We start from the raw sequence: 72,089 nt of genomic DNA on the forward strand, positions 1-72,089 counted from the left end.
CTCTGTGGATAGGTGTCAGATTATTGTTGAGGGAGGATAGGAGCAGAAGAACTTCCTCTTCAGCCACCTTGCAGATGTGTCTTAACTCATGTTTCTGTCCTGATTGTTCCTTTACCAGGCCAAATACCCACCCATCCCCGGACCTTTACTGTTTTCTCACTTTTTCTTCTTCTGAAACACTCTTTCCCATCTATCTGTTAGGAACATGCCCTCAGTTCATTTACGTCTCTGCTCAAATGTCACCTTATGCTTTCCATGCTTTTACTCTGCTTTATTTTGCTTGATACAATATACTTGTTCTGTATTATTTTGTTGTATTTCTCCCTATACAGATTTTTGAAATCTGTAAGAATGTGGAATTTGTGTCTTCTTTTCTGCTACATTCTGCACATTAAGTAGGGTTTTCAGTGTGAGAATTAAGCAAAACATACATTTAAAAGTATTACCAAGGTTCCCATTGGTCAATTTAAATTATATCTTCTTTTGTTTGTTTGTTTTTGTTTTTGTTGAAGGCAGGGGTCAGCCCTATAAGCTCTTGGGCAAATCTGGCTTCCCATCTGTTTTTGTAAATAAAGTTAGTTTAACACAACTACACCTATTTGTCTTTGTATTTTCTACAATGTATTGTATTGTATTATATTATATTTCTGTTACCTGGCACAGTTGAATTATTGTGACAGAGGCAATTTAGCCTGCAAAGAATAAGGTATTTATCATCTATCTGCCCTTTACGGGGGGTGGGGGGTGGGGTGGGGGGGGTGGGGAAGGCTTTTAATCCAGAAGAAGTTACATACCTGAATGGGCTGAATGAATGAAAATAGTAAGAATGAATGAATGAATGAGTAAATCTCAGGCCTCCATGGGTAATGATAACAGCCATCAGTATGAATTTCCATTTGACTTTCTCGGTATTGAGATTAAATGAAGGAACTTGTGCATTTTAACAAAATGTGAAATGTTACCCTTGTACATTTAAAAATAAGATGCTTGGACTAGTTGAACTCAGGCACAGAGACTGAGGATTCTCCAAAGGTTGCAGAGCAAGTCAGGTGCAGAATGGAGTCAGAGTCCAAGGTCTCTCTATATTTAGCCCCTGTCTTTCTTCAGTGTATGTCTGGGTAACACACACACACACACACACACACACACACACACACACACAATAAGCCAGTTCAGCACTTGGCTTAAAAGTTGATTAAAGCCTGCATTGCTATTATTGTCAAATTGTTGTTGGCAATTCTCTTCTCAATTAGTAAAATGGATATTTTACAGAGAAGCTTAATTTTTAAATGCTTTCTTTGATGAGGTATACGTGCTTTCATGGCTGAGTTCTAGTAAATGAGGGTGATATTTTGTGTCTTCTTGAAATGTTACACATTTTGGAAAGAATTATCATTCCTCTCTTTGGGTGAAATTATGTTTGAGCAATTTTTGCTATTTCTAGGCATAAAAATACAGATTCCCATCTAACCAAGTGGGGGAAAAAACAGCATCACTATATAAAAGAAATAGGTTTTTATTTTAAAAGGAACATTGTAAGAGGAATCAGAATTCCAGAATTCCTGGATTCCATTCTAGGACATCTTTGGTAAACTTGAACACCTGCTAAATAAATAAATAAATAAATAAGGATGTATGTATATATATTTAATAATTACTGTATTTGTTTTTATTTTCAACCTGGCATCTGGTATAATTCCTGGTTCCTAGTTGATATTCATAAATATTCGTTGAGAGAATAAAGGAATGAGTAAATGGAAAATGTAGATTTGTGGTAAAAAAAGAAAAATGGAGGAAATTGTACATACAAAATAGAAAACTATTTTACAGCAGAGCCTTCTGTGATAATAAAAGCCAGGAATTTGGAAAATTAAGAGGAGGTTAATAAGCATTACAAACCAGGTTAAATGTGTTTTGTTGTTATTGTGTTTTGTTACATTTTGTTTGGAGGTTTTAAGCACATTTAGGTGGAGCTAGGGCAATGTAGCTTTGCTTACTGGGAAAAGGGTCAAGGTTCATCTTTGGGAATATACAAAATTTTCCACTATTTAAACCATGGTAAACAGAGTAAATATTACATCAAACATCCAATAAAAAAATTACCCAAGTCACTGTACATCTAAACAGCCACTATTATATCATCTGAAGTGAGGATGGGGCAAAGTAATATTATAGAGTGGGAGAAAGGAGGGTTATGTTGGTCAGTACCCTTCTCATGGTTAGTGAGAGAAACACAATTTGACTTAGATTAAGTTGAAAGAAATTGGGGGTGAACAGGATTTTACTGGTTGATTGAACCAAGAAATACAAATTTGTCCTTATCTTTACAACTGGGTGAACCCAGGTACTCATATGATTGTCCAGGAAACTCTGTTCTTTCCTTTGCTTAGACCTCCTTTACTCTGGGTTGAGTTTATTATGCTCAGAAAGTTTTCTCTCTGTTGGAGTACCAGGTAGATATACTTACAGTTCTTTTCTTTTTAATTAAAAAAAAAAATTTTTTTTTAATCTTTATTTTTGAGAGAGAGACAGAATGGGAGCAGGGGAGGAGCAGAGAGAGAGGGAGACACAGAATCTGAATCAGGGTCCAGGCTCTGAGCTGTCAGCACAGAGCCTGATGCGGGGCTTGATCTCAAGAACTGTGAGATCATGACCTGAGCCAAAGTCAGACGTTCAACCGACTGAGCCACCCAGATGCCCCTAATTTTTTTTTTTAATGTTTATCTATGACAGAGAGATAGAGCACAAGTGGGGGGAGGGGCAGAGAGAGGGAGACACAGAATCTGAAGCAAGCTCCAGGCTCTGAGCTGTCAGCACAGAGCTCTATGCGGGGCTTGAACTCACGGACTGCAAGACCATGACCTGAGCCAAAGTTGGAGGCCCAACAGACTGAGCCACCCACGCGCCCCTACAGTTCATTTAATCAAAATATATGAAACTCTTGCCCAATCGTTGTTATATATGTGAGTGTATGGCCTGGGCAAGGATAGAGAAGATACATCTATTTGGGAATTAAAAGACAACTTCCTTTTGGGAAACCAACCTTCTTAATCAATGTAATGATTCCTCCGGATATTGATTAATGTAATGATTCCTCTGGATGTGTCAAAATAAATTTTGATGGAAATTTTCAGGACTTTCAATTTCTGGTCTGGTACATGAGACTTAGAAGTTACCACAGTGTTCTAACATCAAGTTAGAAAAACTGGACAAACTGAAAATTCACCACCTATTCTTATAAGAAGTGAGGTCACAAGATGCCTTAGACTGTTAGGACTGCTATCACAAACTATTATGCCCTGAGTAGGTGGCTTAGATACAGCAGAAATTTATTTCTCACACTTCTTAAGGCTGGAGTTGGAGATCACAGTGTCAGCATGGTGGGGTTCTGGTAAAAGCCCTCTTCTAGGTGTGTGCTTGGCTGTCTTCTTGGTGTATCCTCCCTCCTATGGCAGAGAGCAGAGACAGGAGAAGCCAGCTCTCTCCTGACACTTACAAGGGCTCTAATCTCATTCATGAAGGCTCTACCCTAATTACCTCCCAAAGGACCCTCATAATAAATACCATCATACTGGGGGTCACAGACATTCAGTCCATAACACAGGGAAAATCTCTGCTTCCAAAATTAGAGAGGCAGAGAGGCACGTACAGAGAATGGCAACTGACTGTAGTGAAAATCCACAAACGGAAACCTCCCGGGGAAGCAGTGCCAGGATCGGAAAACCTGACATGTCATTGACAAATTGCTGGGGACTTTGTGTACAAGTCTGAGAGAGAAAAACTCCAGGGGGACCCAGTCACTGGAGGACCACCACACTTTTGTAGAGTTTTTACCTCCTGGAGCTCTGTCACATTCTCACAGTGAACATCAGAGAAAAATCCTCTTGTGCTTCAGGCAGGGACAGGGGAAGGGAGGAACTCTTTCCTTAGGGGAAACTCTTTAACCAGAAACTAATCTCCTGGAGATTTATCAGAGCCTAACTGATCTAGGGGAATAAAAATACTCAGCTCGCCCCATCCACCCTTCCTTGAGGGAGAAAGGAAATACTGACCTCTAGCCTAGGTCATCTTACCTGCCTTTGGAGAAACAAAACAAAACAAAACACACAAACAAACCACAGACAAAAAAAAAAAAAAACAAAACACAAAAACAGTAACAAAAACCTACAACACTTGCTAAAAGGCAAAAGACAGTTTTGTTTTTTTTTAATGTTTGTTTTTGAAGGATGATGTTTATTTCTGAGAGAGAGGGAGAGGGTGGGAGAGAGAGACCTCATGTGCACAAGCAGGGGAGGGGCAGAGAGAGAGGGAGGCACAGAAACTGAAACAGCCTCCAGGCACTGAGCTGTTAGCAAGGAGACTGATGAGGGGCTCAAGCCCACCAACCAAGAGCCAAAGTATGATGCTTAACCAACTGACCCACCCAGGTGCCCCAAAGACACAGTTTATAAAAAGAGAGGAAGCATTAGAACCAGACTCAGAAATGGCATGAATGTTAGAATTATCAGACCAGGTGTTTAAAATTACTATGATTAATATGTTAAGGGCTCTAATGGATAAAGTAGATAGGATGCAATAATAGATGGGAAATGCAAAAAGAGAGACAGGAATCCTCAGAAAGAACTGAAAGAAAATGCTAGAAATAAGAGAACAAAACCAAAACTTACTGTAATGGAAGTGTCTTAGTTGGGCTTAATAGTAGAGTAGGATGAGGAAAGAATCTCTGAACTTGAAGATATTTAATTTTTTTAATGTTTATTAATGTTTGAGAGAGAGACAGAGCATGAGCAGGGGAGGGACAAAGAGAGAGGGAGACAGAATCCAAAGCAGGCTCTAGGCTCGGAGCTGTCAGCACAGAGCCTGATGCAGGGCTGGAACTCATGAACCATGAGATCGTGACCTGAGCCGAAGTCTGACGCTTAACTGACTGAACCACCCAGTTGCCCCTGAACTTGAAGATATTTAAATAGAAGCCTCCAAAACTGAAAGCAAAGAGGAAAAAGATCATAAAAATGAAAACAAACAAAAAACCCAGTCAGAATAAATAAGCATAGTGGGAAAACTACAGAACATAAAATACAAATAATGTGACTACCAGAAGAAGAAAGAAAGAAACAAAAGAAATACTTTAAACAATAATGACTGAGAATTTCCTCCAAATTGATGTTAGACATCAAAAAATTTGGAAGCAACCAAAATCTGTCAGTAGGCGAATGGATAAATAAACTGTGGTACATACAGACAATCAAATATTAGTTAGCAGTAAAAAGAAATGAGCTATCAAACCATGAAAAGACAGGGAGGTAACTTAAATTCATATTAGTAACTGAAAAAAGGCAATCTGAAAAGGCTACTTGAGGTATGCTTTCAACTGTAAGACATTCTGGAAAAAGGCAAACTGTGGAGACAGTAAAAAGATCAGTAGTTGCCAGGGGTAGGTTAGGAGGGAGGGAGGAATGGGTAGGCAAAGCACACAGGATACTCTGTATTATATAATATATAATATATAATCTATATAATATATAATAATAATATCTTGTATTATTATTAATGGTGGCTAAATGTCATTATACATTTGCCGAAGCCCATAGAATAGGTAACACCAAGAGTATATGTGAATGGAATTTTAGTGATGATGTATTAACATAGGTTCAATTGTAATATATGACAGTGGGTGTTAATAATGGGGGAGCTACATGCATGTGGCCAGGTAGGCGGTATATGGGAAATATCTATGTTTGCAATTTCCGTGTGAATCTAAAACTGCCCTAAAATTAAGCACATTAAAACTTGTATGAAAAATGTGAATTTTAAAGGTTTATTTAATGAAGTAAACTCATCTCATGATTCTCATTTGGTTTGAGTCATGAGGCTAGTTGCGGACTATTCACTATAGTTAGTAAGAGGAGGCATGTTAACCTTGCCTGATCTTGGGCAAGGAGGGGGCGCCTCATGTCTGAAGGTTTAAACTGTACAGACATAAAGATAGGGAGAATGCTTAGAAGGTAGATATGTAAGGCAGAGATAAAAACACAACAAGAAATCCAATCCTGTGTACGGAAGTAAGCTAACATTCACCACATTAATGGGAAAGTAGGGGGCAGAAGAGCCTATAAAGGTGATTGCTATTCTTTTTAATACAGAGTAGACCCTCTAACTATATAGAATCTCTGGAATGCAAAGTAGATATATTGACTATCATGATGTACATGGAAATTGCTTTATTTGGTTTGATTTCTTCTTTGTATAAACAGAATAGGCTTTACAAAGGAAAGGCATATATAGATTTTAGAGATTATCTTTCCCAAACATTTAATGTTATCTTTAAAGGGACTGAGAACACTCAGAGAATTAAAATATTTTTTGTAAATAACCAACAATCTGCTCAAAATTTGTACTCTACTCTCAGGTCTGCAAAGTGTGTGTGTGTGTGTGTGTGTGTGTGTGTGTGTGCGCGCCCTCTCATTTTGATTTTATTTTCTTATTATCTTAATATATAGGTCAACTACACTGTAACTGTATAATAATAAAGACTTTATTATGCAGTCAGAAAATCTAAATAGAAGGGGGAATTACTATTTATTTTATACTTAGGATAATCTGAGTTATGTGCTGAGAACTTTAATGATTCATTTGACAAAAAGAAAATATTAAGCATCTATTACATGCTGATTTTGAGGGCAGAAAGCAAAAGAGATAGGCGAAGTCCCTTCTCTCACAGAATTTATAATCTAGAGATTTTGCTAGTCACTTTGAAACATAAAAAGAGTGAACAGTAAACAAGGAAAAGGATGACGGGGCAGGAATCGCTAATTTATGTTGTGAATTTGAAGATGTATCCGAAAGACGTAGGCAGAAATGCAAATCATAAGAGATCAGTTATATGTAAATCTACAGAATGAAGGCTCTGAGCAGTGGGAAACAGTAGTACAAAGGTATTCGAAACAAGCGAGCATAGTAGCATGTGAGACTCACAAAGATTTGGTTGAACCATGTGAAAGCTGGAGCTGTGTCATGTGATATCTTGTAAGCCTTGTTAAGGGTTTGGATTGTACTAAGTGAAATAATTAGAGAATTTGAAAAATGGTGAGAAATACATCTATTTTTAATACAACAGGAATCCTGTGTTTCAGATACTGTTATGCCCGTTTTGTGGATGGGAAAAACTGATGCTCAGAAGTGCCTGCCATGACAACCTAGTACCTAAAACAGCCTTCAGAATAGGATTCATATGATTAAAATGTCCTTTTTCATTAGACTGGAGTGGCTCTAACTAGAGACATGAATTTGATTCTTTCCCGCAAAACCACATCTGTATGATATGGGTGGAATAAAAAAGACATTGGACAGTAAGCAGCCTTTTTTTCCATGGGAGATAAAAGATTATGTATCTTTCCCCTATCTGCATTCACACACTTCTTAATACCTTCTTCATTTATTATAACGTTCTTTAACTCTTTTTCAAAGCTGGATATCAAAATTCTTTTGTCCTTTTACGTTACTGTTTTTGAAAACCAAAATCCTTTAAAGCATTTCTTGTACTATACTGAACAATCTGAATAAATCCAACATGCATGAAAATAGTATCTCAAATCTGAGGATCAAGAATTAAAAATAATGATCGAGGTTTTTATCACATTTGTTAATTGTCAATTTGTTGAGCAACATTTTCAACTGTTGCTTCTTTAATCATTGTTCCTAAAGTAGGGTTATGTATAATTAAGGAATTGACCTGAATTAATGTTTTCACACCTTTTTCTAGCATTGCTGAGGGATAAATAGCAGAAACGTAGTATGATTTCTCCTTCAATCTCTCTTCCTTTCTTTCTGCGTTGAAAGTGCTTTAAATTTCTATTTCAACACTGCATTAGTAGACATGGGTTAATTCTGTTTTTTTTTTTTCCTTGTCAATCACCTACTGTGCAAGATTGTAAATATTATTCTACAGGGTGAAGGAAAGCACTAGATTGCAATTCCAGTTTTACAAAGCACGTGCATCAGCAGGCACACACACACTAATTCCACGTGAAACGGAAAGTGGGCTGTGGATCTGATAGGCTGTGATATTGGTCTTGACATGTTTAGCATATTTGCAGATAACTTGCATAATGCCCCAGTGTAAGGTGATCACATTGGCAGGTGACCAGGAAGTGAGAGAAGCACATACATTGAATGATAGAAATAAGATTCAAATGTTTCGTTATAACTTAGAATGATGTACCCTACCCTATGAATTCCGTTTACATTTAAGTTATTTAAGGCAGAAGCAATAAGCCCAGAAAAACAAAACAAACACAGAGAATGGGGGAGATATTGTGTAAGGGGTGAACATGGGAAGAAGAAGAGCTGAGTATATGGCAATGATTTGTTGGGGCTGCCAGGGAGACTGTGTCTCAGGCTTCCATTTGTAGGTATTTTGGCTCTGACGGGGAGGAAACGTATCCAGCATACTGTGCTTAGCTCCCTTACCTGATGTGATAGACGAAGCACTGATAAAGGAAGCACATGGGATAGTGAAAGGGCTCAATAATAACTTTCTCAGATTTTTAAAATTATTTTAGAGACGGGGCTCAGCATCAGATTGTTTTCAATTCCCAGATCACTCTTTTGAGGATCTTAGTTTAGTGAACAGGATATATAAGCGTCTTGGTGCTTCAGGTAGTGTACCTGTTTAATTTTCCTCATCTGTGAAATGGGGAGGTTACATCTTCAGAGGGTTTTGTTGGATGAAACAAGACAAAGCATCACACATACCTGACACATTTGAGATGGTCAGTGAAGTTCATCTCTCACTTTTTTTCTTTTTATCATAATAATTATTGAAGAAAGCCAGGGAATAGTCCTCACAAAAAAAGAATATTTCTCAAAAAGATATTACCCTACTCCCCAAAGAATTATTTCAGCCCTTAAGATTGCTCATAGCAGCTACGGCAATCTCATGCTTTAACCTAACATGTCATACCCATATCATTTTTCGTGTATACTTTGACATAAAAAATATTGGGATACATTTTGCAAATAAGAGAAATGGTAAGGTCAGTAAATTTGAAATAACACTGTAGCAAGAGTCAAGAATAATTTAGTTGGGGATGGTGGGAGGAACATGGGTTAAGAAAGTGAGTTCTTAGCATAATTTTATGTCTGCATTATTGCAATATCCGAAGTGTTTGTAAAGATGATAGGACAGGGGGCAGGGATAGGACAGGAAAATATTACTGGTGATATTTTCATTATTTCACTGTAGTTTTCAAAAAATGGTCTTTAGCTTATTGTGAATAGGAAACTAACATATAAATTAGGATTAGGTCATTTCACCAATTCCTTAACTCTGAAGCACTGTTCTCTAAGGCCTATACAAATGTAGAAAATACCTGTAATAGGTAGTCTCTGTTTCTGATTTGTCAGCCTTATGTGGGTTCACTTACTTCCTACTCCTCCCGCCACAGATACTCTGTGATCTTGCGATCATACTCCTTTCAGCCATATAGGTTAAAGCATTTGAATGGAAAGGAGGAATGTAACCTTTTGATGTCCCACTTTTATGCATGGCTTAGTACCAAGTTTTTAGATAGCTGATTTGATTCAATAATCACAACAGGTGAGGAATCAGACTTCTAGTGTGTTACCTACTCAAGGATACCCTAATTGAGTGGAGTAAGGATTCATATCCGGGGCTGTCTGATGCCAAAGTCTGATGTTTTCCCTTCATATCACTCTGCAGTCTATGTCTAGTAAAACTGCAGTTTTAGACTCTGTCATTGACTTTGTGATAGCATAATTTTTCCACAGGAAATAATGTAGTTGAATAGCAAAGAGGTATATACTGCAGAGTAGTATTGCAACCATCCCCCAATCAGGGCCTATGTTTCTGCTTGTGTGTGCCTATGAATGTGAGTTTGGGTGTGCTTATGCAGGTGAGTTTCCCGTGTACAGACTGCTATGAATCTAACAGAATGGATGGCTTCACGAAATTCTAGAAATTATATCACCAACACATCCGCTTCTCATAAGGGCAGCATCAGAGAAATACCTACAGAGAATAGCAATTAGCACTTTCTAAAATAGTCTAATTAATGCAAAATCCTATTTCACTAGCAACCAAAATAGGATTTTAATTTTAACCCATTATTAGTAGTCCTATATAATGAATGCCATTACTCAGTGTAATTTTGAGGGAAAATCAAAGAATCACAATAATCATGATTCATTGAAACAGCTTCAGATGTTTAACCTTTCCAAAAGTTACTTCTAACATTCACCACCCAGCAACTGCAACTGAGTGATAAGGAACCACGGTGGAGACCGGGGAAAAGGAGATTATCAAGTATGAACAATTAATTTGAGTACTTCCCTCAAACTCAGTGGGTAACATAGGTTGAGTTTACTTACAGTCCTATACCTGAAATTTAAATGCTTAAATTTTTTGGAGGAGGGTACAGCAATCTCAATTTGGCCTTTTTTCTACAAATATTGATTTATTTCTACAAATATTGATTGATTGATTTGCTTAAGAGAATCTTAGCTGGAATCACCTAGTCTTGATGCTCTGACTCTATTTTTGGATGGTCTCAGCTATCATGGTATAAGTGATGACCAGCCTTTCACTGGAGAGAGACCAGAAATTTCGCTTGACGTCCTGGAGGTACCCTCTGAGGACATGATGTGTTTGCAGCACTTGCTACAAACACAGTAAGACTAAAGATGTGTCAGAAGATCCTTGCCTGGTCATGATGGTCTGCTTCCTCCTGGATCCATAAAAGCTGATCTTGCTAGTGCTGCGTTTAATTGTCCTGAGACTGCATGTTTGGTTTCTGACCCCCTAGCATTACCAAAAGAGCTGGCCCTAAATATGAAGGCTCCTGATGCTGACTCCATCTTTATGTTCTTTCTCCACAAACTTCCTTAGCCTTGGCAGAGGGGGGAGAAACATGTTAAGTAGAGAAACAAGTGAAACCAGCAAAAGGCTGCTCTCCTCCCTTGTGTGACTGAACAACTCATGAGCTTATAATGCGAAGAACCTTTGAGATCATCAAATGCAGTCTACTACTGCTTGAGGCAGGAATTCCCACTACAAAAATGCTCTCCTACACACCACACACACACACACACACACACACACACACACACTAGTCATACCAGTTTTTTCGGAATAGTTCTAATTTATCAGTAAATATTCTCATAAACTTTTACACTATGCAGTTGTGTTAATATGACTTCAGAAGAGATTCCTTTAAGTGAGAGTGTTGGTCAAGGGAAACGCATAATTTTGATAGCAATTAAAACCTGCTTATGTGCACAGGCATGTTCCCTGCCTTTGATGTGTTCACATTACACAGATTCTGGATCAAAGGAAGGACTTTATATTAGTTAAAAATGTCCCATAACAGATCTGATGGCTTGGATTTCAGTAGTAAATATTAAAGAATAGATTGGATGCTCAGGATGCTGTCCATAGCTTTACAGTGTTGCATATGAGATGAAAGGAAATAACATCTAAAGAATATCCAGAACTCAGCCATGGGGAATGTTTTGGAGAAGTGCTAGGAACCTCTGCAATGTGGCCAGGCCTCCAAATGGTGGCTTACATGACTTTCAACATTTCCAAATGCAATTCATTTTCCAGGTGAGTCTAAGAGAACAGGAAAGACTTTGCAAGACCAGCCAAAGTTCCTTGGCCTTGTCTTCTAGAATCTCTGCAATGACTCACTCCTGGGCTTTTGGTCTCAAACACTAGCATGCCCTTGTGTCTGTAGCTGGAATAGCCTGAGTATTGATGTAACCTTCCACTGATAGTATCAGAGATAACCAAGGTGGCCTTTGCAGTAAACAAAATGACTTTGTGCATCTGAATGGGGCATAGCTGGAAGGGAAAAAGAACAGCCAGGGGCAAACTTTAGGCAGAACTGCTACTTTTCAATATCACTGACAAATGTTTCACAAACTTCAGTGGAAACAAACCAATTAGCTTTAGCTCTTATTAAGCTTTCAGCCTCTTGCCTGGATGTCACATCCACATCTTGTATATTCTTCCTAGCTTGCAATCAGTCCAGCCAGCAGCATGACATTAGGTAGTACACAGCTAGGACTGGACATGGTAGGAGTTGGTGCCCACAGTCCTGGCACCATTAAAACATGGCTGTGCCCATTGATCACATCTCTTTTGATCTGGTTAAATTTGTTCTCAAACATCAGTATGTCCTTGAATATAGCATATTCTCTCGTATGGTTGTTGTTACAGTCCCCCATGGAGATGTTAATCATGCTCACTGCCTGGCTGCATCTGGCCATGTAATAGGGTAACATGGATTCGCTGCTCAGTGTTAACTTTACGAAGATAGTTTCTGCTAGCTCCTCTACACCTTCCTTCCCACACCTCTCAGGGCTTCCCATGTGTCCTGCTTCTCTAGCAGGTGGAACAGTAGTGTCCCCTGCTGTTGTTTTCAGTCTTAGAGCCCTGGAAGGGACTGAATCCCCTGAGTGACTGAGGATGGTGTATATGAGGCCTTTCTTGCCTGGACTCAGACTGTGCTGCCCAGGGCTCGGAGATATGGGCACGCTCAGAAAGAGCTTCGTCCCAAGTCTGACACACCTGATTGCCACCACTTCTACCTTTGATTCCTCCAAGTGAGCCACCAACCACAATCCCTCAACTGCTTCTCTTCTATGGAGCCTCCAACTGGGCTTAAACCAACCTACATGGCCCCTTTTATCTCCCCTTGTTCAATGTGACCTGTGGTCATCAAAGTCTCTGTCCCCATCACTCACCACTTCAGGGCAGTTCCCCCCATTTGGCCAACTGGGAGACCCCATCAGGCAGGTGGATAGGGAGAAGCAGGGTGGGTATATTGGTCTTTATGAGGTACAATAGTGTGTTAACAGGGACAATACTAATCAAATATCATTGAGAATAATTTCTTACTCCAAATTTTCCTTTTGAGACAAAAATAAAAGACAGTAGTGGGTCAGGTTCTATTATTAATTAATGATCAAAGACTGATGAATGCACCCTGTTTTATCTAGTTTTACATACTTTATTAAATCATAAATGGTGTTGTAATTGTATTTCCAACAGTAGCGATTATGTTGTAGCAGTGGATGAAAGAAAAACATTTCTTTACATATAGTTTCTGAAATTTGAAGGAAGCAAGCAGGAATTTCTGTGGGATGTTTACTCAGCATATTTAGATACGGGGAGATTCTAATTGTAAAAATGGAGGCACTGAGTACATCAGATGTATAGAAGTTCAGTGTCCAGTGACTTACAGTTTATCAGCTGTGGCAAGTAGTTGGAAGTTACCCCCAAGTAGAAGTGGGCCTTACTTCTCATTTTACATTATTTGGAGAGTACAGAGGTAGTTGCCAAGGGGTAAGTATCTTCCTTTTGGTTATCTTGAATGCTTTTCTGTGAGATACCTATCTTCCTCCATGTGTAGTATCTCTCTCTCTCCCTCCCATATATATATTTATATATACTTATATTTATTTGTATTTATATTCATTATAGAAATTTATACTCATTATAGAAATTTATATTCATTATAGAAATTATATATATATATATGTGTGTGTGTGTGTGTATATATATATATATATATATTTAGCAACACTCTATGCGAGAACGAAAAAATTCACTTTATGACCTTTTTATGTATTTTTCGACTCCAATCAAGTGAATGATTTTGAGCAAATGATTGTTTGTCCAACCACAGACCAAAGCAGACAAACCATGTATCTGGCTGCCTTCCCTGTACCTTGATAAACACAGTAGCATTACACAGTTATCAGAGCAAGTGTTCTGATTCCACATATATCCAAACCCCAGTTCTGTCCCTTCTAGCTATGGGATATTAGGCAAGTTTCTTAAACTCTCAGAGTTTTCTGTTTTCTTACCTGCAATGTTGGCCTAATAGCATCTGCTTCATAGGTGTGAAGTGAGACTTTAATAAGCTACTGCAGAGAAAGCTCTTAATTTAGGGATTAATGTTTAATATGTACTCAATAAATGGAAGCTGTTCTTACTAATGAATTTCAAGTATATCTTTCACATAGCCATCAGTCTAGATAAAAATAAAACTTTGTAACTGAACAGCTCTTTCAGTCTGTTCAAGGCATTGGATGGTCTCCTTGTTTGCGCTTTGTACACATAGGTAAGTACCCAAAGGTATTGCCAACAAACTCCATTCCCTGAGATCCTGGGAAATAAGTAGCCGTATGCTAGAGCACAGTACAGGCATTGCAATGATGTGTGTGACAGTTGATCTGTTGTGTCGCTCTCAGGATTTCTACCCACGTTTGGCTTAGGAGAGGAGAGAGCACAGCAGGCATTTTTATAAAGGCTCAAGGGATAGGTAACGGAAGGAGGAAAAAAAGTCAGTGAATTGAACACTGAAGATTCAAAGCAGAAATCAAATTTCCAACTGAGCCTTCAGTTACATTCTCAGGAGGGAGTCAAGAATTAGAGACAAAGGAATCGGACTGAACTCTTGATGTGCTGTTAGGACCTTTGTAGCTTTGTTACGTTGTTTTATTTTATTTCTTATCACATCTACATTTTTGAATACCTACTATGTATTCGGTCAGATGTGGTAAGAAAAAAAAATGACAAAATTGTTTCTGCCCTCAAGGTATTCAAAGGGCGGGTAAGAAAAGATAAATAAGTCACTAGTATACAATATGATGGGAGAGAAGCAATCCAGAGTGATAAACACTAATTCATACGGAGCACAGCAAGGAAATAGCCTTTCTGAGTAGAAGACAGCTTTCAGGGTAGGAGAAAAATTAATTATAAGTTGAATATAGCATAGCAGTAACAGAGGCAAGATGGGACAAGATGGTCATTTCAGAATGAGGGAACAGTTTGTGCAGAGGCCAAAGGCAAGACTGAGCATCCACAGAATAGTCAGTAGTTTGTGTTAGATTAGCATACAGTAAGAAGTAAAACCTGTAAGAAGTAAGACTAGAGGGAAGCAGGATGGAGATTATTGGGGGCCTTGAACACTTTTTGAAGGGGTTTGAATTTATCTTGAACACTATGAGCTAAAGGGCATGAGTAAATCAGTCTGAGTGTGCTTTGCAAGACTAATTCTGGATCCAGTGAGGACAGTGGACTGGAAGGAGTTAATAGATGAACAAGGAGAAAAAAAAAAATAGTATCTCCAGAAGATCTGAGAAACTGATAAAATACTAGACAGTAACCAGAGGCAAAAGAAACAAAGGTATACTTGGATTCTTGAAAAATAAGAGTGCTGATCACAATAACTGTGAAATATGATTCTTGTACTCCATGACCACATCATGAGCTGTTGACTTTTGAAAAGAAAACAAAACCGAAAACTCAACCCTTCATTCATTCGTTTGTTCATTTAGTCCTCCACTGAACCACCATTTAATAAACACTATGGGCCTGAGCTAAGGGTGGCAGATACAGAGATGGCACCAAAGACCGTGCTTTGAAACACGTTCAATTTTTAGCACTGGAAATAGACATATTACAGTTTAATGTAGCCAGGGCTATAGTATACTCAGATGTCCTTGTGGATTGTGGTTTCCTCTTGACCATGCCAGTAGAACTGGATGGTCCCATTGTATGAGTAAAAATAATCTAATGTACTTGGAAACGTAAACAGATGATGTATTTCTGAATTTTTAAACTAAGCTTTGAGTATTGGGCTGGAAGGAAAAGATCAAGGCTGGAACTTTGCCTCTTCTCTGGGTTTTGGGATAGTAAGGCCTGGATTCAAATCCTTGCTTTGCCACCTGCTGCTTTGACTGACCTGGAATAAATGTATCATCATTTATAAAACTTCACTCTTCCTAACTGCAAGTCACACCTGCATGCTCTTAAACATTTGGGAGAAACACATTCTCATTTAAAATTAGACTAGACCAAAAATATATGTGTCACAATTTTCACACTTCTAGGACAAATGAGGAACAGAGTCTCGGAGGAAGAGTAGATGAGGAACTGGAAATCAGGGTTCAGATGATAATTGAGTTTTGGAGTATTTAGTATTGGAAGTAGACACACATTTCTAGTTCAGAAATGGTACTAAATACAGAACTAGCCAAGAACTGTGTTTAAGGTAGAATTTGAAGGAAGGAAATGAAACAGATTGGGGGTTGAGGAAATCACATGTGGAAACTCACTGGAAATGTGGACTTGAATGAACACGGCCCCCAAAAACAAGAAAAAGAAACGTGGGGAAAAAAACAAAGCAAAAAAAAAAAAAAAAAACAAACACGGGGTCATCTAAGTGGCAAATAGAGCAAAGGAAAATTCTTTTCTGGGTGCTGCACTCCTTTGGTTTTTTTTTCTTTTTTTCCTTTACTTTCTTTTCTTGTTTCTATAATTTTCATTTGTGTGTTACATTCCTTTGTCTTTTAAAGTTCCTCAGAAATTTCTGACACATCTATAACAAAAATTAAAAAAAACAAATTTTTCTTAGATACACATGTCTCTTATCACCTCAGTAATTTGTGGTTGATTTTGCATGAGGCATGGGTCCAGTTAGATAGGCCTTAGCTCTGAGGAAGCAATGACAAAGTCGTCTTAAAAAGTAATCAGTATGTTAACACTATTGTAATCTCTGTGCATAAGTGATATAAAAGAATAACAATTCCACTTTCTTATTGAATAGAATCTTAACTTTATCCCTATTAAAAAATGGAAGAAGAGGTCCCAAATGAAGTAATTTGTACTACGTCCCATGTCACCAAACCCAGACTCCACTGAAGTACAGTTTGGGCTCTCCCAGAAATGGAACCTTAAACCAGTCAACTGGGAATCTCCAGATCAACCCTGGTTAGGTAATCTGCCTGGTAAACCCCTCGCATTCCCTAAGGGAAATTAACTTTGCAATAACCAGCCTACTTTTCTGCCAGTTTAACATCCTTGTTCTCACTCCCTACTGGCCATAAAAGCCTTTCATTTTGTACAGCTCTCAGAGCTCCTTTCTGTTTTCTAGATTGAATGTTGTCTGATTCCAATTGATTTTTGCTCAAATAAACTCTTAAAGTTTTTAATACACTTCAATCTTTTGACAATTCCCATGGATGTTTTAATAGGAAAATATTGTTCACTCTTTCTGACCCACCCTGAGAAAGTAGCAGTTAGGTTGCATGATGTTGGAAAAAGTTTTTGAAAAGAAAAAAGAAAAAAGAAAAGCAAAGGTTTGAGTGCCATCTCAATTATTTGAATGGCATCTCATTTATATACTCCTGTGATCTTGGATATTTTACTTAATATTTTTGATCTTTGAATCCCTTCCTTTTAAGGAAAAATGTAAATTGACAGCTCATAAGATTATAATGAAAATGTAATACATTAGGGGTGGCTGGGTGTCTCAGTCAATTAAGTGTCCGACTTGATTTTGGCTCATGTCACCATCTCATGGTTCATGAGACGGAGCCCACATCGGGCTTGGGGCTGATAGCATGGAGTCGGCTTGGCATTCTCTCTTTGCCCCTCCCCCACTCTTTCTTTTTCTCTCTCTAGCTCAATAAAATAAGTCGTATAGAGTACTTAAAGATATTTTTTAAAAAGAAAATATAATACACTAATGTTTATATCGTACAAAGCATAGTTTTTGACATAATAATTGCTAAACAAATAGTAGCTATTATTTAATTACCTAGGCTAGCATTTTTTCTCCAATTCTTAGCTGATGAAATGATTATTGGCTATAAAAGATATTTCAACAAAACCTAAGGCAATTATTTCCCTTCACACAAATAATTTTAAATGAAAACATCTTTGAAGTTTTACAAATTTACCTCTCTGTTTTACTCTCTATAGGCTAATGGTAGTGTACAGAGAAGAAAATAATGACTTTAGGGTTGTGAGGCTCCCTAGTGACATAAAATCAATCAGTTAGTTCGTTGCACATTGTCTTTCTCCTGCTCATTATACATACCAGTGGAGTAAGACAGCTATTAAAATCTATTAACCTGATATTCTTCTTTAAACTGAAAGATGTGTCCAGAATAAGACAAAGAGTATTTAAGAAGAAAGTTCAGTAGCGTTCAAATGGTCAGTTTCCTCAGGTTTACTCCCTCCTTGGAAGAGATTTCCTTCTCTGACATGGTAAGCAATGCCTATAGGAGGGAAACAAATTAATAGCAACTTCCTGTGAATGGCAAGTTCTGAGTCTGTACCTCCTCAATGTAGTTTAAATGTTCCTTAAGGTAATGCCCTCCATTTCAAATAACTTGTTTAGAAGTTCATCTGAAACATTAAAAAAAAAAAAATGCCAGCAACAAGGTCCTTCTGAGATTCTCAGGTTGAATTTGAAGGGAAAAAAAAAAGACGTTAAGAAAGGGCTCATTACTGGTGAGATGTGCTCTAATATCACTTGGTTAAATTTGTAGAATTTTCCCATTTCCATTACTGACTGGTAAATTATTCTTGGCCTTGGCATAAGTGTGATTTTATGATAGATCATAATACAACAGGTTTGTTTTGTTTGATGCCTATACCTTACACTTAATTCAGAATTGTTTGATGATGTCAGGCAATAAAGTCATTGTGATAAATAATAAAAAGTAGAGAGGGAGAGGAATTGAGATAAATAATCAAGAGAATAAAAATATGTTTTCATTTGGAAATTGATGGAGCTTGATATGCTAAAATATATATAGGGAGAGAGGTGTTCCTGGTAAAAGGAGCAATGGAAAGTACAACCTTAGGTTCACAGTGATAAAGCAGCAGAGAGAATTGAAGAGAAATCGACTTCTCTGAGTGCTAGAAAAAACTATAGCAGGTAGACTATAGGAAGCCTACACTTTCAGTTATTCCCCCCAGTCAAGTATGTATTTAGATCAAAATCATAATTTTATTTCCTGTAATAAAAGAAAGTAGTACTACTACATATAACATAAATTAATTTCAGACACCGTGCTTAACAGAAAATGTACACAGAGCACGTGTCCTTTAATTACATTTGTATGATTTTCAAGAATAGACAAAACTGATGATGATACAAGCCAGTATTTTAGTTACCTTTGAAGGGGGGGCACTGTACCTAGCAGAGTGGTGTGGAGTGAGGCTTCTGGGCTTGTGGGAATTTTTTTAAAAAAATTATCCGTTAATAAATAGATGTTATTGGTTATGTAAATGGTTATGTAGAAATACATTAAGATGTACATAGAGTTGTCCACTTTATTCTACATTATATGCCACTTTAAAGGATAAAATTATAGATTAAATCAACTTTTATATTTTGGTATACATTTTCTGCTTTGAGTATTCTCAGTTTTTCATTTTGATGCTTACGATAACCTATATGAATGTTTTATAACTACTTAGAATCATGTGTGTTTATGTGTGTATTAAAAGAGGAAAACAAATAATCATCTATTTATTGCCAAGGAATTTGTATTTATTTCACTTCATCATCATAGCTACCCTATAAAGATTTTGAGAAATTAAGTAGGGTACCCAGAACCCGTGAGATTAAAAAGCAAATCTAGGGGCACCTGAGTGGTTCAGTCAATTAAGTGTCTGACTCTTTGTTTCAGTTGATCATGATCTCAATGGTTCTTGAGTTCGAGCCCCACATCAGGCTCTGCGCTGACAGTGCAGAGCCTGCTTGAGATTCTCTGTCTTCCCTCTCTCTCTGCCCCTACCCTGCTTGCACTCTTTCTCAAAATAAATAAACTTAAAATAATTTTAATAATAAAAAAAATAACAATTAAACCTAGAGAAATAATATAAAACAATGTAAACCCCAAATCCACAGTTCTTTTCACTGCTGCCTCTGTATACAGATGGTGCCAGCCAAATCGTGTTTGTTTTTTTTTTAACGTGTATTTATTTTTGAGAGAAAAAGAGCACAAACAGGGAACGGGCACAGAGAGAGGGAGACCCAGAAATGGAAGCAGGCTCCAGGCTCTGAGCTGTCAGCATAGAGCCCAAAGTGGGCTCGAACTCAGGAGCTATGAGATCATGACCCAAGCCAGACTCACACACTCAACCAAATGAACCACCTAGGCACCCCTGACAAATTGTTTAATAGTATCCTCAGTCCCTGCATTGAGAGTGATTATTTCTTCACAGACGGATATAATATGCGATTTCGGAGGTTGCTGTATTTACTTATTATTTGCTTTTCTTCATTTTCAAAAAAGGATTTGAGGCAAAGAAGGATTTCAAGAGGGTTGGTTTGGGATGGTTAGCCCCCGGATAGTATGGGGAGGGTAAGAAGATTTTTTTGTTGTTGTCAGTATTGTTAATGTGTCTCATTAGACACATTTTACTTCTTACTAAAACTATTAAATAATCTTTCAGCCTGGTGGGCGTAGAGTTCTACGGCATGAAAGTCTGCCTTCATTTATAGGGAAGACTGTTGACCTTTCAATGTGTACTTATTTTAGTTCAGTCAGAAGAAGAAAAGGGGAAAGAAGTTTACTCAAATATTTGATAGAAATCTTGATTAAAGTATAAGACATACTAGTGAATGTTAGGCAAGTGGGAACAGAATAAAATAAGGTTCCTCTCTCCTTTGGTACCTAAAATATTTTAACTTTATAACTTCTGTTTTCTGGGCCTCATTCCACTTTCTAAAGTCACCCAAAACAAGCCACATTATTGCTCCTCAAGAGAGCTTTTTATTTTTCCTCGGAGCCATTGTAAAACAGGGTGGTCTGCATCATGGGGGTGAATGATGCCCAGTGCTCATTCACCGGTAGTTTTAGAACAGTGGCTAGAGGATGCTTCTGTAGTGATTGCCCAGCAGAGATTCAAGCAACTTGTGTGATTTGCATAAAAAACAAAATAAACTGGCAAGACCTTAAATGGGATACATTAAGAAGGCAAAAAATTCATACATTAGTACTCTAGTCCTTTTCTTCAAGAATGGCTCTTGTGTAAAAATCATGCTATCTGGCTAGAAATAGATAGCATAACAGGGATTCATTTGTGCATTTTATAGCATTACTCAACAGACCCATACCTTTCTTAAGGATATCAAAATTAAATTTGCTCTCTTTAGTTTTTTTTTTTTTTTTTTTTCCTTTGAGAGTTGTGTATGATTCAGTAACACCACAATTAACCTTGGAGCATTGTAAGTGCTGTCTTCTGTTACACAGAACATCCTTCCAATAATGAGCACTCATTAACTGTGCTTCCTACCTTTGCTTTTGTATGAAGCATATATATATATATATATATATATAATATTATGTTCATTTGGTTTGTACATGCTAGACACATGGAAGGGAGGGACCATGTGATAGACTTGGTGCCAATATATCATAATAAATCTTACAAGAACATTCATTATGATGATAAGAGATGTCCCAAAATAAATGCATTGATTAAATGTGAAGGTGACATTAATGAACTCACCTTTCCCCCCCGCCCCACAATGCTACTATGGAAACGGAGGGTGGGAGTTTTTAAGAGTCTAAATCCTCACTAAAATACGGCGAAACCTGAGACTGTTTTCTCTTTGTTGTATTAGCCTTATTCAGGATGTATACTCTATTAGTTACATTTGGGATAGTTATGTTTCACATATCCATTTTGAAATTCCCATGAGGTTCAGACAGTATGGCATCAGTAAAACCTCCTATAATTTTGCAAGTCACATTACCCCAAGATTTTACAAGGTTTTGTACAGAGAAAAAGGAGATGCTGATATTAACAAAATGGGAATTGTTTATTAGAGTTCTAATGTACAGTTAAATAAGAGTATTATATGAAAGCAATATAGGGAAGGTATAAGCATAAAGTATAACAAAGCACATGGCATTAATAATAGCAGTAATACCATTAAAATGATACTTTTTGATACTGGGTTTTAGGTGATCCCGGATACTGTCATAATTACCATTGAATTTGGGAAAGTTATATTTGCTTGGCAAAAGAAATAAAAAAGGTCATAAGTATATGTGCATGCAATTAATTTCAAGCATTGTACCTCCCTCTTATAAATAAGGCAATATGCTATCAAAGAAAATAAAAATCTGGAAACAAATAGCCTGGCATCACTGAGCTCACATAGCTCCAGCTGCTCATTGAAATGACAAATTATTTTATGCTGAATATTCTCACAGTTTGTATGCATGTGTTGGTATCTCTAGCACAAGGTATCAACAAACACTGACCTTATTTATTCTCTGTCAAAATTCAGAATCTGTGTTTTGTCACATGAGGTGTAAACATTGTTAACACAGACAGTGTTATTCCAAACAACAACAACAGCAAAAATATTTCAGGGAGAACAATAAAAGAAGCTGCTTCTTCATTTAAAAATTATTCCAGGAAATGAGTGATCAAAAACGGGGCCGTGGGCAGCGGGGCTGTGGTCTACACATTGCTTTCAGTCCCAGATCTGTTCCTTTCTGTTTCTTGTGGGAGCCCACTCTCCAGCCAGACCACAAACCAGCTTGCCAGAGAGATCATGCCCACAACCACTTCAGCAGGTTTCTTTTCTCTGGAGATAGAGAATTTGGGGGAAAGCTTCCTTGAACCCACCTTCAACATGCTTTCTGTGGGATTCTGAACTTACTCCATCATTCCACACAACCCGTGTCCAGGATTGAGTTCCAGGAAGAAAGAAAAAAGAATGGACTATCCAGTGTTAGAAGGACTTTCTATTTGTTTATCACCTTTGCTTTCTTACTTGCGAACTTACCGTGGAAAACACAGTTGAATATGAATAGAAGCAATGAAATTATTTCAGTGAAGGAGAGGGGTATGTCGGCTATTTCTTTTATCCTAATGTATTTCTTTTGAAAGTATTTATTTTGAAGCATGAATGCTTGCGTGTGCTATATGGAGCTCTGCAAGCAGGTCATGCCACTGGTGATGGCAGTGATTGTTGTCTTTTTACCAGCTCAGACTATCCTCTCAGAGCATTTCTCTCAGGATGCTTTTGGATTTGTGCCGTCTATTTTATTCATACTTTCCTAGTTCATGGATTTCAAAGTGGTGACACAAGAAACATAGGAGAAAAGCAGATCCCTTTCAGAGAAAGTAACACTTAAACAGCCTGGTGGCTTTCAGGGCCATTTTGTTCTCCACCTGAACCTGAGGAGACTTTAAAGAATATATTAAAGAAAAACAGGACATTTAGAAGTGTTGGTTTTGTTGAATGTTGAAAACTCTACTTTGAAGGTCATTGAAAGTAAGAAATGGGTCTGGGGAAGGCGTCTTCTCATTAAAAGACAATATATTTTAAAAAGGAAAAAAAAAAGATATTTCTAGGCGCATATATCCAAAAGAATAAGGCTCTACTCCCTCAATAACTTAATTGTAACAGCATCTACAACAGAGGCCAGCGTGCTTTTTTCGCTAACTGGCCAGTTAGTGGATGTCATAGGCTTGTGGGCCAGACACACTGTTACAGTGTGGGACTACTCAGCACTGATACTCTGGCAGGAAAGCTGCCATAATAATATGCAAATGAGTGGGTGTGGTTGTGTTCCAGTAAAACCTTATGTGTGAAAACAAAATTATATTTCATTCAATTATCACATATGAAACTTTTTTTCAAATAGCTAAACATATGAACTTTTTTCAAGTAGCTAAAAATGTGAAAGAACATTTTTACTCATTTGTCTGATGGCCCAGAGTTTGCTCATTCCTGATTTTCAATGACAATTCGAAAAGAATATCAGGAAGTTAAGATAGATAATAAAATTGAAATTAATGAGCTATTTTGAAACTAAGTTTAAATTGTCCTCAATTAGATGGTGTAGTCTTGAGAATTTCCCAGAGGGTCTTTGATGTAATATTTGATACTTTCAAAGTATTAATTTCTCTAAGTTTGACAAAGACTTGTTTCAGATGTTTTCAGTATTTATACTTTTCTGCATTAAAGCCAGTATATTTACAACACAGTGAATGGAATACTTAATATTTCTGGCATTGTGCTTGCGATGGACATAGAGAAATAAGGACGTGCTCATTGCCTCAAAAGAGCTTTTACAAACTGAATTTTGGTGCACTGTATCTCTACTTAGAACTATTCAGTGGCTTCCAATTGCCTGAATCTAAAGTCCTTGATATGCCTTACATTCTGGTCTAAGACCTGTCCTCCGTCCTCTTCTTTGTTACCGAATTCAAGTTTGGCTGCCCATTGCCTGAGAAATCATTACTCAAGATATGGGTTTTTACTGGGAAGGGATTTTGAACTTCATTCAGGAGGCCAGTAACCTGGGGAGAAGGTGGGCTCTTGTCCAAAAAGCCAAACTCTGAGATTTCTGCCTGGTCCAAGGTTTTTTAAAGGGGTTTAGGGTAGTTAATGGACAGAGACTGCAGTAACCTGCTTCACTTCTTCATTATGTACAGACTCAATGATGCGAGCTATAAAAATTATCTCAGTGCTGGGGTTGTGGGAGAGGATCTTTTCTTATTTCAAGGTGGGCCAGGGTAATTCTTTTGTTTCTGCAAAGGAGGGCAAGGTCTACAGATACACAAAGCGAGGTCAGTGAAGTCTTTTGTGTGACCTGAAAAAGAAAAATATCATGCTAAAAAAATTTCTAGGCTAATCAGAAAGCCACAGTGACTCTCATACTGACTTGCTGGCTTCTGTGTCCTGGGAAATTTCTGGCCCTTCACTCTTCAAGGCCAGTGGTCTGCAAATCTTCCAGAAAGTAAATTAGCTCTGTTGCAGGTCAAGGGCCTTAGGTCAGCAAGTAAGGAGTGTGTTAACTTGAAGCAAGTTAACCCTTAAGATAAGCTGGAGTTCTGTTACATCTTCAGACAAATCATAGGCCACTACTCATATCTCATTCTACCAACAGCTTCTTTCAGCTTTTTAAGCACAATATTATCATTTCTACCAGGAATCTGTCAGTGTGCTTCCTTCTAACTGCATTATTCTTTATCTGTTCATCTGGCTAGCAACAATTAATCTTTAAGTCATGGTTTCAGTATTCCAGAAGTCTTCTGTAAGCTCTAGATAAGATTAAGTCTTATTTCTATTGTTTCTATAATACCCTGTACATTCTTCTACAGGTGCCATTTGTAGATTTAATATATGTCTTCTCAACCTCCCTTGTAGAACACAAACCTTGTCTGTCTCCAGATTCAACTTTGAAGCAAGGCCCAATGTAAGATAGGAAACACAACAGGTGCCCAACCTTATTTTCTGAATTTAAATCAATTAAAGACAACTTCTTGGTTTAATGGAATGTGCCAATAAACAAAACATAATCCTCAAAACGAGATATGAACTGTGCAGTCTTGAAACAGTCTGCAACATTGCAACCAGTCTTTAAAACATCCTGATGCAGTAGTGTTCATAGAATTGATGAGGCTTGGTCAAGAATCAGTGTTACCTACTGGCATTGCTGCATTAAATAATGTTGTCATAAGAGTCATCATTTCAAATTATAAAATATTTTAAAATACTGAATTTTGTACATTATAGAGGTGCATTCTTAATTTCCTTCTGTCCAACATTCCAGATACCACTACCAAGTTATATATCAATTGTTAAGCTTTTATTGTATATCATTACAGACAAGTTCTCATGCATTTATGAAAATATTTTTAATGGCTATATTAAAGGTTGATAAGAATCAATTACCCCTTTTATTTAAGATGATATCCTTTATGGCAAGGGGGAGGTCAAACTTTCACTCTTCGCAGATGAAATGATACTCTATATGGAAAACCCAAAAGATTCCACCAAAAAACTGCTAGAATTGATTCATGAATTCAGCAAAGTTGCAGGATATAAAATAAATGCACAGAAATCGGTTGCATTCCTATACACCAACAATGAAGCAACAGAAAGAGAAATCAAGGAATTTATCCCATTTACAGTTGCACAAAAAACCATAAAATACCTAGGAATAAATCTAACCAAAGAGGTAAAAAATATATATGCTGAAAAGTACAGAAAGCTTATGAAAAAAATTGAAGAAGACGCCAAAAAAATGGAAAAAGATTCCATGCTCCTGGATAGGAAGAACAAATATTGTTAAAATATCGATACTACCCAAAGCAATCTACATATTCAGTGCAATCCTTATCAAAATGACACCAGCATTCTTCACAGAGCTAGAACAAATAATCCTAAAATTTGTATGGAACCAGAAAAGACCCCAAATAGCCAAAGCAATCTTGAAAAAGAAAACCAAAGCAGGAGCCATCATAATTCCAGACTTCAAGATATACTACAAAGTTGTAATCATCAAGACAGTATGGTACTGGCACAAGAACAGACACTTAGATCAATGAAACAGAATAGAGGACCCAGAAATACATGGGCAACTAATCTTTGACAAAGCAGAAAAGAATATTCAATGGAATAAAGATAGTCTCTTCAGCAAGTGGTGCTGGGAAAACTGGACAGCGACATGCAGAAGAATGAACCTGGACCACTTTCTTACACCATACACAAAAATAACCTCAAAATGGATGAAAGACCTCAATGTAAGACAGGAAGCCACCAAAATCCTTGAGGAGAAAGCAGGCAAAAACCTCTTTGATCTTGGTCACAGCTATTTCTTACTCAATACATCTCCAGCGGCAAGGGAAACAAAAGCAAAAATGAACTACTAGGACCTCATCAAAATAAAAAACTTCTGCACAGCAAAAGAAACAATCAGCAAAACCAAAGGCACCCAACAGAATGGGAGAAGATATTTGCAAATGACATATCAGATAAAGAGTTGGTATCCAAAATCTGTAAAGAACTTACCAAACTCAACACCCAAAAGCCAAATAATCCAGTGAAGAAATGAGCAAAAGACATGAATAGACACTTCTCCAAAGAAGATACCCAGATTGCCAACTGACACATGAAAAAATGCTCAACATCACTCATCATCAGGGAAATACAAATCAAAACCACCATGAAATACCACCTTACACCTGTCAGAATGCTAACATTAACAACTCAGGCAACAACAGATGTTGGTGAGGATGTGGAGAAAGAGGATCTCTTTTGCATTGTTGGTGGCAGTGCAAGCTGGTGCAGCCACTCTGGAAGACACTATGGAGGTTCCTCAAAAAACTAAAAATAGAACTACCCTACAACCCAGCAATTGCACTACTAAGCATTTATCTATGGGATATAGGTGTTTTGAAGGGACACATGCACCTACATGTTTATAGCAGCACTATCAACAATAGCCAAAGTATGGAAAAATTCAAAATGTCCATTGATGGGTGAATGGATAAAGAGGATGTGGTGTGCGTGCACACACACACACACACACACACACACACACACAGTATTACTTGGCAATCAGAAAGAATGAAATCTTGCCATTTGCAACTATGTGGATGGAACTGGAGGGTATTATGCTAAGTGAAATTAGTCAGAGAAAGACAAAAATCATATGACTTCACTCATAGGAGAACGTTAAGAGACAAAACAGATGAACATAAGGGAAGGGAAACAAAAATAATATAAAAACAGGGAGGGGGACAAAACAGAACAGACACATAAATATGGAGAACAAACAGAGGGTTGCTGGAGGGGATGTGGGAGGGGGTATGGGCTAAATGGGTAAGTGGCACTAAGGAATCTACTCCTGAAATCATTGTTGCACTTTATGCTAACTAATTTGGATGTAACTTTTAAAAAATAATAAATAAATAAATAAATATTTAAAAAAGTTAAAAAAGAAGATGATACCCTTTTTGAGATAATTTTTTAAATTAAATTAACCACTTTTATGTCATTTTAATATTTAACTTGAGATGGTTCTAGCCTGATGACCGACTAGCTTGGAGAAACTCAATGTGCAAGAGAATTACATTTATATGAATTGCAAAACTAATTTAAAAAATGCTGAAATGGCACATTTGTTTCAGATATACTAGCCTTTAAAAATCTAAAATCATATACTGGAAGCACCTTCTTTCTAGATTTTTCTGACTGCAAAAGTTTGGATTACTTCCTCGGATTTGAACCTCCCCTCTTCCTTTTCCTTTGGTGAGGTGGGTGGGGGGCGGGGCTTGTCTTGCTGATGCCCCATCACTCCTCTTCAAGTGGGACAAGACTCCTTAACTTTAAAGATAAACCATGACATCAGGAGGAAAATCTCACCTGGAGTCTCCACCCGGCGATAGTGGTAGGGGTTAATGCACACCTCTTTCTGCTTGGATCCAAATGGGAACTCACAGCACTCCAGCGGCTTCAACTCGTGGTGAGACTGGAGATCAGGCCAGTGCCACACTCGACAGTAAATGACGTGGGGCAACCCCTTGTGGTGGGACACCTGCAGCTGCCCATCCAGGGACCTGGGAATTGTAACGCATTTGCTGGGCTGCCCCGGGCAGCTGAGGGCCCTCTCCAGCTCATCCATGGCTCCTTTCTTCTTCTTTAATTTCTTTACTAAAGAGTCTACTGCCTTCTCTGCCCACTTTTCCTCTTCATCTCCTTGCTTCCAGCCTAGCAGTCTCTTCACTGCCGGGCTGGTGAAGGAGAAGAGGGAGCTGATGGGGGTGCTGGAGTGCATAAGAGGTGAACTGCAGGTGTCCAGTGCAAAGAGGACCTGGACAGATAACCCTTTATTGCCTGCAGGGCCTGAGGGAAGTATGCAACAAGTAACTCTCCAGGGATGTCATAGGTACAAACTCTGCAGGGATGTCACAGGTACAAACTCTGCAGGGTTGTCACAGGTAGAAACTCTCCAGGGATGTCATAGGTCTTCCTTTTCTTCTGGAAGTAACTGACTGATTCAGGCTGGGAACCGTGTTGACTTTCTGCTAGGTCCTAGAATAGGCTGGCCAAGTCTGAAAAACAAGAAAAAAACACTCCAATCAGCTTAATCAGGATACTTTTCAGAAAAAAATTAAAGGTTGGATATAAGGAAGGAAATACATTTCAAATGTTTTGGACTTGAAAACTCTTAGTCATCTTTGGCTCTTCCTTCTCCATTATCCCCTGACCCAAGTCTTGGTGATTCTGCCTTCAAAATGTCTTCTAGAATTTGAAACTTCCTCTCCATTTCCACCAGTATCTGAGGCCTAGCCCACCTCACCATCCCTAGACTACTGCAACAGATTCTGAAGTGGCTCCTCTCTTCCAATTCAAATAATCCATTAAATCCCAAATATAAGTTTTAATGAGTCATTTTCCTATTTCAGAAATTACAGTGGCTCCTTAGTTTCCCAAGCATAAACTCCTCTGCCTAGATTTGAGAGCCTCTGTAATCTTTCCTCAACGTGCTCACACTTCTCCCTTTCTCAATTACAGTTTATGCAAGTAACCCATCTTCACTGATGAAAGAATATGTACATGGAATAAAAAAATTAGGACACTAATAACCTCACCATTTGTATATGTTCTTCCAAATGACTTTACAGGGACAGTGGTTCCCAAAGTGTGACCCAAGGACTCCTGCGAGTCCCAGAGTTCCTTTCAGAGAGCTGCAAGGCTCTCTTTTCCAACTACATATCTGTGTGTGCTAGACTTTTCTTCATGTATTTCAACTTTAAAAATAAATCACAACAGATTATATGCAGAGACAGGTAAGAGAATTCCAAGTGTCATCTATTAACCAGGCATTAAAGGGATTTGCAGAGATATAAAACAATAACACTCTTTCCAATAATTCTTTTTAAATATAGTTTTTTAAATAAAAATGTTTATGCTAATAAAAAAAATAAAATAAAAATCTAAAATTACTCTTTTGGAAACTTCTTTAGAGACAATAGCATTTTGAATATATTTATAGTGCTTCCAAATACTGGTCTATATGTTCATTTTGTTTTCTTCATATCTGTAGGTTAGGAAAATGATTAGTACAGTTGCCATGCCTTGCTGTAATTTAATAATACAGGAAAAAAAAAAACCTAATCATGTTGATATTATGCAGATTGTTTTCATTTTAAACCATTCATTTGATAATTCAACTTGTGGGTTTTTGTTATTGTTTTGCTTGTTTCGTTGGTTTTATTTACTTTTGGATGCATAAAAAAAATCCAAACTAATAATTTAAATATGAGTGCTTATAAACCCACATAGACTATCTGTACACAAGTACAGTTTTCCTAGGCAATTAAAAAATATTTTAAAAAATTATACCAATGAAATCCCTGTCTTTTAACATAGGATGATTTTAAATTGAAGAAACTTGTATCTGCAAGTTTCCATTAAAAATACTCACTAGTTACAAAGAAATGAGGAAATTGAAGCCATTTTTTTTACTTGTAAAACCTCTAAAGTAGAAAGACTTATAAAATGCAATCTCAGAATCTCCCTCAAGGCAACATTCCTGGTAACTAATAATAACAAATAGGATTCTGTTTGTTTTCTCTGATAAATGATTAAATAGATGTCCATTTCTTACCTGTTTATTTAAGAATATTTTAATTTCATAGTTCTCATTAATGTTCTGTAACAGTAGTGTATTAAACTCAAAATTTGCAAAACTAACATTTATGGATTGGATGACTTTCAAAAAATATAATGGTAACAAATTTACTAACATATGAATATAAATCACAGTGAAGTGGAATGTAAGTATTCCAGAGGGAGGCACTTAGTTAAGGAGCAATTCTCACTAAATGTCCAAACCTCACATTTCAATATGCTTTATTTGTTTTCTCTTCATGGTTGTAAACACATTATATGAAGGAAACTATATTATGCTGATATTTCAGAATTTGATGAGCCCCAAATATCACTAAATACGATAGACTTCTGGTGTTCATTTAAAGAAAAAATTATTTTAACCATTTCCCTGATGAGAATACTGAAGCACCATGCGGTAGTAATTTTCCCAGGCTAAAAAGTGGATGTAGCTAAGCTAGTCTGGTTTTCTTCAGAGCCTCATATCCTTTTTGTACCATCAGTTCCTGATCTATGGGCACAAGCCTGGGCATGTAATAGAGTCTTTGGTAATCATGATATGCCGTACTCCTGGCAACAGTGATTGCACCAAGAGGTGGACATATCACCCAAGCATGGTTGATGAGTGTCTTTCCTTAGGGTCAATATGTGGATAGTAGGAGAGGGGTTTTCATATATGTGGGATTCCAAAATAGCAATTCCCATTTCTAGTTTTGACCATCTGGAGAGACATTATGGAAGAGAAGAGGATTAGGCCAACACTCAGAGAGAAACAGAGAATTATAGAAAAGAAACATAGAATGGAAGAGATACATTTTTCTTAGATGGTTGGAGTCCTCAGATTATTGTCTGTGAGATCGATTTCTTTCTGTTGTCCTTTAATTTATGTAAGCTATCCCTGTGGCATTAGTGGTTAATTGAGCCAGATAATTCCTTAAGATTCAAATGAGGTTTGAAATGCACATTGTCCTAGTTCTTAAGTCTATGTTCTTTAAAATTTTTATATTATTTTTTATTATTTTTAGAGAACTTTTAGATTGACAGCAAAACTGAATAGAAATTACAGAGATTTCTCATATTACTCCTGCTCCCACATGCACAATCCCCCCCCCCATTATCAACATCTATGCTCTTATACATTATAGTGATGTTCAGTTTTTATTTAAAAAAAAAAGATTTTTGGGGTGCCTGGATGGCTCAGTTGGTTGAGCGTCCGACTTCAGCTCAGGTCACGATCTCGCAGTCCGCGAGTTCGAGCCCCGCGTCGGGCTCTGGGCTGATGGCTCAGAGCCTGGAGCCTGCTTCCGATTCTGTGTCTCCCTCTCTCTCTGCCCCTCCCCCATTCATGCTGTGTCTCTCTCTGTCTCAAAAATAAATAAACATTAAAAAAAAAAAAGATTTTTTTCAGCCATAAGCAGAAGCCAATTTACTTCAGATTGGCCTTGTTCCTTTCAGATATTGCCCTCCATGTGATATTTGTGTCTCAACTCTGGAAAACAAAGAGAAATTTGGATGCATCACATATTTCTTTAAAGCTTTCTGTGACTATCAGAGCAGAGTAAATAGTCTGATATTGAAAAACAAGAGGCACAAAGCTGAAGACATTCTTGCGATTCCTTTGTAGCCAAGGAATGGATGAATAAATTATAAAGGAGATGTAAAAGAAAAGCTTGAAAAATTAATGGAGGTATAAGTGATCAAGCTCACTGTGATCTGATGTGAAATTATTTATTCTGGTCAGATCAGAAGAGCAGACACTATAGCACCAAAGGTGTCTGGTAACACTTCTTTATGGTAACACCATTTCAACACATCCAAGTTTATAGCATGTTTTCCAACTGTATGTAAGAGCATAAACATAAACATAGATACATTTAAAAAAATAACTTACTAGCTCATTAGTTTGATTAATTATGACATGACTTTCCTATTTGTCCTACATTTCTGGGTGCTTTTCTCCTCACTACCTTTATAACCTCGTGATATTACAGAAAATTTCAGTGAAATATTTCCAGTGAAAACAAGTAAAATGAAAATGTGTAGCTCTTCAGTGTTGGTTAATTCAAACAAAACCTGATACTAGTCTTTATGTCTTTCATAGAGCACTCATGTAGGTTATTTCATGCATTGGCATTAGAGCTTTCCCCATTGCTGCTTCCTCCAACAAATGAGTCAACAAAATGAGTGCTGAGTTTTTATTTGAGCAAACCCAAATGTCAATGCCCTGTGATGTTGGGATAGAGAGAGGTACTGATGATTAGAAATCATGGAAAACCTATGGGAGTGTATGTATGCCTACAGGTATGTGTGATATGTATGATATTCTACAACATTTTTTGTTTTGAAAATAATAAATCCAGAGTATCAATATCTTTGAATGGTATTTGAACCAATCCAGGAAGATCCTAATGTGAATTAGGAATCTACCCCAAGAGCCAGCTGGCTGGTGGTGAGTAAAGAATATGAGATTGAATGGTAGAGCTCTGAGTATCTGGTCCAGAGTGCATAAAATGAAAATTCAAGGGCCAAAGGTAGATTCAAAGCAAATAAATCTTGAAATCTGGTGATAATATAAAACGGGGTTCCAAGTGGTCTAGAATAAGGGAGTATGTAAATAAAGTTAGCAGATTGTGGGTTAGAATACAAGTAATCAGCCACACTTTGTTAAAAAAAATTAAAAGCCTGGATATATACATCATGTTCAGAAAATGGAGAATATGGTTAAGTTTTATGTTGGGAAAGGGAATGTGTGGTAGATGAAGTCTATCTACAGTGGAATCTATAAGTAGACCACGTGTCTGTTAATTAACTGTGGCAATAGAAGAATAAATTGAGCTGGTCAGCTTCATGAACATGACTTTTTGTTCGTTACATTTTCCTCTATTCTGAACACTGCCTCAGGAAAGAAAAGGAAGACCATGGAGTGTGCAATTGTTTCCCTGCCCAAACATTCTATCAGCTTTGATCATACTTTGATGTTGAAAATAAATTAAGTCCAATCCACTTGTTTCTCTCATCTATCTCTTGATTTCTCACTATTCCATTTCTGAGCTGTCTTGAATGAGAATTAATTTTTACTGTGCCTTTCCATAGACTGAGGAGAGAATGTCTTCATGCATGAAATTTCTGCAGTGTTTTTTCAGTCTAACATTATTGCTTCTCAGCACTCTTTCAGTACTTGAGTCTTTGGAGGAAGTCTTTACAGAATAGGCAATGAGCATCAAGCAGGTAGAATTCTGGGTTATTGTGTCTTTAGGAGAGACAGAAAGCTCTGTCCCTTGGTAAGCTCAGGTAAGAAGAGTCTTTTTCCCTTTCCTTAGCCCTGAAGTCTCAGGGAATGTGTGGATAAGAGGAAATTCAAGCAATTTAAAGAATAATTCATTTTTATTCAATCATGAGAGCAGGTTTTCTGAAAAGTTTGATGAAGAGAGCACTGCTTTTTTCCTCAGCTAAATTTTAAACAGTACATATTCTAATACCCATGTCTACTCTGGTGATAGCAGAAAATTAAAGGAGGAAATTAAATGCAATAGGTAACCACCTTATCTGTTTATCTAGTTTATATGTATCAAATGAAATAATGACTATGAAGTCTAGCTTACAATCTCTTAATGATATTGGTGTCATTAACCTTCACATGACTCAGTTACTTACTCAGCCAAATGGGGATGAAAGTCTTTTTCAGAGTCTCACCTCTAATATTAGCAATGTAGGGGATGAAAAATCAGTTTTCCACTACGCTTTCAGGTTCTTTGCTGACACCCTCTTGTAATAATATGTACACCTCCTGTATTCATGGAACATGCCCAGGAAAATAGTAGGGCCCAAGCCACCACATTAAATACCATGTCCAGGAAAAGACAAAAAATGATGTTGGGAGTAGGGGCAGGCAATTATGGAAGGCTGTCACATGAAGCACAGTAAAAAAAAAAAAAAAAAAAAAAAAAAAAAAAAAAAAAAAAAAAAAAAGTCATGGCTGTTATACAGATTTAAGTTGGTAACTTCTCCATTGCTCAAAGTTTCTTTAAAAAAATAAAAGTTTCTTATAGAGTCATCCTTCTTTTCTTGGTACAAAGAAGACACATGCATGGATATTTATCTTATAAAAGTCTCTTTGTTAACTTTTACTTGGTTTTGGGACTTCTCTTCTGTCTATAGTTACTTAAAAATAATCATTTCAACATACTCCTTACACCAAAGAGGCACATTTTGGGATGGCAGATTCTGCTCTTCTGCAAAACATTGGATTAGAATTTAGGAATTTCTACTTCCAGTCTCATAACTTCTGCTTACCTGCATCTCAAAGGAATTACTGCATGTCAAAGAGCAATGCAGACAGAGCAAACTTACACCAGAGAGAGTGGCAGGACCTAAGAAAAGAGAAGCCAGGAATTCTGACTATCAAGGTAAGGAATCTAGACTCTGTCCAGTAGATGTCCATCAGTATGGCCTTAAAGCAAAGATCTGACATAATAGATTTGCTTTTTTTAAAGACTCCCTAAAAAAGAAGAAGGTAACTTATCTCAGGTGTCAGTTGGGAGAAAGTGTATAGTTTGCATCATACACTAGAGGGTCGCCTGTATGAAAGTGGTAGCACAGGACAGAAAAACTTATCCAGAGGAAGAAGGAATGGAAGTAGAGGTCTTTATATCACTTCTGAGTTCTCAGTGTCCCTTGAAAGCAAGAGCCAAGGAAAAAAGAGTGTCAGTATCATGCCTCTAAGGACAGAGATGTCAAGGTGCATCTGGAGGTGGGCTTTGAGGTGACTATCTGAAGCAGGTTTTCTCAAAGTGTGGCCCTGGACCGACAGCCTAATATGAACTGGGAATTTGTTAGAAATGTGAATTCTTGGAACTCATGCTAGGACTTCTGAATCAGAATATCTGGAGGTGGCCCTGGGAACCTATGTTTAACAAGTTCTTGAGGTGATTTTGAAGTTTGAGAAACACTAGAACTAGAAAAATGGCTCTTAACTGGGGTAATTTATCTCTTTAGGGGACATTTGGCAATATCTGGAAATGGTTCTTTTTTTTAATTTTTTTTAACGTTAATTCATTTTAGAGAGAGAGAGTGCAGGTGGAGAAGGGGCAGAGAGAGAGTGAGACACAGAATCTGAAGAAGGCTCCAGGCTCCTAGCTGTCAGCACACAGCCAGATGTGGACTTGAACTCACAAACTGTGAGATCATGACCTGAGCTGAAGTTCGGTGCCGAAGTGACTGAGCCACCCCGGCACCCCATGGTTCTTTATTTACATTTGTCTTTCATTCTTATTCTCTTCCTCCTTGTGTCTCTGTCTCTGTCTCTGTCTCTGTCTCTGTCTCTCTCTCTCTCTCTCTCTCTCTCACACACACACACACACACACACACACACACACTTGACTGTGTACATATGATTTTATAATTTATCATTCCACTTTTACCAAAGAGAATATCAAGGCACAGTAATGTTAAGTATCTTTCCAAAATGTTTATTTGAACCTAGATTTTTTTTTTCTGGATTTGGTCATCTCCCTCCTTCTCTTTTCTCATCCTTCTCTCCCTTTCAAAATTGAACTGTTAATTTTAATGTGTGTGTGTGTTTTAGTTAGGTTTTATGATACAAAGATGAACAATATGAGATTCTTGTCTGCAAGGATTTCATTGTGCCTTGGGGTAAACATCACATTTGTTGATTTTGTGTGTACAACTGCTACAGTAAATATTATCTAGAATTATTTAGGTTTTTGGATGAGGAAGAAGTGGGGGAATCCAAGAAGTTTTCCCAAACAGTGATACATTTCAAAGTCCCCCCCAGTAGGCTGGGAAACAATCATTAACAGTAGAAAGAAGCACACAACTTGCGTCTTTTATTATCTTGTTCTTAAATATTTAAAATCCTCCAAAAACCCATCAAGATGGATTTAAAAATAATATACAAGTGAAGAAGCAAAACTCAGATGAAGTAACCAAGGTCACACAGCCAGTAAAGGGTAGAGTTGGGACTGGGTTTCACAGATATATGGCTTAATGGTCATTCAAACAGCAATAAAATTTCCCATGACTGATGGCTTAGAATTCTCATTCATAAGTCCAGGTTTGAGGAGCTATGCATGGGAAGAGATGGAATGGGAAGGAAGGAGGTGGAAAGAAATGGGGTCAGAAAGGATGTTTGGGTCCAGACACTAACATGGGAATACTAGTCCATTAAAGGAGAATAACAAAGACAGGTGCCATGTTTGATTTCCTGTAAAGCTCTCTTGCCTCCAAGATTCCTTCCTCTACAATGAACAGGGGAATCCTTTTAATTACAGGATTTCTCATTCTACCCTCTAATTAAAACACTTCTGTGAATTCCCCTAATAGAATGGGGTATAAACCTATTTGACATTGAAGTCCCTTCAAACATAAGGACTGAACCTAGTACCTCATCTATTCCTCATGTGCCCTGAAGAGTAATGCTCCAAAGACGACCTGACACTAATGATCACTTCTTCACCTACTGCATTCCCTAGTAGAGTGATTATAAATCTGTTTGAGAGACTACTAGTTTATTTATTTTTTTTTTTTGGCCTCTCCCTTTTCTTTTTTCTTTTTTCTTTTCTTTTCTTTCTTTCTTTTTTTTTTTTTTGATGGATCAAAATCTAGTAAAGTATAATGAAGTAGATTATTAGAAAATGAATTAGAAAGACCCAGGCTATATTGTCTTTTCATTATTAGATTTAGTTGATTAAGTACTCTGTCAAGGCATCTATAAATGTTTCTAGATGCTTAGCCTTAATTTTTGTACTTATCATATCATGAATTAGTAATAGAGGACTGGCACAAATTTCTTCACCAGAATTGATTAGTATACATAGCATTAAAGTATCCGTAGTCTAAACCCCCTGAATGACACTCCTTGGAGTTGTGAGCTCAGGCACTTTGGGGTTTTTTAATGGCTCTAGCTTCTATTTTGCTAGCCCTGCTGTATAGACTTCAGTATTTAAATTTAAAACACATTTTTTGAACATGAACTCTCTTCGTATCCAGAGAAAGAAGTGAATGATAGTGCTTCCTATTCCAGGTCCATTTAAAGGGCACAAAATATACAAAGTATACACATTCCTAATAATGCAGTATATTACTAAGGATGAATAAGATTCTTTTGGAATAAAGAAGTTGATGTATTGCATGAAGGGCAAATGGATCAGAAAATGCTTCTGGATAAAACGTTTTTTAACAAAGAGTGGACCCAGTGTTTTGAATATCAATTCTAGCCCCACTTAATGCCTGTATATAGCACACTGCTTAGCTTAAGTGCTCAATTAGAATAAATTATTTCAATGAATTGCTCATTTAAAAATGTTTAATTTTATGTTACATGAATTTCATCTCAACCACAACAACAAAAGAATATAGAATTTAAATTTTTTTTTCCATACAGTCTTTACCTGAAGAGTGAAAGTCAAATGGTGGCAAGCAATTTTTCTAAATAAGAGATTTAGATAAAAATATTGTTGAAGTAAAAAAGATACATAGAACTCCAGATCAATATTTTCTGTTAAGATTCACAGAATCCTTTCTCAGAGTAAACTTTTCTTTGCCTTTGGAAACGTGAATATTTCTTATACAAGAACTTCTCTACTGAGAACAATAAAATCAGACTCAGTTTTGGTTATATATATCAGTGTGATTGAATATAAATAATGGAGCACCAGTCTTCCCTAAAGTATGAAATAGTATATGGAAGATTTTGTGTAAATTCAAGTGGATCAAAAAAAAAACAAAACTAAACTAAAAATTTTTCCTCCTTTACCTTCCTTCAAGTAAATATTAACAAATAAATGTGTATATATATATATATAAAACTTTAATTACTTTATATGTATTATATATCATGTAGATATATCTGTACATATATGTATACAAAAAAACTGAACAAGAAGGAAAAGACTTTTTGAAGGTAATCAGAAATGATGATCTCTGACTAAACTGGAAGGAATATTAAATGCTTTCAGAACTATGATTTTCATTCGATTACAAGATCAGACTGCACAGATATAGGAAGGGTTTCTGTTAAAATGAAACCAAAAACTAATAAAATCATAATGAGTTATATATTTGAGGATTATTGCATGATAGGGTTGAGTATTTCTAGATCGAACAGGAGGTAAGACAAGGGGATGACTTTGTTTTTACTCTACCATTGTTGTAATTTTGGTTTTTGCATCAAATACACGAAAAAATCTATTTTAAAAAGCAAATATGTTAAAGAAGAAGAAAGTAAACAGAACCTAAGAGTCAGTAATTCTGAGGATGATTTTCTATTCTACTATTGTATCTGTAACTACTGATAACTAGCAAGGTTCAGACAGGTTAGGGAGCTGAGAAAGGCTTCCACAGTGGTGGGAGAATTGTGAGGCGGAAAAGGGGTAAGTTTATGCAAACATTGACATTGAGGGAGGCCATTTGGCAGGCAGTTTTGATGCAGCCCAGTCAATACCCCTAAAATTGCTTTGTTAAACTTTCTTTCATCTTCCTTTCTTGATATAATTAATTACCGCCCTGGCTACATCCCAAACCTCACCTGCACACCTGCAACTTCACAGCTGAAGATGTCTCAAGCGAAACAGTGCTGAGGGTTTACTCTCTAAATTTCTGATCCTAGCCTCATGTGGGATACTTTGCGGTCCTTCTTCTAATACATTCACTATTCCATCATACAAGATAATTATTTCACATTCTCTTTTCTTTACTCAACCTTCAATCTTCACTTTCAATTTATGACCTGGGTTCCTATTTCCCTGACAAAATTCAAGCAATTTGAAGATAATTTCTGCACATTGGCAACTCCACACCTCCTAATCCTGTGCCTTTGTATCAGTAAACCCTGTGGTTGTTTCTTCCCATTACTGTAACTAAAATCCTCATTGTCCTGAGGTCAACCCTTCACTTCTATACCAATTCTCATTCCCTCTTACTATTTATGTACAAAAATAAATCATTCCAGCAATTGACATGTCATTCTTTCCAGCATCTACCCACCTCCCTGGTTGGGTAAATCTCAATGCCATACAGAGGAGCTATAATATATTGAATCTAAAATGACCAATAATATCTCTATATTCCTCTTCTCCCTCCACCTGTCACACTATCTTCTGTCTTTACATTTAAAACCGTTAAATGTTTTCACTTCCTTCTGCTCTATGCTTCCTCTCTTCCAGTCATCTCTCAAACCCACTTCAATTAGGGATTCACCTCCACAATTTAATTGAGAAGCCTCTTGGAATAAACCTCATAATGTCAATTCTAATAATCAGTTTTTAGTTTTAATGATTTATTTCATGTATCATCACCAATCCATTACTTCTTTTTTCTAAATATGTTTTTCCCTTGACTATATAGAACTCCTCTTGGCTGCCCTTCTAGTTAGCTGTGTCTTCTCTATATCTTTTGTGGATTCTCCTCATCTTCCAAATACCTAAATCTTATAGTGTCAAGGATTGAGACATTGGGTCTCTTTTCCATCTATAATGACTCTTCAAGTTCCACATCTACTCTCAAGGCTTAAAAAAACCTTACATCTCCTGACAGCTTACAACTGTATACCTCCAGTTTGGCCATTTCACTGGACTATATATCCAACTGTTTCTCTACATCTCCACTTAGACTGCTAACAGATATTTCAAATACAACATATTAACCCATGTTTGGATTTTGTTCCTCCAAACATAATCCTTCTCCATGCCACTCCGCATCTATAAATGGCAATTTTACCTTTAAGAATTGAACTCTTAAAACTTGAAAACATTGCTGGTATCGTTTTATCCTTAACATGACACATCTAATCCATCAACAACTTTTGTTTGTTTTATTATCGAAATACAGCCACCATTTTACATCTTATCTTTTCCTTAATTGCTGTCTTCCTTCTCCAAGCCATTGGCAGTGGTATCTGGCTCACTACAGTCATCATTTAGCTGGTTTTGCTGCCACTACCCAGTGGGGTGGGTTTTATTTTAACTCTTACTATGATCATCATGACTCTGCTAAAAAACATTTTCCCTCCTATTTCTCAAAATTCATGTTATTCACTGCCTGTAGTCAAATAAGACAAAATCAGTTTTTGGATAATCTGCACAAAAAGTCTTCATTCAACAAGATTGTCCCAAACTAAGAAACTTGTAAGAGTACTAAATTGGAGAATAGCAAAATGTGCTTTAGCAGAATGCAGAAGGATTTGAACCTATGACACATAAGAAAGTATTAACCAACAGGTTCCACAGGACTCATGGAGGAAGCAGTTACCAGAGCAAAGTAGTAAGAAGTAATATATTAAATCCTAAATAGTAAAACTATTTAGGATATTTATTTAATAGCAAAAATATTTGACAAATGTCAAATATTTATCAAATTTCTCTTTATATTGATTATGGCTCCTTTTTGATAGGCAAGGGCAAAAAACTTGAATGGTTATTGCCTGAATAGATAGTGGATACCAAAATACTGAAGATATTCAGTAGATAATGGATTCCCAACCACTGGAGATACTCTCAAACATTAGAATTGCAGGGTGTTTCACCTGAGATTTAGTATTAATATTGCATCAGACAACCCACACATTTCCTTCCAGCTTACAATCAAACATTAACACTCATGGTTACTGTATACGCAAGTCCTATATCTCACACTTGCTTTCAAGAATCTAACAGTGTGGTAGTTAGATCAAAAAAAGACATCATGGGGCATCTGGGTGGCTCAGTCAGTTAAACGTCTGACTGTTGATTTCGACTTAGGTCATGATCTTAGAATTCATGGGATTGAGCCCTACGTCAGGCTCTGTGCTGACAGTAAGAAGCCTGTTTGGGATTCTCTCACTCCCTCTCTCTCCAACATTTTTAAAAGACATAATACTTTTTTAAAAGACATAATACAATGATAACTTTTTTAAAAGACATAATACAATAGATACTGTGATCATGTATTAGTTTACTATTTCTACCATAACAAATTACAACATACTTAGAAGCATAAGCCAAACAAATTTATTATCTTAAAGCTCTGTAGGTCAGAAGTCTGACACAGGTCTCACCTGGTTAAAATCAAGGCAATGAAGGGGATGCATTTCTTTCTGGAGGCTCTAGGGGGGAATGTGATAATACTAACATAGTGAAAATAGGCTCCTTGTTACCTCACAGAAAAACTCTAGGGATATTGGCAGCAAATATGTATGGAGCTTTAATAAAGCTAGCTCTGTATTGTTTGTTTTAAGACTACAATAACACCTTCACTGTAATTTAATACATTCTTAATATTTCCAATGACTGGTACAGAGTAATCAATCAGCTACAATCTCTCTCCTCAATTGATTTATGTAGTGGAGGGAAATAAGACAATTAAATGAAAACCATTACACAGAGTAAAGCCTGTACTAGAAGTAAGATGCTAGGGGAACACAGATTAGGAAAACATAATGAAGATTGGAATAGGTTTCCAAAGAAAAGCAATATTTGGTAAGAGAAAGAGAAATGATACTCCACATAGAGGAGGATGTGAGAAGTGTGGAAGGTGATGATTTATTGTGTTTCTTCAACTGGACATGAATGCCTAGTGTAGAAACTATATGATAGGGGGAGGAGCGTGCAATGGCATGTTGGGGAGTAAATAAAGGTTAAACTAGTGTTAGGATTAAAGTTTATATTTTGCCAAATATGTGCAGCTACTAGGAAATCATATTTGTCAACATAACTATTCCACTAAAATATGGCCTGCTTTTCTTGTCCCCAGTTCTGGGCTGCTGAAGTCACTTAGCTAAGTACCAACACCATAAAGTATAATTAAACACACTATAGAAGGGCATAAAACATTACTTTTGCCTCTGAGCTGCACAGAACATATAGTTAAATCAGGTAGGCTTAATGGTATCCATTCATTCCTTCTATAGATAGTCAGGGATGTTAAAATCACAGACACTATGTTTCTTCCTCCCTTTCAGATGTGTTATACTAAATAAACACCATAATGGCATCTGTGAAAAAAATAAGCGGTAGGAAATGCATATAGCATGGAGCTTGGCTCTTAGTAGACCTAATTCTTTACAGAACATGAAATAAATGATGAAAAATTTGCCCATTTCTAGTTGTAGAATGGAAATAAGTGAATATTAGGAATCTGACAGACTTGAATTCAAATCGGAATACTAGATCAATGATTTATTTCTGTATGACCTTGACCAATTCTGGCATCCCTTTTTAGTGTCAATTTTCTCATTTTTATTTTTATTTATTTTTTTCACCTTTATTTATTTTTGAGAGACAGAGCACAAGCAGGGGAGGGGCAGAGAGGGAGGGAGACACAGAATCCGAAGTAGGCTCCAGGCTCTGAGCTGTCAGCACAGAGCCCAATGCAGGGCTCGAACCCTTCAACTGTGAGATCATGACCTGAGCCAAAGTTGGAGACTTAACCAACTGAGCCACACACGCGCCCCTCAATTTTCTCACTTTTAAATGGCAATGATTGTATTGATTTTGCAGAATTGGTTTTTTATTTATAATTTAGATATACACATGATAAAATACATTGTTCGATTTAATTTATTCCAATTCAAATGTCAATATGTGGCAGATTTTTAAAAACTAATCATTTAGCAAATTTAAATTTATTTCCTCTCAATTCTTTTCAGTTCAACCATTAGCAGTATCAAACTTAATCATTTAAATGGATGATAGGCAAGGCTTTATAAGAGGTTATTGCCATCTTTTCAGATGCTTGCTTTCACGATGATGGATTATCACTACATAGAGGTTAAAATGAATGATGGAAGAAAGTTGGCTCCCTGTGGGAGTTTCCAAGAAACTGTAAGAATATACACAGGGCTGGGCTGGTTTCTTTCAATACTAAAAATACATTAATACCTGTTAATATATCTTTTTCTTTCCCCATTTGATGGACCATTTATTTTATGTAGGTTTTCATTTACTCATTAAAGTGGTATGCACCATTAGCTTGGACTCTAAGTAGATAGCAACATAATAAGCTACCTGCTGACCATCTCTGGAGTCCTCCCACGCATTCCCAGAATTCAGTAGCAGAATTTCATATTCTTCATGTGATCTTCGCATTTTACACATGTTTTATTATTGTCTTTTGTTCACTTCTAATAGTCTCTGTTGACAATCATGATGAAAAGGACTCTTGGTGATATTTTTTTTCATTGAGGTATGTTTCCCCTCTCCAACGTGTGCTTATTTGGCTTCTAAACATTCTATTACTAACCTTTATGTTTGAAATCATAAAATGTTCCATGAAAGTTTAGCTAAAGAAAGGTATTTTTATAATAGATTTGTGAAGCTTGTTTTATTTATTTATTTATTTTTTTAATTTATTTATTTTGAGAAAGAGCATGGGCAGGGGAAGTGCAGAGAGAGAGAGGGAGAGAATTCTAGGCAGGTTCTGAGCTGTCAACGTGGAGCCCCATGTGGTGCTCGATCTCATGAACTGTGACATCATGACCTGAGCTGAAACTAGGAGTCGGGAACTTAACCACCTGAGCCACCCAGGCTCCCCGTGAAGCTAGTTTTAAATAAGAGAAGTAATATGAGTCCATTTGGGACTTTTGCAAATTGCAGAAATACATGAAGGTGAAATAACACTCATCCATTCATTATTTTCCCTAATAGTATTACTATTAAATTATAATACTATTACTCTGCTATATTACTATACTATATGATATTATAATACTATTACAATTATTCTATTATTTTAAAATAAATTTGTATTATGGATAGGTTGTATTGTGACTTTGCAATTTACATTTTTGTTGTTCAGAATACACATTGCCGTGGCAAAACAAAACCAAACCAGCAAGTACACGAACAACACAATAACAAACCCCTTTTGGATAGCATCACTCTACATTCCCTTCCCCTGTAAAGAAAACTATAGCCAGACAGACGTGAAGGCTGTGACAACAAATTTTATTCAGCACTATTGCAATAGGAGAAAACAGACCCCCATATAGACTGGGCTGGATTTTGAATATAAGAAGGATAGTGGGAATGTACAGCCAAGGAGCCGGGGTGTTGGTGAATGAAAAATTACAAAGAGAAAATTTTATGTCTGGGGAATTTTGGCTGAACTGAATAACAGGATTCATGCTGAAGGCAGGCCAAGGTTATCAGATACCAAGGGTGAGGAGTGAGGAATTCTGAATTCTGATCACATGTGGAGGGGGATCAGCTATCAGGCTGGGGATTTGGGGGTATTGTTGTTAAACGGACTTAACAAGTTCTTGCTAAAACTGGACTTTACAAGGAAATGCACAGATGGGCCTAGGAGAAGGTTCATGAATCTGATTAAAATTGGGTCAAGCACAGAATCTTTTTCTTTTTTTCTTTTTTTATTAAAAAATTTTTTTTAATGTTTATTTATTTTTGAGACAGAGAGAGACAGAGCATGAACAGGGGAGGGTCAGAGAGAGGGAGACACAGAATCTGAAACAGGCTCCAGGCTCTGAGCTGTCAGTACAGAGCCCAATGCGGGGCTCGAACTCACGGACCGCGAGATCATGACCTGAGCCCAAGTCGTTCGCTCAACTGACTGAGTCACCCAGGCACCCCAAGCAAAGAATCTTTTCCATATCAAAGAGATAAATGTCAGAAGAAGGATATAACACAAGTAAAATGTGACAATTTTCTATTGTTGCTAGTGTTACTATTACTTTTGAGTGCTGTGTTAATTACCTACATGTTAAGTGCTTTACTGAAATATTTTATTCTGCAACTAGTTTTCTATATTCAGTAGAATTATCTTCCCAATTTTACAGTTAAGAAACTGTGTCAGGGTGTGCAATCACTTCGGCAATTCCACACAGCTGCTAAGAATAAGGAAGGTTTAGGGGTGCCTAGATGGCTCAGTTAGTTAAGCATCCGACTCTTGATTTCTGCTCAGGTCATGATCTCATAGTTTGTGGCCCTGAGCCCTACTTGGGATTCTCTTTCTCCTCTCTCTTTGCCCCTCCCCCTGCTTGCAGTCTCTCTCTCTGTCTGTCTGTCTCTCTCTATTAGGTAATTAAAAATGGTCTATGAAAAATGATCAACTATTTCTTAGGTTTTCCTCTAAGTTGAAACCTTTCCTGACAGGTGGCAACTAAATGTACTGAGGTAGAGGGAGTATAGTTTGGGGCACATTAGGTAAGTAGTTGACTCTAGAATACTCTTTTTGTGACTGGCTCATCTTAGAGTGAGGTTTGGGGGACAACTGGAGTAATGGCATGAAAAAAAGAAGACCAGGGAAAGCAGTGAGGGGAAGGGGAAGGCAAGGGCACTTTGACTTTCAATGGTCATTTCTCAGAAATCTATTTTGAGCTGAGTTCTGTGTTAATCTTCTTTTTGTTATAGTCCTTGACAATTTGGGGAGAATTTTCCTATATATGACCTGATTTGATCCCTGCAACAAAGCTCTAAAGAAAGTACAAGGCTTCTCCAGTTACTAAAGAGAAAATGATGCTCAGAGAATTAAACTACATTCTCTGCATACACGATAAGGAAACTTTGACTTATCCAGCATATATTTAATTTAGCACTAAGTGCCGAGCACTGTGTTAAGATTTTGAGTTTCCTAATAACTAAGAACATAAAGTCTGATTAGAATCATAGGAGCATTGCTCAGATTCTTTAATCATTAACTTAGTTATGCTGCTGGTTTTTTTTCAGAGCTATGTATAACAGTTGTCATTTTAGTTAAATTGTGACATTACTGCCATCTCTCCCCTGTCCCCCAGGGACTTCATACAGGCTGAAGGCTTCTGAGTTTTAGAGGGAAAATCTGATGGTATTAGCTGAGCATTCCTTTAAAATTGTTTCAGAGACAATCTGACTTTGAAAGTTTTGGACCTGGTAGAGGTGTATACATACTTCAAAATGTGTTGTAGCTACTACAGTAAACTCTGGATGTTCTCTTTAGGCTCTTTACAGTCCCACCTATGTAGCGACCACATTAATGTCAGTATCTAGAATTTCTCATGTGTAGGTGGTTCTTATTAATAATAGTGGCCAAATGCAAATCATGGGCTTCATGGCACCAAACCTTTTAAGACAAAAGGAGTATAGGTTTTTGGGTCTGAATTTCATCTTCTGAAAAAGTCAAGGATCAGCTAAATAACTTATCGAAGAACTCCTAGGTAATCAGTGGGGACATTATATCATCTTTTTTCACTTTTCTACTTTTAATTAGTCACTTTTTCTACTGCTGCTAGGTGCTTTATATTCTGAGTTTCCCCTTCTTTCTTTTAGAAAAGAAAATAAAAATGCATCATTTATTTTTTTGTCTTTTCTTCTCTCTCCAGGACCACATGCATCCAGCTTCCTGTTTGATCTCTTGGAGAGCCCTGGCAGAAGATCAGACGGAGGTAGGAGAATGGTGTTATATAATTTTTAAAACTGTCTGTTTTTTGTCCTGGGTCTCTGGAAAACAACTTCTAAAATCTTGGACTTTCATAAAAGTATCTTTGCCATTATGGTGAGCCCTTGGGACCACTCCTGAGTTTATGTTCACAAAGAAACTCATAGTGAGCCCATAGATAAGTAGACTTGTACATAGTCATGATGGAGGATGGCCATCTTTGAGTCAAATGGTATCAATCCAACCTCCTAACCTCCATGGAGGCTAGGAGGACTGAAGGTTGAGTTCATTCATGTGGCCAGTGATTCAGTGAATTATGCCTGTGTGGTGAAAAGCTGATAAAAACACTGAACATCTGACATTTGGGTAAGGTTCCTGGTTGGTGAGCACATCAGTGTGCCTGGATGGCGAAGAGTCCTGACCCTTTAAGGAAAAGATAGAGTTCCATGTGTAGGACTCTGCCAGACCTCTCACTGTACCCGCCCTCCTTTCTTTCTTTCTTTCTTTCTTTCTTTCTTTCTTTCTTTCTTTCTTTTCTTTTCTTTTCTTTTCTTTTCTTTTCTTTTCTTTCTTTCTTTCTTTCTTTTTCTTTCACTGGTCCTTATTTGTATCCTATCATAAAATGGTAATCATAAGTAGAATGCTTCCCAACTCTGAATCTTTCCAGTGTGTTATCAAAGCTAAGGGGGTACTGGCACCCCCTGCATTTGTAGCCCACTAGTCTGATGTGTGGGTGACCTGGGAACACCAGAACTTATGGTTGGGGTCTGATGCGATGACGGTTTTATTGAGGATAGTGTTTTCAACCTGTGGATTCTTCCCTAACTCTGGGAAGCAGGTGTTAAAATTGCATTGAAGTATGGCGGATACTGAAGTATAGGTCTGTGCTCAAATATGCATACATCCTTGTGCTGTTTTTGCATGTCTATCCCTAGTTCTTTTGTGCTTTTGTATTTAAGGGCCAGCATCTATGACCTTTTTGGACTCTCATAAAGCCAATAGAGCCTCCTTGACCAAATTATGTATTTAATTATAACCCTCAAATTTATATGTTGAAGCTCTAACCCCCAGTACCACAAAATGTGGCTGTTTCTGCATAAAGGACCTTTAAATATGTGATTAGGTTGAATTGAGGCCATTAGGTTCAGCCCTAATTCAATCTGAATGGTGCCCTCATAAGAAGAGGAAATTTGGACACACAAAGAGACACTAGGAGTGCTCACACATGGCCGAAAGACATGTAAGCCCAGGGCAAGAAGGCCACCATCTGCAAGCCAAAGGCTTATGAGGGCTCCTAAGACACCAGACCCGCCAACACCTTAATCTGGGACTTCTAGCCTCTAGAACTGTGAGAACATTAATTTTTATTGTGTAAGTCAACTAGTCTGTGGTATTTAGTTATGCAGCCCTGGCAAATTAATACAATCATATATGCAGAAAAGTAGGAAATACTTAAGAATGTGTTTATTTATGGTTGGCTCCTAACTTGCTGACTAGCACACTTGTCGAAAGCCCAATTCTTTTGGCCTTGAGGCAGCACAGATTTTAGAGCCTAACTTACACCCCATACTTCCCTACAGGTTTATGCTGAAGCTAGGATGTTGCCTGAAATTGTGCCCTTGCTTGACTTCTTCTCCCCACTCTATCCCTGCATTCTCCTGGGAGCATTTTGTTAGTAAATCACTTAAGTTCAAATTCTGGTTTCATAATCTGATTTCTGTGTAATCCATTTTAGGAAAAGGTATTTATTCTGCTGTCTCCCTTCTTCTGGCATCACCCTAGGCTGGCCGGACCCTTGATCAATATTTACTCCTCCTCTCAAGTTTGTCAGGCTGCATAAGTCTCTACTTCTAGGTTTACTAATCTCTCCTTTAGCCTGCCTTCTTGACCTAGCAGTGGGAGCACCTCTGTTGACAAGTCTCTGGAGCACAGCTATATTTCCTGGGGTTTCCCGACACTGAGCTCACATTATGTCAACAGAAAATTGGAAATATCACAAAGCATGAGAAAATATTGGTATTTGTAATAATTTAGTCTGATTACAAAGTCTTACTTTGTTGTTGTTGTTATGTTTATGTCTTAGTTAAGAGAAACTGTGATAAAGTAGATAAGCATGTGGATTCTAGAGCTTTGCCACCAAGAGGGAATTTAACCAGGGGTGTCTAAGGTACTTTATTTAGTGTGCTGTATATCAATATCTCCGCCTATCAAATAGGAATAATAATATCCATTTCTTAGGGTTTTTTTTTTCTTAAATTGAGTTAATATGTCCAAAATAGTTACACTTGTAGGTACTCAAATTATAACTTCCTTTTGTTGTTATTGTCTAGTGAATAGAGTATTAGAGCATTTTTAGTATTTTAATAGTATATTTTTAGAGTATTTTTAGAGTATTCTTGAAGATAGATATAAGAAAAACTCTTTCTCCTTTTTTTTAACGTTTTTATTTATTTTTGAGACAGAAAGAGACAGAGCATGAACGGGGGAGGGTCAGAGAGAGGGAGACACAGAATCTGAAACAGGCTCCAGGCTCTGAGCTGTCAGCACAGAGCCCGACGCGGGGCTTGAACTCACTGACCGTGAGATCATGACCTGAGCCGAAGTCGGACGCTTAACCAACTGAGCCACCCAGGCGCCCCAACCCTTTCTCCCTTTAAACCTCTTTCTGTGTCCAACAAGTGAAAGTTTACCCCCCAGCCCCCCTTCTTCCAGAGCAGACCCTGTAGCAATTGTTCCAGTAGATGCTTGCATTTATTTAAAATATATTTTTGTGTAAGACATTGGTCTAGACACTAGGAATATATTAGTAAACAAGGCGAAGTGTAAGCCAGTCATAATACATATGATATAAGTAAACAGTGGAAAGGTTCCAAGACCACTGCTTTTCCATTTGAGAAAGTTACTAGGCTAGGAATTGTTGATTCCCTTTATATGGGAAGTCAACCACAACCTCCAGGTATTAGTGGCATTTGAGAAAGGCCTTGACATGAAAGGAAATCCAGTCATGAAAGGGACAGGATGAAGGACTTTTAGGCAGAGAAAACAGCAATTGCCATGGCCCTGACATAGGAAAAAAAAAAAATTGTCAGGAAAAAAAAAATAAAGTAAGAAAATGATAAGAAGTAAACTTCAGAGCTCTCTGACCCACATAAGAGAGTTCTCTTGATATGTTCCTTATATACAAATAAAGCAATTGAGTTCATATTAAAACAACAGCATATAATAGTCCTCTTAGCATAAAACTTTTTGAAATTTTCCTGCAGTGCTCTCTATGTAAAATGAGCTGATCAGATTACTGAGTGAGAGAGCTACCCACATAACCTAAAAACAGATTCACTTACCCATATCTAGAATTTCACATATTTGGATGATTTTGTTTAGACTAATTCTGAGTTCTCACTAAGACCAGACAAGCCCAGGGAAGCCAAAATGAAGAGCAAAATGTCAAATATCTGTTCACATTTGCCTTGAAATAACTTCTAGGCAGTAACTTTGAAATGTGTAGCGGCTCATTCAATCCACATTCCTTATCAGATCTGTGTTCTTCTCCAGTTCTGTAGAGATGAATTTAAAATTTTCCCAGATAAGATTTGGCACTGAACTTCTAAATGTTCATCAAAGATAACACTGAAAAATTCAATTATGCTCCCCGTTTTTTTTTTTCTCCAAAAGGAAGAAAACCTTGCCATAATCAGTGGAGCTATTTTTAAATTGCAGGAGGGCAGAAATGAAGGTACAAATTAATGAGCTGATGTCATATTAATGTAGTCTTTTTGATCCTGTAATCATGAGCTCTTTACAAATCATGTTTGGTTTCAAGATTGTGATTCGAGACTCCTGGTTGCAGACATATAATTTAAATACCATTAAAGGAAGTTCCAGATGTTTCAGGGGAAACATTTCTTATATTTAAGAATGAAACCACAGAAGATGATCTTGTCTAACTAGCCATGTGCCCATAGGCAATTTGCTTTCTCTCTCATGGCCTTAGATGCTTTATTTGGATTGGTTGATTTCCACAGTTCCTTGAGTTTTGACATTGTATGAAAAGTGTCTATGATTGATAAATATAGAAAAATAAATCTGAAAACAAAAGTCTCAGAATAAGGTCAGGTGATAGACCTAGTAGTAGTATTTAAAAACAATCAATCAAGAGCACCTGGGTGGCTCAGTTGGTTAAGTGTCTGACTTCAGCTCAGGTCAGGATCTCATGGTTTGTGCGTTGGAGCCCTGTGTTCGACTCTGTGCTGAAAGCTCAGAGCCTAGAGCCTGCTTCAGATTCTGTTTCTCCCTGTCTGTCTTCCCCTCCCCCACTCATGCTGGCTCTGATTCTCTCTCTCTCTCTCTCTCTCTCTCTCTCTCTCTCAAAAATAAACATTAAAAAATTTTAAAAACAAAAAATAAAGTCTAGGTTACACATTTTTTCTTTTTTTAAGGAATGAGGATGGTGTCTGTCATTCTACTTCAACATCCTTACTGCTTACATACTGATGTGTCCACAGAGTCCACGCTTCTAAATGTAGGTCACACTGGTTTGTGATGAGGGTGGATCAGAAGCAGGACCTTTATTAGTTCCTCAGCAGCTCCTTCTAAATCTTCAGGATCCCTCCACTAGGTAGGAAAGCTTTTACAATAAAACATTTTTGCTAAATGTAGGAAAAAAAAAAGAGGGGCGACAAGAAAAGGAAAACAACCGAACAACAAAAAACTTGACATTTAAAAGTGATTTGAAAACAAAACAAAAATCTGAGTTATAAAAAAGCCAGATCAAAATGACTCTGCAGTCAGAAACAGTTCCTAAGAGGAAAGACAAAATAATATTTTCACTTGTGCAAAAATGAATGTTTTTGTTCTTGTCTGAATATTCTTCATTAGGTAGAAGCTATTTATTTATTGAAGGTCAGGAATTTTAGCTTAAATGCTGGAACAATTGGATAAAACATGTAGTGTGATTTCTTCAAGGACCACTCAAGGAATTGTTCCTTCTTTGTGGTTTAAACTCTTTCAGTGGTCCTTTTTTTGACAGATGTGTGGTCATGAATATTTATAGCATTACCAAACATGAAAAATAAAATGTTTTGTCCTAGCCCTATAATGAAATATGTACGATGCTTTTGGAAGAAATAGGGAGAAATGGTAAACAATTATTTATCTTTGAAACTCAATCTCTGGTCTGTATTGGCATATAAGACCATTGAATGGTTTCATAGGGAATAGGTTTATTAATTCCTTCTTTTAACTTACACCACTTTAGTTATCCTTGGTAAAAGTCATCTCCAGTAATGAATTCCATTGCTTCACAATCTATTAAAATTTTTAGATGTTCTCTTAATTGTAAATAGATTTCTTAGGCATCTGAAAGATGAACAAAGCACAAGTAGATGAATGCAAAATATAAAATATTAGATAAGATCTTAAACTAGGTCAGATTGCCTACATCTTTTAATTCTGATGTTGTCTTTCATATATGTTTTCACAGTTTTATTTAGCAGGAGGCCATATAGTTTTCAACAGTCTCAGTCATAAACCCATTAGATGACCAACATTTAATATTAACTGTAATCTGATCATATACATACACATTTGTTTTATAGGCACATGCTCACTTTATAGGGACAGTATTTTTCCTCAAGCTCAAACTTCTGGGATATCAAGGCTGAGTTGTAGGCGATACTTTTAAAAGATGTGTAGTTCCCTATGAGGAAACAGGAACATGGCCAATGATGGAAAGAAGGAAGAAGAGCCAACCCAAGTTTCTGTAATAAAGATGGTCCACTAAGTGCATCTGGTTACTGGATCTCATGAATTAGTCTCTGGGAGAGAGGAGGAGTGGGGAAGAATGAATATACAAGCATTTATCTTTCATCGGCTAGTGATCCAACCATAGGACGTAAACTCCAGCCCCTGCTTCTGGGTTTTGTGTATATGGGAGTACAGTGGTGTTTCCCTGTGCCCCACATGTCAGCATCAACAAAAGAAGCGTCAGAATAGGGAGTGACAGGCAAATGGGGCCAGCATGTGAGTTGCATGTGTATTTATCTAGTTTTAGTCTATATATACTGGCTCCAAAAGCAGTAGCCACAAAAAAAGAGATAGGCTGGCGTGAAGTGAGTAAGTTGTTCAGTTAACTGCAGTGAACTGTGGCATTTTCCTTTTTATTTTTTTAATGTTTATTTTTGAGAGAGATAGAGACAGAGGAACTGAAGCACGCCCACACTGGTAGCAGTGGTCCTGATGCTGGGCTTGAGCTCATGAACCATGAGATCATGACCTGAGCCTAAGTTGGATGCTGAACCCACTGAGCCACCCAGGCGCCCCATAATGAACTGTGGCATTTTAAAATCCACATAAGGAGAATAGTGCATGGTGTTTGTTTTATTTCTAATACTATTGTCTTTGAAACTATTCAAATATAGCAATCCTTTTGCAACTGTGGATTTTTAGGTCACTTATATAAACTGTTTATGCTTCTGCAATGGCAAGAATCCTGGATCAGGCATGCGTAAACAATTGCAAGTTAAAGTTCGTGTGTTCACATTGGCATGGCCATGCTTTCTCACAAATACCATCTTTGCATTTGTGAACTTTTGGGTTTCTCGTATCCATCCTTCATCTTTTGCCTACTGCTCCCCATGAGCAACAGTTGATAATTCTACAACAATCATGTATATATGTGGTAGTGTCATATAATTGTTCGGTTCTTAAAAAAAAATTTTAACATCTTTATTTATTTTTGAGACAGGGAGAGACAGAGCATGAACAGGGGAGGGTCAGAGAGAGGGAGACACAGAATCCGAAACAGGGTCCAGGCTCTGAGCCGTCAGCACAGAGCCCAACGCGGGGCTCGAACCCACGGACCGTGAGATCATGACCTGAGCCGAAGTCGGCCGCTTAACTGACTGAGCCACCCAGGTGCCCCAATTGTTCGGTTCTTAAATATCACCACTGAATAATGTGTCCCACTTAGCAATTGTAAAATACTGCTTCCAATTGAATATATGTCAAGTTAGCTTTTGTTAGTTATTCAGTTAATATAATGTATAGCCTCTGTTTCAGATGACATGTAAATATATGCACCACCAAAAATTAAAATGGCGTGAATAGTGGAGCGAGGGGATTGAGACAAAGGGAATTTGAGTCAGAAAATATGAAGACAAAAAAAATTAGCATGCAAAATCCATACCTTCTTTTTTCCTCCTTCTCTTTCTCTTCTTCCTCTTGTTTTTATCCTTTTCCTTCACCATTTTTTTCTTAGCTAAATGTGAGTTATGTTCCTTATTATTTAGTCACACTTTAAATAGACTTTGATGACAAATCAAATGGTTTCATTAGTAAATATGTAATGAAATAACTTTGGGGCCATAAAAACAAAACTTCTGAATATCCCCCGGGCTTTTATGCAGTTCACTCTGAATTTATGATATAAACCTGTCCTAGGAATAACCTTGATACAAAATATGCGTTTCACAACTTAATTAAACTCCTGACAGCATGAAGTTACCACATTTCTAGACATGTTAACCAAGCTAAAGCAAAGAACAATGTTTACCTGAATTTATCCGAATGAATTCTTTTAAAGAAACTATTAAAATGAGTTATTGTATGAATTTCAGTAGGGAGAAAACTTGCCCTTATCTGAAATGAAAATCAGGAAAAACACAACATCCTCGCTTGCTCCTAGAACCTTAGCAAGGAGTTGCATTGTGATGGAGATCCAGGCAGAGGACCTCTTAAACATGTGTGCATTGCTTCAGTATAATCCCTGCATTACTGGAACGATATCCAAGATCTTCTAATAGTATTAGTTCTAATCATCTTAAACCGTGCTCTTTTGCTGCTGTTACTGCAATAGAGCTTAGAAGTAGTTGGACTCCATCTAAATTTTCCTTCTATTAGAATGAAATACATATGTACTCCCTTGTTTTTTTGCCCTTCCAGGTTACTTTTATGTTGCTTTAAGAAAATGTAAATAGAAGCTTTGATGGAGTTCATAACACACTATTGGAAAATATGGCATCTTGGTATATTGGATATTTTAAGCCGAAGATTTAAGTAGGAGAGTAACTTGGATCTTTGTACCCTTTTTCCCCTGAGATAGGTCATAAAACCCTCCCATGAGAGGTGATCTCTCTATACCCAGAGGAAAGGAACATCCTTATCTTCCAAGACAAAGAGATGCTCAGAAAATTCCTAACAAACAGGCCTTGTTAAGTTTCCTCCACTTTACTGTAATCATCTCATACTCTGTACATATCTTATTCTTCCAGGACAGCCTACTGTAAAAACATTCAAGTCTATTTCTTCCGTGTTTCATTTGCTTTTGAAGGCTCCCATGTCACATAAACTTAAATACATTTGTATTCTTCTCTTTTGTTAATCTTTTTTTATCAGTTTAATTTTTAGCCCCACCCAGGAGCACTAAGAAAGTTAAGGAAAACCTTTACCTCCACCACTGCATCAATAAAGTAATGCTTTTTGTGAAACTGTGGCTGGTTGTATAAAAAATATTTTACAGTCAGATGTCAACGATATGGCCATCATTCATGAACCTTAATATAATGTCTTCTGGTCACAATTTTCTGAAGCCAGGAGTTTTAGAATGACTTTTATCAGACCAGAGAGCCTAGTCAGGAAATCTTACCCTCACTGTTCATGGGGAGAAGTCTGAAGTTCATGAAACTTAAAAAAGTCTGACTTGCTTTAGGTTTAAATTCCCCAAACTGTGTTTTATTCCTACCCAGTGACATCATTTACCCCCCTACTAAGGTATGAGAAGAGTTAAATCATCTATTTCTTTTGACAGAACAATAAACTGAGTTTTTAGTTTTGCAAATGACTCAACTCAGAATATTAAAAAAAAAAAGGAAAATATATTATGGTGATTATTCCAAACCTGGAGGAGTTTTCAATAATTTTAATATTCATATACTTCCTCTCCTTTTAATTTTAACATATGTTTTCCTCACTTCAAATGTTTTCCCCCTTTTTTTCTCCCCAGATTTTCAGAAATTAAATTTTTATTACTTTAATACACATGTCAAAAAAAAAAAGATATTCCACTCAACTTCCTTTTGAAAATAAAAATATATGTTTTTAAGTTATTCTATCAAAGATTTAGACTCAAAAGAATTACTTTTTGAGGCTTTTCAATCCCCTAAGATAAACTTTTGCAAATGCCAACAAGGGGTTTTTAAATATTGTGGGGAAACAGGTGCAAAGGAGACACATTCTTTAAACATTTTTTTTTATCCTTTTCTCAATGAATAGTAGTACATTAATACTTCAGGGAACTAGGGAAATTATTATGTTCTTAAAATCAGGTACCATAACAAAATATATGTGTGTAAGTCATTTTGTGAGGGAGTTGGGGGCAAGGAGAGAAACAGAAGGTAAAAGGAAGACAGAGACAGAGAAACTCTTCCCTCCCAGCCAACTGAGGTACTCCTAATCTCCTAAGAAATGGTGACAAATAGGAAAGCACTGGTTTCCATAGTTGCCACATTCAGTTGGATATGGGCATCCCATTTTTTTTTTTATATATATATAACAGAACGCAAAATTTAGATCTCAGAGGAAGAATCAATGAAAACTCTCTTTATGAGTTTGGTGGGGTTTTTTTGTTTGTTTTTTGGTTTTTGGTTTTTGCTTGTGTGTGTTTTTTCTTTTTTTTTTTTAACCTCTGTGAGTAACCCAGTGTTCTATAGAAATTAAAATTCTGAGTGCCTGGGTAGCTCAGTCATTTAAGCATCTGACTCTTGATTTTGTTTCAGGTCATGATCTCATGGTTTGTGGGATTGAGCCCTGTGTCAGATGCTGTGCTAACAGCATGGAACCTTCTTGGGATTCTCTGTCTCCCTCTCTCTCTGGCCTTCCCCTGCTTGTGCTCTCTCTTTCAAAATAAATAAATAAACATTTTTACAAAAAGGAAATTAAGATTATGAATTGCATTAGAATTAAGGCCAGATAATGTGGCCCACATTTGAATTTTAAATCCGCACGTGGTTGCCTGAATTTTTTACTAAACTTTAGTTTATAGAAGAGCCAATGATTCCTTGTGCTCCAGATCAAATACTGTCAACTACTTATTTGATCATATGCATTGGGTTTTTGATTTAAATAATCGAGCGGTGCTTCTGATATCTGACCTGCTTCTTGCAGCTTTTCTGATTATGGGGGCCATTATTGGCTCTTGACCAAGACCTAGTTATAGCAGCTCTTTGAATATAGTCAATCCATGAATGGAAATTTAAAAGAAAGTCTTCATTCTGTTTTAGAAAAAGTTTTCCATCTTGTATTTCAAATAATCAAGTAGATAACACTGTGCTTGATATAATAAACCATCATCCACAAAGAAGGGAACATGGATTAATTGGTTTTATTATTTCCTTCTATAGTAGGTTGTTAGCACAAATGGCCCGATCAGTGCCCTCTCTGTATTCCTTCCATTCTGATCTGTGATGCTGGAGCTTCTCCTATCAAGAGGTGGAGTGTGTTTCTTCACTCTTGAGTCTCTTCTGGTCTTATTGCTTGTTTTAAGCAGTACAATATAGTGTTTGGGACATTTTGATAACTTTGAGCCCAGGGGGTTATGCCAGCAAAGACGAGCAGAACTGAAATTTGCAGGAAACCTACATAAGAACAGTATGGATGAGCACAGTCTAAATTGCCACTCCACAAAAATGAAAACTAAATAAATTATTTTAAGCCATTATGCTCTATTGCTCTTCACTATATAACAAGAGTTAACTGACACAGTTTCTATTTTATTTTCCACTGAGAATTTTTCCCTAGATTACTCAGAAGTTCAAAGCCTAGCAGACCTTCACTGTTTGTTTAATTTGATAAATTTCCTTAGCTCTTGTGTGCCCCCACTCATTCATTCAGTCAAGAGATACCTGACAAAGCTTCTGCTGTATGCCAGTCACTTCATGGGTGCTTTGGATAGAGTGGTGACCAAGGTAAAAGCCTATCATTTACAGTATTTTCATTCTAGGAAGACGGTAATATCTATATCTTAGGATTGCTTTGAGGCGTAAATTTGGTGATGAATATATAACACACAAACACATGAATGCAGTTACATCAACTCCCCCATCATTTTCAGGTGGAAAGAAATGATTTTCCTAAGAATCATTTTCCTAAGAATCATTTTCATAAGGAATGATCTCTGATACAGCTTTAGAACAAACTCTGCTATTTAGCTGAAAAGAGCAGATTGAGTGACTCTACCATTATCATCTATTGTTTAATGTCTCTAAATTATGTTTGCTTTTTTGGTAAAACAGAGCTAATGCTTCTAAAATGTTTTTATTAGTATAAGTCATGTCCCTTGTTCTCGTTTGTCTTAACATTATATATTTACTTGCAGTCTCAGAATTTCTGCATTCACTATGATTTCTAATTAATATTCTAAGAAACTGAATCAAGAATATAAAATCTTGGTTAAGTTGTTTTTGATCTTTCATCAAGATACCTAAAGGCATGTGAATGGAACCCTTTTCTCTAGAGCTATAGTTGGTTCTATGAAGACGGTTACTGGGCCATTCCCCGCATGAATTTCACAGATTGCTTAGCTGAACAGACAATATCCAGGAACTTGAGATCATTAGTCATTTCATGGAGGGAAGATTATGGCTTTCCTAGTCAAGGGATTTTGCCTCCCACAGAATTTGGACACCATTATAGAAGTAGGCCTCATTGTTCAGGGACGTATGTGCAAGTTACTTTATACCTGAATTCATAATTCCCCTGATGCATGTATGCATATATGAAATGTGTTCCATTAACAGAAATGATTCCCCAAAAGTAACGAACCATCACATTTGTCCAAGCCAGTCATCATATGTATCTACTAAGAGTGCAGTTGTATAACAAGTGAATGAATATGTTATATTTTCTGGAAGTATTCTAAAGGAAAAAAAAAAGCCCACAATGTATGTACTGTATACACATTTCATATAAGTCAGTTTTTTTTTCACCCTTGGCACTATTGATATTTGGGGCTGGATGATTATTAATTGTGAGGGGCTGTTCTGTGCATTGTAAGACGTTTTAAGGACTCCTAATTTTTTTTTATTTTAATGTTTGAGAGAGACAGAGACAGAGCAGGAGCAGGGGAGGGGCACAGAGAGGGGGAGACAGAATCCGAAACAGGCTCCAGGCTCTGAGCTGTCAGCACAGAGCCTGATGCGGGGGCTCGAACTCAAAAACCGTGAGATCATGACCTGAGCCGAAGTCGGACGCCCAACCGACTGAGCCACCCAGGCGCCCCTAGGACTCCTAATCTTAACCAACTAGATGCCACTAACACCCTGCCACCAATTCTAACATTCAAAAATCTCTCTCTCTCTCTCTCTCTCTCTCTCTCTCTCTCTCTCTATATATATATATATATATATATATACACACACACATATATATGATATAATATAAAATATTACATATACACATATATGTAATGCATGTATATATGTATATAATTTATAAAATGTATCTAAGTGTCTAAAACATAACAATTCTACAATAAAATTATTATAATATTTTATTCTGGCTAAGCAAAAAATGTTAATGAGCATTTGGTTAGAGATGGAAAGGCAGATGCCGGTGAGGGAGCATGCAATTTAAGGAAAATATTATGAACAATGCACAAAACCCTTGAAGTCCATTTTGGAAGTGAACCCTATTTCCTTGTTTTTGATATTCACAATTAGACTTTTTTTTTCTATTTTTAAAATTTTTTTTCTATTTTTTATTTAGTAAAGAATCTTTAAGTTATATCTTATACTTGATATGCTTATGTAACCTTGTTTCTTTTCATTCCCTTCGCTTATAATCTGTGATTAGACTATTTGCTAATACACTTAGTCATACAACTAAAGTGTGATTAAAGTGATTGCCTTTAACTTGGAATATGAAAAGACCTTGTAGTAATGAAAGTATAGGGCGGCAGAATCTTAATTGATGAGATATTTGTGTTCTTTTTTAAAAAATTTTTTAATGTTTGTTTATTTTTGAGAGAGAGCGAGCAAGCAGGGGACGGCAGAGAGAGAGGGAGACACAGAATCTGAAACAGTCTCCACTCTGAGCTGTCATCACAGAGCCCAGCGAAGGGCTTGAAATCACAAATAGTGAGGTCATGACCTGAGCTGAAGTTAGACACTTCACCGACTTAGCCACCCAGGTGCCCCCCCACTTTTTTAAAATTTTTTTTAATGTTTAAAGATTTTTCTGTTATTCATGATGTATAATATGTTTCTCTGAGTCTAAGTGACTCTGAAAGAGCAGGTATCAATAATAGGACTAAGGAAGGCATGAGAAAGAATTGGCCTTGGAGAAGTAATGATGAATTTGATAACAGACAGGCTGAGTTGGTAAATTAAGCCATATACAGGGGGCTATGCACCATTGGCCCCAGCCCTTCATCCCACACTTAGGGAAACAGGAAAAATGTAGTTGTTGAAAATGTAATAGGGATATGATGCTATTTCCTGTCTGTAACCTTTTTGTTGATTGCCAGTAAAATGGCAAAAAGAACACTTACATGAGGAAGACTTGAATAGCTGATATCAAATATATCAAATGAACCTGAAGTTTTATACTTGGATATATACACACACATATATGTTCATATATATTTACATACACATTTATAAATATTTAAATATATATTCATATATATTTATATGTTCATATGTATTTACATATATAGTGTCTCATCTCTGTATACATGCATAATCTGTACATATATATTCTTATACTTTGTTAGACATAGTACATAAATGGCACTGTATAAATCGATATCTAGAATGTATATCAAAATAAAACTTTGTACATTAATAACTTATACAGAATAAATATTTTTATTACAGTGCAAATTTCAATTGTATTTTTCAAAATGTAGAGAGAAAGAAATTATTTTCTCTAGTAGACTAAAATCGTCTTGAAATCAAGATTTATTTTTAAGTCCTAGTTTATTGTCTTCATAACCTCTATGCTTTTCATATTTTTGCTGATGTTTGTTGAGCTCATAGAGTTTTTCAGTTTAGATATGCCTAATTTTAGGATGTCAACCACAGCTATTCAAATACTCATATTATTTAACCTCCTTGATTCGCAGTTTTCCTTTCCTTCTGTGAATTGGTGATAAATTTTGTTCTCAAAATTTCATTATGGTGATTAAATAATAAATTCATGAAGAACATTTAGTGAAACATTCATTTCAGTGTAGGTGCAGGATACATGTTTCTCCCTATGTCCTTTACCCGCATTGAACTGGGAAGCATAAATCAATGTCCAATGACATACGGGAATAGAGAAAATTGCATTTTCACATAAGCAAGTTTCTGGTAACTTATTATAACTTAGGGACAGTTTTTTTGGTGAAAACACATTTCAAATTATAACTTGACTTCATATAGCTTGGGAACACTAAATACATCATAACACACACACACGTACACGTGTGCGCGCACACACACACACACACACACACACACACACACGTTTACAAAGACAGATGCACAAGAAGATTTCCATTACAGCTGCATTTCCCCAGGGGACTCACCTGACCTGGAAGGTTTCTATAAGTTTCTAAAATATGTGAATTTTTTCCTGAAGGTATCAGAGAAAACATTTCCAAAATGCCTCACTGTGAGAAATAGAATCTAGTTCTTTGGTGCTTTTGGGGTACACACCACATTGTGGTAAGGCCACTTTAGTAGACCCACAGACTTACTGCTCACTTATGTAGAGAACTCATTTCAAAAACCAAGGCCCAGGAAACAACTAAAATAAACCAATCCTCATTTTTAGTCAGCTTTTGCCTTACACTTTTGTGTTTCTGTTTTCTCACCTTATTCGTCTAGTTTTTTTTTTTTTTTTTTTAATTCATTAATTGAGCTTTGCTTTACTTACCCAACAGGATCTTTACTCTGACTGCGTTCACATATACATACCTCTATGTTTATAACACACATGCCCCTTTTTCATTGTGGTCCCTCTGCATGTCTGTCTCAAATAGTAGTTGATCATTTTCTGCTACATTTGGGGAATATTCTCAGATTGCTTTTTGGCCATTTTGCACTTAGAATGTGTAAATGTAGAAATTGAGTATCTAAAGAGTAAATATTAGTTTAAGTTTTATATTAGTTTTGTTGCATATGGTTTTTCTTGAAAGCACACAATAACCACAAGAGTCAGCTATTATTAGCACCTTTTCAGAGTTGTAGAGCAGGAAACATTAGACTTAAAGGAGTCTAGTAACCTTTCCCCAAATTCACAAACTTAGTAAGAGAAGGTGTGCCTGACTTCAGTGTTTGCGATCTTTCTGCAATTCCAACCTATGAAAAAAAAAGAGCAGAGCAAGAATTGGTGCATAGAAAGTATAACTGAATTTAGAAACTGAAGCTTTGCTGGCTCTTAATTCTAGGTTCCATTAAGAATGATGAGGAAGAAATGACTTTAAATTCCCATCAAGTTTAAAATCTATATGTACAGCTGCATGGCAGCAGCAATCTTCATTTTAATTTACTTTTATTTAGGTCCATCTCAAAGGGTTTTGACATGAAAATAAATTCTCTAAAATTAAGCTGTGACAAAGTATTGAAATATAAATGAAGACACATTGGAAAAGAAATGGAAGCACAGAATTGATTTGTGCAGTTCGGTCTTTGGGTTCCCTTCATTAATTGTTCTGTCTCTTCTTGTTTTTCATGGTATGTCCCACATAGAAAGCTTTTCAGAATGTGCCTTGACAAAGATGGGATTTTAAGTACAGACTTATTCAATACATAATAATGTGTCTCAAAATCAAACCTGGAGGAAGAGAATGGCAGAGGGATGAGCAAGTCTAATGAAGATACTCTCCACCTTATGGGAGAAGAGCATGGAGATAAAGTCAGGTGCATTCAGCATCAGGACAATGAATTAATGTGAAAGAGGAAGATTTTTTTTTCTGTGATCTTAAACACAATATTGTGTGTAAGTAGGTTCAATACAGGCAAGAAAAGCCATCAGTGTGAACTGAATGCCAGTGAAAAATGTAAACCTGGAATGAGGGTGACACCAACAAGGGTGGTCTGATAAATTTTGTGGAAACTGCCAGTATAATCAGCTTTCTCAGGTATACATTTCTTTGGTGGAATACCACTGACAGCATGCAACTGAGTCCCTTTCAACATTGTTGACAGTATATTTATGATCCTGCTATTGTCCAGGTTCAGTTCTAACCCAGTCCTCCTTACACTTTATGCTGTAGCAAAACTGATCTGCTTAAAGTTTCTCAAATACATTTTCCTTTTCTGATGTTGTCATTTTTGCATATGCTGCTTTCTCTGCCTTAAATTCATGACTCCTGCCTACCCTGTCTCTGCCTTCCAGGGTTACTCAAAATTTTCTTCTGTGAAATCTTCCTGAGACTCATTCAGGCAGATATGAAGACTTCTATTCAGTGCTCCTAAGACATCTTGTATTAAATTTCCCCTTTAGCAGAAATGACATTACACTGTATCTGACTATGATGTAGATTATGTTTGGTCTACACATGCCATGTTTCTACCAAGAAAGTATCATACTCTTTTGCAATAAATCTGTTTTTCTACCTCCTCAGATTACAGTTTAGTGTCAGCTTCTGCTGTTTCAACACTTTCCTTCCTTTTCCTGTTACAGACGTCACTAATCTCTCTCAGCAGGTTTCTATTGGGACAGGAGACACGGCTTCTTAATCTTTCACATTTAGCACTCAAAACTGGATTCTAAATCCAGTTAAGGCTAAAACTACAATTTTAATATTAGCATATATTTAATATTTACTATGGCATTAGGTTATTAAAATAGGTAGAGCTGTTTGCTATAGTGAGCTAGAAAAACGCCAAACACAATTTTGTTTGATTAAATTGGTCAGTTGATAGGATTATTGTTTAGTCACTCTCTGATTAGCATGTCTTCCCTGAAGTTCTTTTTTACTTCTATTCTTCTGACTTGTTCCACAAGTACACTGATTCTAAATAGTTGTGTTCTAAAGGCTCTCTCCATCACTTGCGAAATGGACATTTGTAAACATGTTGTAGATGTGAGATATTACATTGTTTATATAAATTGGCTTACTGGCTGTATAGACTTTTTTCAAAACCAGTGCAAAGACCAGAGAGTTGCCAGACCATCATAGCAGTGAACAACCTCCTAAGACAATGGGAATATGTTCAACTAACAGACTTTCTCATTTCTGTGGGTACTATATGCATGCCATTTAATAGTTTAGTACATTCCTACACAGTAATCAAAACTCTTTTCCCATTTCAGTCCCATTTCTAAATAGATGTTCTACCTAGACAGCCTTAAGATGATGTCTCTAAATTTGTGCATTTTAGAATATGTGTGTAAGACCTGCATATGTGGCCTATAAAAAGGACTCCTCCGCTTATGGACAATTTTGACATGGTATTGGAATGCAGTGCTTGTCCCTAGACCACATGTTTTTTTCTTATTTCCACTCTGGGGATGTATTTGCCCATGATTCCATGTCTATCCTATTTTATGGTGGCTAACAACCACCAAATAGCTAAGAACTTCATTTGTGCTCAAATAATGACCACCAGTAAAAGCCCTTCAGAGAACTGATTTTGAGTGTAATATAGGTCCATCGCTTGTACTAATCAGTGAACCAATGATTCCTGCAATTCCCTGTGGTGTTTTAAAGACTAAAAAAAAGGGTTGCATTTACTACAGATGAGGTATAAAATCTCCTGGAGGTTGCACCTTGCACATGTGGAGTTTTTTTTTTTTTTTTCTTAAGAGAAAGAGGTTATTCTAAAAACCTGAATTAATAAGATTGCCTGTCTCTACTGAGTAAAATAACTGGATAAATAACCAAACTGTGATTCCAAATAATTTGCATTTTAAAGTAATAATTGTGTATAATTATTTTACAAATAAAAAAGATATGTGGAGACTTATATAAATGTCTGAAAATTTGAACTTTGTATTGAATTTCATATGTACTTAGGAAAAAAATTCATTTGTTCCTTGAAAAGCAGGACTTTACTTTGGGCCCATTAGGATTATGTTTTCCATTGTCATGTTCTCTGAAACTGTTTAAATATGTAGTAGTTAGGAGGTACAATCTGTTTCCTGGAGGAAATGTAATTATTAGACAATAATGCAAAGACACAACATTCAGAATGTGGTGCACAAAGGTTCATCTCTCTTTGGATCCCCGTTGGGACCATCTGGACACCAGTTTATCTGAAGCTTAGAAATTTGCTTTTGCCAGGGCTGCCTCCCATGTTTCTTCTCAATTCTTTCCTATTCCATCCAACATATACCTGCTTCTTGGTTTCCCTCACTTCATCCCACTGCCATAGGTTATGTTTAGTCACTTGCTATCCATCCTTCTCCTTGATAGAGTTGATGTTTATATAGGTTCATCAGTGGCCTTCATTTCAATATTATTTCTTTATAAGAAAAACTTTTTTTTTTGCTAATATCTGACATTTCTTATGTCATGAATCTGACAGAAGCATTTCTTTATTTTTTTCTTTATTTTTTTTAATGTTTTTATTTTTGAAGGAGAAGAGAAACAGAGCATAAGCGGGGAGGAACAGAGAGAGAGGGAGACACAGAATTCGAAGCAGGTTCCAGGCTCTAAGCTGTCAGCACAGAGTCTGACATGGGGCTTGAACCCATGAACTGTGAGATCATGACCTGACCCGAAGTCGGACCCTTAACCGACTGAGCCACCCAGGCACCCAAAGAATTTCTTTAATCCATGCTGTGTATGATTTCAAAATTGTGGTGAGGGAAGAGGGGAGATAGGGATAGAGAGAAATAGAAAAGAACCCTAACTTTCTCCACCATAAAGTTTAATAGTAGTGATGATCACAGTGCGACTCATCTGATTGAGAGGCTATAGAACAATTTTTTCTCCCTTATTCCAATCATAGTATATTGTTTTTTTTTCTATGTTTACAATATATTACTACTTCAGCTACTTCAGAATATAGTAATGTTAAGGAGTTAGCCAAGCAGTGCAATATCCTCTTTGATAAAACCAGCAATTAATAAGTCCATTGTGTCCAAAAGGAATCTCCCCAAACTTGTGACACAGAAGTTAGGCTTTGATTGAATGTCAAGTTTTGGGAGCAAGGAATAGAATATTGATTTGATTCCTGGACTGGTTTTTTTGTTTGTTTGTTTGTTTGTTTGTTTGTTTTGTTTTCCCTACTCTTAAGCCTGTCCAGTGGTCAAGAATAAAGAAGGTGGATGTTTAGAATCTTGGAGGTTTGAAACAATATTCATATATTTTAATGTTTATTCTTGAGAGAGAGACAGAGAGACAAAGAGCATGAGCGGGGGAGGGGCAGAGAGAGAGGGAGACACAGAATCCGAAGTAGGCTCCAGACTGAACTGTCAGCACAGAGTCTGATATGGGGCTAGAATTTAAGAGTGGTGAGATCATGACCTGAGCTGAAGTCAGATGCTTAACCACCCAGATGCTTAGCCACTCAGGCTTCCCATATATTTTCTATAACAAACTAATGTTTACTTTTCAATTTATTTCAACAAAGAATCATTGAGCCAAGGTAGACAAGCAATTAAGTAAAGAGCTAAAATAATATCTTTACAAGTTTATTATAAATGAATATCTAAAGAAAAAATAATAAAGGATGTATTTATCACATTGCCTTTTTTTTTTTAAGAAGAGGATAGAAGGGATTGAGTGATTCACATTATCCACATGGGTAAGGAAAATCATCTTGATTTTACACATTCATTGTTAGCTAGGTTCAAAAGTATGTATAGAAGCCAGAGTGGTGTCCCAAACATTTGGAGGCATTTGCTAATTACACATAATGGGAATTACATGGAAGGGGAATAATAGGTTCCAGGGTACAGATACGAGAAACATCAACTTCTATTGTGGGAATTCTAAGTTGCTAGAAGATGAAGTACCAAATGGACAGCATGTGGAGTATTAGGAAATGTGCAATGAAAAAAGAGTATGATTAGAGAGATGGAGAAAGAGAGAGAGACAGAGAGAGAGAAAGAGAAAGAGAAAGAGAAAGAGAAAGAGAAAGAGACAGTGGAAATTAAGTGGAAGTCAGAGCATTATGAAACTTTGGACTTTAACCTTTATATGCTGCTGTTGTTGATGATGATGGTATGGATTGTTTGCTGTAGAACCCTTCATGGAGAAACAAGAATGGAGGTGCTGTGACTGATGTTAGGGTGGGAAATCTCCCCTCTACAATTCGGTCAGCTTTTTCCACCAAGGTCACCACCTCACACAAACTGCTATTCACTGTCCCAGAAATAGTTCCTCAGATATGCTAAACTTCTGCTCAGCGCAGTTGAAGACACACTCTACGGAGTAAAACCATGCTCAGATTTCCCTTTTTCATTGGAAAAAAATGAATTAAGGAATAAAAAGGGAGAATTTAGAGGACTGAAAACCCAGTTATTTTGTTAAAGAAGCTCCAAGGAAAATTACTGATGATCTAAACAATAAAACCACTGGTGGCAAGGGTGGAAAGAAAAAGGTGGATCAAAAACAACATGCATGAAATTTGTCATTTTTAGCTAATGTTGGTTAACTTTTTGCAGTGGTAGACAAGAAATATGTAGAAGAATCTAGGCTATCTTTGAGGTTCCTGACTTGAGGTGAATGGTAGTGTTAATTAGCTGCTTGCCCTGTAAGAGCTTGCCCTGTAACAGCCATTTGCTATTGTTTTGCCAAGAAAAATAAAAATTCATTTTACTGGATACAACAAGATATTCATTTTTATTTAATTTTATTATTTTATTTATTTTTTGGAATACATAAAAATGTTTCTTCCTATTGAGCAGAAACTATTTACTACACCCTCTACAAGATTGCCAGGAGGCATTTGTGTATTTAATGTTCCTTTAGTTCAAATATACTTAATCATAATTAAACTCAGCTGAATGGCTTTTAAAAGAAGTTAGTTGTTACTGTGATTGGCAGTTTTCTGTGCCTTTGACAACATCTAATGAAATATGCCTGGATGTTGTGCAACATTGACATATGCTAAAATTTATCTTCTATGATCTCTAACTAATGTAATGTGATTATGTTGATTCTTCAGTTTTCAGGAAGGCATGTTATTACTTCCCATTATCTAAATAAGAATGATAAATGTTTGAGATTTTCATTATATATAAACAATCTTGGAATTAGTATTCTTCAACTACTTTTCTTTTAAATGGGAGTGAGTATTGTTTTGCAGGAGGAAATATTCCGAGACAAGTAATTCATCATATTTTTCCTCAAAAGAAGTATTAAGTAATTACATAACAGATGTTTCAAATTTATAAAGAGGGGAAAGAAGAGAGTGAGAAAGTGACACTGCAGATATTATTTTGGGGGCACAAGTTTGTAGCTTGCTGTTCACCACTAGATGACCTTGAATGTTTTGTAGCCATGAGCTGTCTGGTTGTCTTCTTGTGGATGGGGAATTAGGACTTAGGATAATTCACCGTATTTTCCAGGATTCGAAAAAAATACATAAAAAATAAATACATTTGAAAGAAACTTCATCGTAGCTAAAATTGAACTGAACCTACATACCCAGCTTTCTTATATTAGGTTTGAGTTCCAAAGATGAATAGTCATTAATTATGGAAACAATGACATAGCTTTCCTCACAACATCTAACATAAAACCTGACCTGGGCTTTTTGTATGCTTCATTCTGATTAGGCTTGGGATAAGAAAATTTAGAGGAAAAGATGGGTAACAAGTGGTTATGTTCTTTTTTTCATAAGGAGTGCTGGCATATTCATTGATTTATTGATTAATTTATATATTAAGCCACTTTCAGCAGCCAAAAACAAAACAAAACAACAAAAACAAAAACAAAAAAACAAAAATAACTTAAAAGTCCTTCTATATCAGTGGTCCTTAACTGAGAAGGATTTGACCTCCTCCCCCCAAATCTAGGGCATTTCTGATGATCACAACTGAAGAAGGAAGCATCTAGTGGGTAAAGTCTAAGGATGCTACTAAATATTCTACAATGCACAGAGTAGCCTCATGCAACAAATAATTATCCAACTAAAATGTTGATGGATCCATGACAGAGAAATTAGGTTCTATCTACCTCAATTTTCTACTTTAAGAGAAGATATTAAGGTGTTAATGAAAAATACAGACTACGAGTGAGACATGATTAATAGCTATATGATCTTTGGCAAGTTTTAAATTATCTTGTTGTCTTGGCCTTGTGTGTATGTGTGGGTATGTGAGAGAGTGAGATTAAGAGAGGGAGAGAGAGAAAGAGAATATTTACTATATTGCTGGGTAGTTTTGTGAAGTTTAAATGAAAAAAAAAATTATGTAAAGCATTTAGAAGCATTTATTTAACACATACTTTAGGTATTTTTCCTCCATATTTCAATTACTGTTCTAAGATGGTCCTCAGTGTTCTTTAGTATGTTGGTCACCATGAACTTGTTTTATAGAAATTTGTCAAATTAGACTTTTATACTTATTTGTGGAATTTTATATTTTATGTAACTCTACCCATTAACTTATAAACTCCAATATTACAGAGGCCATGCTTATTTTTGTCACTATTTTGTGCCAAGTATATATCACAGTTGCTATTCAATTGCAGGTACATAATATTTGCTAATTCAAGTGTAAATAAATTAATGAATTGATAAATTATACAAGTCATAGGGTAAGAGAAAGAAGAAAAGTTGAAAGGGGAAGAAAATGAGGAAGAAGAATCATAGAAAGATCTGTCAATAACATCATTTAAACATTTAGGTTTTATGACAATAACTGACCTGGGAAAAGGAAGACTACTAGTTCCAGTTTAGATATGTAATAATTTTATGACTCAAGGCAAGTTTCATAGCATCTAACCCTTACTTTTTCTATATAAAGTTTGCAGACTAAGCCATGATTTTTTTTTGATCAAAGAATAAATTAGACAAAGTAGTTTTTCTTCCACATGTAAGGAGCTTATAAGTTGCCACTCCATCATAAGGCAGGTAGAAGCCTGAACAGACAAAAAGTAAACTCTTCTAGGACATGAAAGAGATGAGGACATGGAAAATTGTGGCCCCCAACATTGCAAACGGTTAATACTGCAACTCAAGGTTAATCAGAGCAGAAACTCACAAGCAGAAACTGCAAGGGAACCAGTGTGAGGGTAAGAAAACCTGAACCACAATTGACTAATTGCTGGAGACTTACTGTGGATAAGCCTGAGAGTTAAAAATTCCAGGAGTACCCATTCAGAGAGGGAGCCTAATCTGCTGGTATATTATCAGAGCTTAACTGACCTGGAGAAAGGGAAATACACAACTCTAGCCCAGTCAAGCCACCTGTCCCACCCAAAGGGTGGGGGAGAAAGGGAGAAAAAACTGAGAAACATTGGTGTGAAGTTCATAATCTTACTGAAAGACTGAGACAAAATTCACAGGGCTGTGAAACACTTCCTTTCTCCCCAAATTATACCTTTATATTACTAAAGGTCTGTTTATAGCAGTTCCTTTTACCTGTAATTCATGTCCTTCTGTCAAGAAAAATTTTCAAAGTATACTCAAACACACACACACACACACAATACAATTTGAAGAGACAGGGCAAATATCAGACTATGACAAGGCAGGGATGTTGTAATTACTAGACTATGATTAATATGTTAAGGGCTCTAATGGATAACTAGACAGAATGCAGGAACAGATGGGTAATGTAATCAGACAGACAGAAATCCTCAGAAAGAACCAGAAGGAAATGCTAGAGATCAAAAACTCTAAGAGAGATGAAGAATGCCTTTGATGTGCTTATTGGTAGACTGGATACAGCTGAGGAAAGAATCTCTGAGCTTGAGAATATGACAATAGAAATTGCTATAACAAGACCAGGAAAAAAAATAAAAGAAACAACAGTAGAATATTTGGGAATAGTGAGACAACCGCAAGAGTGTAACATGCATGTAGTAGGAATATCAAAATGAAAATAAAGAGTGAGAGAAAGTAACAGAAGAAATATTGAAGCAATAGTGGCTGAAATGACACCCAAATTAATGTCAGGCACCAAACCACAGACCCAAGAAGTTCAGAGAACAGTAGCAGGATAAACGCCTCCCTCCTCCCCAAAACCATATATCTAGGCATATCATTTTCACATTTTAAAACATCAAAAATAAAGAAAAAATCATGTACTTTACAGAGGAGTAAAATACATTAACTACAGAAGAGCAAAGAGAAAAGAGAACTTTGCAAGTAAGAAGAGAAATCATGCAAGCAAGAGGAGAATAAGCATTTTATGTGTTGAGAGAGAAAAAACAACCTAGAATTCTGTACTCTTTGAAATTGGTCTTAAAAGTAAAAGAAAAATTTTTTAGTAAAAGGCGAAAGATTTATGCGATCTGAAGAGAAACCAGAGTATAAAAAAAGAAAAATTTTTTAAAAACTTTTCTCAAACAAAAATTGAGAGGATTTGTTGCTAGTAGACAGTCTTAAAAGAAATGTTTAAGATGTAATTTAGAGAGAAGAAAATACTGTAGGTTAGAAGCTCATAGCTCCATAAAGAAATGAAGGCCATGAACTTTTTTTTTCATTAATTGATCTACAGACAGCAATTTGTTCAAGAATAATAGCAACAGTGTATTCTATTATGTATGATACATATATATGCTTACATACTTATATGTAAGTGAAATAAATAACAGCAATGATACATGGGATAGGAAGGAAGTATTAGGATTATTTTGTTAATATAAGGCACTCATATACATTTGAAGTGGTATAGTGTTATCTGAAAGTAGACTTAGACTATATGTAAATGTATGTTGCAGACTCTAAGGCAACCACTAAAGGGAGTAAAATAAAAAAGTATACCTTATATTTTAAGAAAGGAAAGAAAATGGGATAAAATATTAATACTCAATTTAAAACCATGGGAAAAGAAGACAAAAATGGGAAGAAAAAACAATATGGAAAATAAATAGAAAGCAATAACAACTATGGTAGATATTAATCTGTATCAGTATATCAAGTATGCCAATATCACTGTATCAATAACTGTATTAGTAATTATTGTAAATGTCAATGGTTTAATTTTTTTTAACGTTTATTTATTTTTGATAGACAGAGGGTGAGCAGGGGAGGGGCAGAGAGAGAGAGAATTGGAAGCAGGCTCCAGGCTCTGAGCTGTCAGCCCAGAGCCCAACATGGGGCTAGAACCCACGAACTATGAGCTCATGACATGAGCCAAAGTCAGATACTTAACCAATTGAGCCACCCAGGCCCCTCATAAATGTCACTGGTTTAAATCCATCTATTAAAGGACGGTAGTGATTGTCAGAGTGGATCAAAAAACAAGACCCAGCTATATATTGTCTACAAGAAACCCAGTTTAAATATAAACACACATAGATTAGAAGGAAATAGATGGAGGAAAATATATGGTGTTAACACCAGTCATCAGAAAGCAAG

Source organism: Panthera uncia, assembly GCF_023721935.1.
Source record: "Panthera uncia isolate 11264 chromosome E2 unlocalized genomic scaffold, Puncia_PCG_1.0 HiC_scaffold_20, whole genome shotgun sequence".
NCBI classification, from domain to species: domain Eukaryota; kingdom Metazoa; phylum Chordata; class Mammalia; order Carnivora; family Felidae; genus Panthera; species Panthera uncia.